This window comes from Mobula hypostoma, chromosome 9, assembly GCF_963921235.1.
Source record: "Mobula hypostoma chromosome 9, sMobHyp1.1, whole genome shotgun sequence".
In the NCBI taxonomy this organism is placed as follows: Eukaryota; Metazoa; Chordata; class Chondrichthyes; order Myliobatiformes; family Myliobatidae; genus Mobula; species Mobula hypostoma.
In genome coordinates this window covers 32504216-32565163 of record NC_086105.1, presented here as the reverse complement: position 1 = coordinate 32565163, position 60948 = coordinate 32504216, and the positions used below count along the sequence as shown (strand labels likewise).

At 41.4% G+C, this 60948-nt stretch overlaps 1 protein-coding gene across 2 annotated transcripts; it reads left to right on the top strand.

Moving 5' to 3' along the window:
- Positions 1-875: 875 nt before the first annotated feature.
- Positions 876-46563, top strand: ttc38 (tetratricopeptide repeat domain 38). 2 transcript variants are annotated; one of them, XM_063058021.1, is made up of 15 exons: positions 876-1095; positions 3411-3488; positions 5935-6016; positions 14420-14591; positions 23839-24012; positions 26166-26241; positions 30987-31106; positions 31681-31740; positions 32343-32381; positions 35201-35282; positions 40371-40536; positions 42250-42409; positions 42618-42691; positions 45261-45329; positions 46141-46563. In XM_063058021.1, the coding sequence occupies exons 1-14, from the start codon at positions 958-960 to the stop codon at positions 45316-45318; spliced, it is 1479 nt and encodes a 492-aa protein (XP_062914091.1). In that variant the 5' UTR covers positions 876-957; the 3' UTR covers positions 45319-45329; positions 46141-46563. The 2 variants fall into 2 exon arrangements, with proteins under 2 accessions (XP_062914091.1, XP_062914090.1); XM_063058020.1 differs by lacking the exon at positions 45261-45329 and having other exon boundaries at positions 879-1095.
- Positions 46564-60948: the final 14385 nt, after the last annotated feature.

Genomic DNA, 60948 nt, shown 5'->3' with positions numbered 1-60948 from the left:
ATAAATATCTGAAAGCAAAATGAGTTGTGGTCACTTTCCAAAATATTCATTCGCTTTTGGGTATGTCACCTGACCTGGCTTATTTCCCAGGACTAGATCCTTTATCAAGAATTTCTCTTGGATTCATTGAACATTTTTGGCTCATCTAAGCCTCCTGCATTAAGGAAGTTCCAATCAATGCTGGGGAGCTCGGCCCCAATTCACCACCCCGAATTGACATTACCTGTCTGACATCTTGCACACCCACCAGTCCAAATCAGAATCATTAACAGGTTTAATATCACTGCTATATCTTGTGAAATTTGTAGTTTTGTGGCAGCTGCACATTGCAATGCATAATTCAATCAGTAGATTTTGCTTTTTCACCGCACTACGATATAACGTGTTGCATCCTCAACATGCGTGCTAATTTGTGACCAATCTATTCACGGTTGTTGACTTTTAACATTCAGTAAAATGTTCTTTTCTCCGTTGTATTCCTTAATGCCTTGTCATTCAGTGCCCAATTTCCAGACATATGAATAGTTTGGTTGTCGGGACCTAATCCAGAAACAGCTGGTCTGGTCATTTAGGTCAGGGATTGAGTTACCGAGGAACAGAGGACAAATACCTTGCTCTTTTCCCCATTCCTAGACAAATCCATTATCAAGAATGAGGTAAAAGGACGACACGGATGCATATTTACCACCTATGGATTCTCTTGTGTGTCATCACATTTCACCAATGTCTGTGCTGATTTTACGGACGTTTGCAATGTTTGGATTATATCCAGTATGGGGTCAAAAGTACGATTTGTGAATTAGCTAAACGTACTCGACACGTCGCCCATTGGTCGAAGTGTGCTGTGTGTTGAAAGACGAATGTAGAGCAATTACCCGGTGCTATCAATAAAAGGTCGTGTTTTTCCATAAAGAGCACCGACTGGTGGTACGGAGGATAACCTGTTTTTGGTATTTGATGAGATTAAATTTGCATATACAGTTCCCTGGTTTGTCGGGATCAAAAACAGTTTTGAGTGAAGATCTTACCAGAAAGCCGAAACAATTAACTACAAAGAAGGCAGAAATGTTGCACTCCAATCTAAGGGACTGCAAGGTAAGGTACAAATTATTGCTTTTAAAGACAACTGAAATGCTTGCTGAATGATTTCTAAAAGTCAGAGTCTGAAGTGCGGGGAGAATTCCGAAGCCAGTGCTAAAGAATGTGTAGGGATTGGAGAAACAATAAATTGCAGAGCTTTTGAGCTAAAGACAATATAATAGAGTACTTTTCAAGGACCTTCGCTGAGATTTGTTGTAATATTTAACATCTTGTTTGTATAATTTTCCAGAATTAAGCCCTTTTTCTTGTGTAGGTCCTAGCCTGCGAAGTTCGGTGCTTGGTTGGCCTGTTTCCCCGTGACGGCGTTGGTTTCGATGTGGTCCTATAGTTTCCTCTTGCGTCCCAAAAAGTTGCTGGTAGATTAACTGACCACCGTAAATGGTCCTTAGTTTAGCTAAGTGTCCAGATAATTAAAGGGAGTTGATGGCTATGCGGAGTTATTTAGGGAAATGGGGATGGGAAATGGCAGCCTGCCTCAAACTGGGACTAAATGACCTCAGTTCCAAAATAAGTGAGAGTTGAGAGGGAGAAAGTGGAAGTACAATAAGAGCAAACAACAGGAATTCTGCAGATGCTGGAAATTCAAGCAACACACATCAAAGTTGCTGGTGAACGCAGCAGGCCAAGCAGCATCTATAGCAAGAGGCGCAGTCGACGTTTCAGGCCGAGACCCTTCGTCAGGACTAACAGGACTCCTGACGAAGGGTCTCGGCCTGAAACGTCGACTGCGCCTCTTCCTAGAGATGCTGCCTGGCCTGCTGCGTTCACCAGCAACTTTGATGTATGTTGTACAATAAGAGGGTGGTGTTTCTCCTCGGAGTTGGGATGGAACTACAGGAGCCCTATTTTGAACTCTTTCATTCTGCATAAGGGAATCTGAATGTGAAGACAGTAGTGATTCTATAACTGCAAAATATTTGATGCAGAGATTAGTGAACGTGCGTGCACAGATTGCAGCATTCTGAATCAAAAAGTTATGGTTTCAAGCCCCACTCCAGAAACTTAAGTACAAGCTTCTTTTATTTGGCTAAAATATTTTAAGGAGTTAGATAAAATGTTTCTTTGTGTCTCAGAAAAATGTTGACATAATAAAAGGCATAATTAAATGTAAGTTTTCTTCCAAGGACAGCAGTAAGCTCCACGTCCGGTTCTTCACAGCTGCAACATTGCCCTGAGATTCCTCAAAATGGCATAGCTGGAACTGCATTCAAATATGTGCAGGCCAAATGTGAGAATGTAATGGAGAAGATGATTTGGAAACAGCATATTCGAGATGCTGGTTAACTGAAATAAAAACCGATAATGCTGAGGCTGTTCAGGAGGTCAGGCAACAAAGTCCATGAGAGTCTGACTAAACATTTCGTTGAATGCAAAGTTAAGTGTTTCTGGAGCAGATCTGATTGAAGTCCGCTACTTTTTAACTATCTGATGTGTGATATGTTTTGCAAAATTCTGCCACACCCTTTGTAATTTGAACCAATAAAAATGTACCATTATTCTGGCAGGAGTTTTCTGAGTGCCAGATGATCAGTGACTGGAATTTAGCGGGCAATTCCAGTAATTTTATTATAGCCAACAAGGAAGGACAACAATTTAATAGATTATAGCCCAATCCTCTGCAACGAGGTGAAGATATTTACTTGAACATTAAAATCACCCATGATCAAATGGTGGAGCAGATTCGATGGGCTGAATGGCCTAATTCTGCTCCCTTGTCTTATGGTCTTATCCAAGGGTTCACATAGTAGTTTTTGGGGGCCTTTTAAATCAGGAGTTTCCAACCTGGGGTCCACAGAGCCCTTGGTTAATGGTAGGGACCCATGACATGAAAAAGGTTGTGAACCTCTGTTTTAAACTGATGTCTCAGAAAATACCATCTACGACAAGCTCCTTTTAAGTCATTTTGCTTGTTCAGTTTCATCCTAGAAGTTCTGCTAAACAATTCATCATTGCTACCTTTAGAGCCTTTTAAATGTAAATCTTAAAGGTTTCAGCTAATTAAAAATTAGAATTGTCTTCTACAGTAAGTTTAACTTGTCTTGCTAGGCTCTGCTCACAATCCAGTAGTGTTCTGGAAGAATCTTCTAGCAAAGCTGATCCGGGGGTAGATCTGTGTTCGGAATGCACGAGTGCGTGCAGAGTGCCTGGCAAGGATCCAAAGTACATTGGACTGTTTTAAAATTATTCCCAGCTGCCACCTGTTTTGCTCACAAACAAATCCAGTTTCCGCAGTTCTGCATCAGTAGATTCTCTTCATCTTTTTTCAACAAAAGAAATTCTGTAATGCTGTACTCTTAATTTATTCACAGGCATGGCAGGATGTAGGTCTTCCCCTTTCCACAACCAGCAATGAGGCTTGCAAAATGTATGATGCTTTTCTGACTCAGGTAAGGCTTCATTATAAAGATATTAATTAAATCAATTGAGTAATATTTTCTGCATCCCTGCCATCTATCTTAATGCATCATCATCATGTTTAAGAAGAAAATGTTTACAGAGGTAGTTCATCTGCTTACGTTGTGAAAAGATTTGGTTTATGGAGACATAAGAGACTGCAGGTGATTTCATTCGTAGGTTGAAGCTAGTTATTGGTAATGAGCTCTAATTATTAAAACTTTAATTCAGGAATGTAGAGTCAAAGTGCCCAGTGTGTGTGCACTTTTCATTGTGAAACAAAGGGAAATATTTTAAGGGCCTGAAGTCAAAATCTTGAAATGACTTGGACTGATGATTGTGAGGGATTTACAAATGGGAATTCAGAAACTCAACAACCTATTGGGGAAGTGAACTCCCATCCATGAACCTGGTTTGTGTAAAATGTTCTTTGAGCCTGGGAGAAGATGGTTCAGGGAGATATAATTGGAAAACAGAATTCAGTGTAGTTGGAAATCTTAGTACAGTGGATTCCAGTTAATTGGGACATATCAGGACCAGTATATTTTGGCCTAATTAAGTGGCTGTCCCAATTAGCCAAAGTTCATGGAAATAGTTAAAGAAGTATTTTAAAAAACTACCATTTAACTGAGTAATAAATTATGTTTTTAAATGAATTACAGAATAAACTAGAACACTATCAATACTACCACAGTACTATAAAACTGCATTAGTTCCTAATTATCGATGGAGGAATTCATCCAGTGTACATTGGTGCATTCTTTAAAGTTTAAAGTACATTTAATATTGAAGTATGTATACCCATTAATATCCCACACAACAAAGACCGTGAAACACCCAAAGTGTGAAAATAAGAACAAACTGTGCAAACAAAAAAGTAAACAAATAACACGGAGAACGTGAACCGCAGAGTTCCAGAAAGTGAGCCCACAGCCACAGAGACAGTTCAGAGCTGCAGACTTCCCAGGAGCATGATGGATGCAGGCCACAGCCACAGTGTCAGTTCAGCGCTGAGATGTGTGCTGATGGTTGCAGGCCACACTGCAGAGTCAGCTGAACGCCGGTTCGTCCTTCGCCCTTGGCCTCAATGCCGTGATCATTTTAATCCGTCTTGACACTTAAATTGATAAAACATGGGTTCATTTATTGCTTTTGGGCCCGTGCATGCAGCTTAAATCTGGTCCAAAGTCCACTCCAGCAAAGGCCACTGACCATAGTCCAGAAAAAGTGTAATTAATAGAATAGTTGATAGCTTGGTTTGTTGCCCGCGAAGCATCGCGGTGTTTCGCCGGTGCCATCTTTAAGGCTTTTGATTGACTGTAAATGAACAAAATTAGCGCTGACACCTAGTACAGATAATGAACTGCCTTCATGCAATGCTGTCAATGATTGCATTCTCCAAATGTTCAGTTTCACTGTAATATTCAAGATGGTTGTCGATATCTTCACATTCTTCGTATTTCCTAACTTGTGGAAGTAGTGAAATTGCCTCATTTTCAGTCCCGGCCAGTTTTGGAATCTCCAAGTCAGAATGTTTGAAATCGCAGTGAGCAAACCAGTTCTGAATTGTCTTACTGCTAATTTCACGCCAACTATCAATGACAAAAATCACTGCTTTTTGAACACACTCAACTGATGGCATTCACACTAAGCATGATGTAATGTCTAACGGCCATGCGAATGTACAGTCTGACACTAGTTAAAAACTGTTCTGCAATGGTCTCTCGCCCCAATTAAGTGGCCTAGTGTCCCAAATAAATGAAGGAAATTCCGGCTATTTTCTTGATTAGTTTTTGTTCTTTAACAGTTGCCCTAAATAAGCAGCTGCACTGATTAACAGAGGGCCCAATTAACCAGAATCCACTGTATTTATTAACATATACAGTGATATTTAAAATTTCTGGTTTTTATTACGTGGAAAAATTATTGAAAGAGTTTTGAATTTGGCATTGTTATCTGATATTGTATAGCTTAAGAGCTGCTAGGTTACTAGAACAACTAGAAATTTTCTCTGTGTTCTGGCTGAGTACACTAATTAGCAACAGATTAATTTGTACATAGGTTTCACCGTGATGTGTTGGCACTTGTCTCCTGGTGACAAATCTTCAGTGCATCCAAGGCAGTAATTGGAAATTCTTCCCCTCCATCAGATTTCTGAATGGTCTATGAAACGCACGAACTCTATCTCATTACTTTGTAAACTATTTATTTATATTTGTAATTTTATATCTGTGCACAATACTACTGCCACAGAACAACACATTTCATGACAAATAGGTCAGTGACAATAAATCTGAATCTGACAGAAACTCTAGCTGAGAATTGAATAAATAGTAATTTCTCAGTTTTATAAGTTCAACAAAATGAATCAATTCTATTCATTGTTCTCCTGAAATTGTATGTGTTGTTTTACATAAGTGTTTCACTACTATTCCACAGTGGGTAACTTGGTCTAATGATGCCAGTCTTGGAGGGATTGAAGGTTGTCAGTCTCGATTACAAGCTGCAGATCCAGACTTTGGTGAGTAGAAAACTATTCATTTTATCGGTTGAAGTCCAATCCCTTTGAGAGATTGAGGCTGTGCAATGGAAACTTTAAATGTTTTGAATTTGAAAATACGGCTGACTTCTTACTCAATGTCAACTAGACCAAAGAGCTGATGATTGACTTCAGGAGGAGGACACCAGAGGTCCATGAACCAGTCCTCATTGGAGGGTCAGTAACTTTAAATTCCTCAGTGCTAACATTCCAGTGGACCCGTCCTGGGCCCTGCACACAAGTGCAGTTTCAAAGAAAGTACAGCAGTACCTCTACTTCCTTAGAAGTTTGTGAAGATTCAGTATGACATCTAAAACTTTGACAAACTTCTATAGACCACACCAATTTGGGTATTCAACCAAATTGGGGAGCCTATTGACAGGCTGCGTCACAGCCTTGTATGGAAACACCAATGCCCTTGAATGGAAAATCTTATAAAAAGTAGTGGATACGGCCCAGTCCATCACGGGTAAAACCGTCCCCACCACTGAGCATATGTAAACAGTGCTGTCACAGGACAGCAGCATCCATCATCAGGGACCCCACCATCCTGGTCATGCTGTCTTCTCGCTGCTGCCAACAGGAAGAAGGTACAGGAACCTCAGGACTCGTGCCACCAGGTTCAGGAATAGTTATCAACCATCAGGCTCTCGTACCTGAGGGGATAACTTCACTCAACTTCTCTTGCCCCATCATTGAAATGTTCCCACAACCTCTGAGCTCACGTTCAAGGACTCTTCATCTCATATTCTTGATATTTATTTATTGCTTGTTTATTATTATTTCTTTCTTTTTGTATTTGTACAGTTTGTTATCTTTTGCGCACTGGTTGAATACCCAAATTGGTGTGGTCTTTCATTGATTCCACTCTGGCTATTATTCTATTATGGACTTACTGAGGATGGCTACAAGAAAATTAACCTCAGGGTTGTATGTGATGACATATGTACTTTGATAATAAATCTCACTTTGAACTTTGAAATTAATGCATTAAAAGTGAATTGAATTGGTCAATTTACTTAAGATATTGTGAAATATGTACTGTAATAATGGAAAGTACTTCAATATCAAAAAGAGTGAATAGATCTGATATTAGAACAGTAAATTTTTGTTCATATATTTGGGTTTGGAATTCTCATACAAAGAGCACGATTTCAAAAAGATTAAGCAAGATCAGGGTGTCATTCAGTGTAATCCAATATAGATCTAATATAGCAGATAGTCTACAAAGGAAATATTCAAGACTTTCAGTCAAAATTTTCACCAAAGCTTTTAACATGTCTTCCAAATGGGAACAGGTGAAGTGTAAAACACTGAAGATGTTGCTTCTTGTCATGATTGATGAAAAACTTTTTGAAGAATTTATTGCAAGTAAAGGCAAGCAGATGCCACCTGTATATGTTGAAATAGTGGAACTGGAGGGCTGCAAGTCAGCTCTGCCAATTGATTATGGCTGATTTATTGTCCCTCTCAATCCCATTCAGATTCAGAATCAGGTTTAACATTACTGGCATATGTCATGAAATTTGTTGTTTTGCGGTAACGTACATTGCAATACATAGTAATTTTTAAAGAAATATATATGAAAAAAGAATTAGGTGAGTAGGGCATAAAAGAGAGCAAAAGAAAAGTGAGGTAATTTTCATGGGTTCATTGTCCATTCAGAAGCTGATGGCGAAGGGTAAAAAGCTGTTTATGGAATGTCGAGTTGGTGTCTTCAGGCTCCTGTACAACCCCCTTGATGGTAGCAATGAGTAGGGAGCATGTCCTGGGTGATGGGGGTCTTTGATGATGGATGCTGCCTTTCTGAGGCATTGCCTTTTGGAGATGTCCTCGAAGCTGGGGAGGTTGGTGCCCATGATGGAGCTGGCTGAGTTTGCAACTTTCTGGAGATTTTTCTGATCCTGTGCAGCTGCCACTCCATACTAGATGGTGATGCAACCAGTTAGAAAGCGCTCCGTAGTACATCGGTAGAAACTTGTGAGAGTCTCCTCAAACTCCTAATGAAATATGGACACTGTTGTTCCTTCTTTGTAATTGCCTCAATATGTTGGACCAAGGATAGATCTTCAACTGTGTTGACACCCAGGAGCTTGATCTTGCTCACCCTTTCAACTGTTGATCCCTCAATGAGGTCTGGTGTGTGTTGCCTTGACTTCCCCTTCCCAAAGTCCACAATCAATTTCTTGCTGACACTGAGTGCAAGGTCGTTGTTACGATACCACTCAACCAGCTGATCTATCTCACTCCTTTATGCCTCTCGTCACCATCTTAAAATTCTGCCAACAATAGTTATGTCAACAGCTAATTTATAGATGGCATTTGAGCTGTGCCTAGCCATACAGTTGTGAGTGTAGGGAGGGTAGAGCAGTGGGCTAAGCATGCATCCTTGGGGTCTGCCAGTGTTGATTGTCAGCGAGGAAGAGATGGTATTTCCAAACCGCACTGACTGTAGTCTCCCTGGTGATAGTCAAGGATGCAGTTGCAGAAGAAGTTACAGTGGCCCAGGTTTTGGAGCTTGTTGATTAGAACTGATGGTATGATTGCGTTGAATGCTGAGTTGTAATCAATAAACAACACTCTGACGTAGGTACTGCTGTTGTCCAGGTGATCCAAGGCCGATTGGAGAGCCAGTGAGATTGCATCCACTGTAGATCTATTGTGGCAATGGGGAAAATTGCAGTGAGTCCAGATCCTTGCTTAGGCAGGAGTTGATTCTGGTCATGACCAACCTCTCAAAGCACTTCATCACAGGAGATGTGAGTGCAACTGGGTGACAGTTGTTTGAGGCAGCTCACTCTGCTCTTCTCGGGCACTGGTATGATTGTCGCCCTTTTGAAACTGGTGGGGACCTCCGACTGTAGCAGTGAGAGATTGAAGATGTCTTTAAACACTCCCTCCAGTTGCTTGGCACAGGCTTTCAACGTCCTATCAGGGCCTGAAGCCTTGCAAGGATTCACTCTCAAAAAATGTTCTGATGTTGGCCTCTGAGACAGAAATCACTGGGATATTAGATGCTGCAGGGGTTCGCAGAGATGTAGTTTTATTTCATAAAAGGCGTTGAGCTCATTTGGAGAATGAAGCATCATAGCCATTCATGATGTTAGGTTTCAGCTTGTAGGAAACCTGACCAGAGCTGATGTGCATCTAATTCCACCTTTAACGTCAATTGGAATTGTTTTCTTGTCCTTAAAAAAAGCCTTCCATAGGTCGTGCCTGGACTTGTAGTTCACCGATTTTGAATACTGCAGATCACCCCTCAGCAGACTACGAATCTCCTGGTTCTTCCATGGCTTTTGGTTTGACTATGTCCAGTATTCTCGAAGGCTCACAATCATCCACACTGGTCTTGATGAAGTCAGTGACAATTGTAGTTAATTCATTCAGATTCAAAGATGAGTCCCTGAATACTGTCTAGTCCACCGATTCAAATCACTCCTGTAAGCTCTCCTCTGCCTCCCTTGACCATAACTTCCTGGTCCTCAGCACTGGTGTTAGAGGCTTTTGTCTCTGCCTTTATGCTGGGAGAAGAAGTACAACCAGGTGATTGGACTTTCCAAAGTGTGGGTGTGGGATAGCACGATAACTGTTCATGATGGTGGTGTAACAGAGGTCAACTGTGTTGGTTTCACTGGTTCCACAGATGATATATTGGTGGTAGTTCAGAGATTTCTTCAAGCTGGCTTGGTTGAAATCCTCTTCAATGACAGGGAAGGCGTCAGGGTGCACTGCTTTGCTGTAATCCTGCTGATTACAGGAGCTGATTACAACTCCTCTGGAGCCTGCCTGTTGTCAGCCTGATCTGGAAAGTACAGTGCTACCCCATTCTCCCGTCTTCTCGCCATAGCCTATGATGTTCTTACCAATCAAAAACCTATCAACCTCCGCTTTTAATATACCCAAAGGCTTGGCCTCCACAGTTGTCTGTAGCAATGAATTCTACAGATTCACCACCCTCAGGCTAAAGAAATTCCTCCTCATCTCTGTCCAAAAGGGACATAGTTGTATTCTGAGGCTGTGCCCTCTAGTCCTAGTCTATTGGAAACATCCTGACCACGTGCACTCCAACTGTGCCTTTCAAGGATGCTTTTGCTGCTGCGACATCATATAATGATGAAATCATAGAAAATGTTTTGAATAGCAACAATTTTAAAGTTCAAGGAGGAGAAAGCAATGATGAATGGGAGTCAAAGGAAAACGCTAATGGAAAATGGCTGTCAAAGGTTTTGAAAATGTATTGAAATTTATTGAGCAATCAAATTGCTTTTCTGTTCAAATTTTAAGGCAGGTTGACCTTCTTTGTTCATACTTCTTGCATGAAAGAAGGATGGTATGCAAATGAGTGGACATAAGTGATCTATTAAAGAAGACTAGCAACCCTAAATCTCAGCCTTCGATTTCCACTCACAAAAGTTCTGCTGAACCTGATGAAATGCCATTAGATTTTCCAGAACACAGCAATTAAACTACATTGCAGCTATGACTCTGCCTCGTCTCAGCTGAGTCCAGTCAGTGGGGCCCTGGGCCAAGAGCGAGGAACGAGCGGAGCTTTGACCGATTTAAGTGCCGGGCTGAATTGGAAAGGTCAGGTGTGGGCGGAATCGTGGTGGCAGGTCCGATGCCGAAAGCATATTGAAGGGGCAAGTCCCTAATCCGAGAGTGTGGATCGACCCACTGTTTGGCCAATTTAATCACTGGGCCGGACTGAGATGGTCAAGAGTGTCAGGGCTGGGGGTGAGGGAGGGGCCGGCGTTTAGAGTGTCAGGGCTGGGGGAGAGGGAGGGGCTGGCGTTTAGCGTGTCAGGGCTGGGGGTGAGGGAGGGGCCAGCATTTAGAGTGTCAGGGCTGGGGGCGAGGGAGGGGCCAGCATTTAGAGTGTCAGGGCTGGGGGGTGAGGGACGGACCGGCATTCAGAGTGTCAGGGCTGGGGGCGAGGGACGGGCCGGCGTTGAGCTCGTTGCTCGGTGAGGTTGACTCATCTCTACGCTGAACTGAGGCTGTGGCCTGCGACCAGCGGGCTGCTGGATCGGCTGTGGCCTGCGACCAGCGGGCTGCTGCATCAGCTGTGACTGGCTTCGTGGCTGTGAGCTCGCTTTTGTGAATTTCAGTTCTGAATGTTTGCTGGCTTTTATTGTTTGCGTGATTTGTTTTTTTGCATATTGGGTGTGTGACGGTCTTTTTTAAATGGGTTCTACTGAATTTCTGTGTTTTGTGGCTGTCTGTAAGGAGACAGATCTCAAGGTCTATATGGTTCACGTACTTTGATAATAAATGGACTTTGAACTTTGACTACAGATGCTGGTTTCTGGAGCAAAACAAATTGCTGGAAGAACACAGTGGGGGCAAAGCAATGGAGAATGCTTTGGGTTCAGATATCTGGGTTGCTGCAGGATCACAGCATGAAACATCGACTGTCCTTTTGCTCTCGAGATACTGGCTGACCTCCCGACTTTTTACAATGGTTTCTATTTCAAATACATTTGACTGTCCTTTGGAATTAAATAATTTTATTTCACGCAGCAGGCAGGCATAGGATAGGATACACATTTTCTAAACAAAAATCTATGCATAATCTAATTGAGATTGCTTTGCCCTTCGGGTCGTCTGGTGGCGCAACGACATTGGCGCTGGACCCGGGAGTGGAAGTTCCTGAGTTCGAAACTAGTCGGGTCCGCCCCTGAGTACGCTTTCCATCCGTGCTGGTTTGAGTGTCGAGAACGCAACTCGACCTCATAAAACAAAAGGAAAATACGGCGAAAGTGTCTGTGTGAGGAGTGGTGTGTCCCACAGTCTCCCTCTCGCTCCGCGCCTTGTAAGAAAAAAGCCATGAAAAATCCATCATCACAGACGCACGCACGGACGCACAGACTCGCACACACGCAGGCACATGCCAAAAAGAAAGAGATTGCTTTGCCCTTATGAAAATAGGCTCAAAGAATTTTATTTCAAGTGCATGCACAATAAAAGTGAAAAGTTACCTATACTTTATTTACATTTATAAAGACAATCCAATTACAAGTGATTAGCAGCAGCAACACACAGAATGCTGGAGGAACTCAGCAGGCCAGGCAGCATCTAGGACTGAGTCCTGCCGTAGGGTTTCAGCCCGAAACGTCGACTGTACTCTTTTCCTAGACGCTGCCTGGACTGCTGAGTTCCTCCACCATTTTGTGTGTGTTGCTCGGATTCCCGGCATCTGCAGATTTTCTCTTGTTTGTGATTAACAGCAGCATCCTGATTTGAAGATGGGATGAATTTTCTTGGGAAATCAAGAATTAGAGGGCAGGAGGCCCTTTGTTATTCGGGGTAGACCATGGATGTTACGTCCCAGCTGCCCGCATGATAACACAAGGCAGGGCAGAACAATGTGGAGAGCAAACTGTTGCCCATGTAGCAGGCTCCCCCTCTCCACAAAGCTGATGAATCCAAAGGAACGGCAGAGACCGATATAGTTTGGCACCAGTGGCCTCACAGGAGTTGCTGTCCAGCATTGAAACCAACGTAGGACTGTCTTTAGGATTGTAGCTCTGTAGCCCTCGGGGTTTACTCCCGAATCTCTCCTCATGAGTGAGTACAGCTGTCGGGCAGTGGAGGTTTGCGATTGGAGTTTTCCTTCTAGATGAACTGCCAACCACAGCTGATGAGCCCCATCTGCCCAAAGCCACTGGTTTTAAGGCACCAGTAACCCGACTTTGCCCCTTTTCCTGTCAGCAAAAGTGGTTCTACTGGGCTTAGTAGAACTAAGCCACGCATGAAGGTCAGGAGCTGGATGGTCGTCAGAGGCTAAGGGGGATACCGCCTGAGAATATCATGTATAATGGGGTCACTAGCAGGGAAAACAAATGTCCCAACAAGCATTTCGGTCACATTGCTTTTACCAGATGGCAAAACAACACTGGGTAATTACTTGCAGAAATACAGAAACTCAAATCACCAGTTTTTTTGCTCAATTCTCATGCACCCAGCATATTTCTGTGACCCACGATCCCATTCTTCATGGATGATGGTTAGTGTACAGTAATTGTATTTTTTAAATCAGAGTTTGGAAAGATTGTTCAACTTTACCAAATTTGATGAGATTTATCTGGTGATTTGAGTTCCTGTTCTGTATTGTGCCTGCCAATGAAAATCTGTTTAAAAAAAATCAGTGGGGAAAAATAGTCAACTGATTTTGAAGACGAGAGTTATTATTTAAAGATGGTCCATCATTCTTGGCTAACTAAGCTGGAAATGGCTGGTCTGATGCTTCATTTGTCTGTTGCTGTTTTGGGAGCACTTCTACAAGAAATTACCCAGTGTTAGTTTGCTATCTGGTTAAAGCAACGTGACTGAAATGCTTGTTAGGACATTTGTTTTCCCAGCTGGTGACCCCATTATACATGATATTCTCCAGTACTATCCCCCTTAATACTGACCAGGCCTGCATCTGCTTAGCTGAAGAATTACAGAGCACAACAAGTTTACTGATCCATTACTGCTGTCCAAATAATATGGAAACAAATAGGGGGAAAAATAGCCAAACTAGTTTTTTTTCCCCCCAAAGCGAAGCACACTAGGTAGACAGACATTGACAGTTACATTGACTTTCCTTTTATTATCTTTCCCAGCTTAAGCTGTCAACATTTTATTTATACCACTGATAAATGCTACTTCCATTACCTTTTGAAAAATGAAGTCTAAAAGCCAACATTGTTGCTCAACCTGCCGATTCTTACCCTGGAGTTGATTCTCAGCAGTAGAACAGCTGGGAAGTTGCTGATGGAGCTTAACCAGTAATATCACGGAAAAGAAGATGCTGTCTAAGTTGCATGCCATCTTGGACAATGTCTCCCATCCACTACATAATGTGCTGGCTGGGCACAGGAGTACATTCAGCCAGAGACTCATTCCACCGACATGCAACACAGAGCGTCATAGGAGGTCATTCCTGCCTGTGGCCGTCAAACTTTACAACTCCTCCCTTGGAGGGTCAGACACCCTGAGCCAATAGGCTGGTCCTGGACTTATTTCCTGGCATAATTTAACATATTACTATTTAACTATTTATGGTTTTATTACTATTTATTATTTATGGAGCAACTGTAATGAAAATCCAATTTCCCCCAGGATCAATAAAGTATGACTATGACTAACATTTTCACAGGAGTCACAAAATCTGCATGGGTAAATGCCAGCAATTTTGTCTGGAACTGCTAATTAAATTCAGGTTATTATTAGAGAAATTTACTAGGTGCTGATGGGAAATGTTACTTTATTGCTCATTTTCAAGCTGTTGAGCACTTCCTCAATTTTGCCTCATTATTCTATTGCTTTACTTTTCTTAACTACATAATTTCTCCTTACTAATTGGACACCATCTGTTTTCACCCTCCTTCTCTCCTGCAGTGATGGGGCATGTAATTATAAATGGGCTGGAGCTGATTGGAACAGCACGGTCTGTTTTACTGGATAAGGATCTGGATACTTCAATCAAGAGGATGGTTGAACTTTCAAAGACACAACAGATGACTGAGCGGGAACGTTTACATGTGGAGGCATTGAGGATGTTTGCAAAGGGGTAGGAAGAGTTGCTTTGATAAATATTTCATTTGTAATTAAAATGAAAATCTTATTTTGATGCCCATGACTAACTATTTTTTCCATACGGACCAATGAAAGGGTTGGTCAAGTTTCCATATTAGTGTCGGTGGTACCATCCTCACCACTTACACCACCTGTATTTACATTTGGGATAATCTTTTAGTCTCTATAAAGCACAACGAAGTTAATGTTAGGGATAGTAACATGGATGCTTTTGAAGTCATCTTAACTTATTAAAGTATATCAGTCTACCAGGATCCAGGGTGATATCAGTGATCAGCACAACCCATAAGTATGTGGGATTGATCATTAAAAGAAAAAAAGTGAGTTCTGTATGCAATTTTATTAGTGATAACAATAAAAGAATGTTGTTTCCAACTGTTTTCAGGGTGATTTTGTTGGTTAAAGTTTAGAGAGTCCCAGAGCCTTAGGAATTAAGAATTGCTGATCTAAAAAGGAATACTGCAGTGAGCAGAAAACTTTGAGATGTGGTGTATATCGACGGTAGTCACCTGAAAGGGCCCTCAGACCAAAAGTTAATTATGACTATAACCTTCTCCTTTAACAGTAAATCAGATTAGGGACGCAGGTTTCTATACATATATTAACTATCTTTTTATATATTAACCTCCAAAAATATTGCTGCTCACAAATATTTGAGAGTGTGCCCTGTACACTCTGGTGAATGAGGTTTGCTGTTTAATTGTTCTTTTGCTTTGTTTCCTTTAACTATTTTGTTTCTTATACATTTCACTAATTGGAGACCATGTAGTTTTCACTGTTCTGTCTCAGTGATGGCGATTTAACCATTAAGAGACAGGAGCTGACTGGAGCTTGCCACTGCTTCATTTATGTGTGCGTGTAGCCTTACAAATGTCTTTGATACATTTCAAAGGCATTCAGCACAACTAACAGCACCAGACCAGGAGGGTCACTGCAATTTGAGCTGACTGATGAACTGGCAGTTCAGGTCTGAGGTACCTTTAGTAGTTATTAGATGCAGGTTTCTGAATGAAAACTGGAAGGAGGCACTGGATATGATATTAAGGCATGCCTGATACTAGTTTGCTCCAGAAAGTAGCTGGTCTAATTATAGTGAGAAAGAAAAGGCAAGGAAATGGTTGAAGCCGTCAAGTTTAAACCTGGGAAAATCATTTTAAATCTAAAAACTCTTGGAGTACAAGGTTCAAATATAGTACTGTTATTGTTCCTTTTCACACCTCGTGGAACATCAGGCGACATTTTTACCGTCTCTGTCACGTTTTGACTCTTTTTTTGAGGCCAAGTTGCTAGCTGGACACTCAACCCAGCACAGATAGAAAGTGCGCGAAGAACCAGCGGGATTCGAACCCAGGACCAATCCGTTGCTGATGCCACTACACCATTGGCCAGCATAAATACAGTATTACACAATCGAGCTTCCGGGTCATTAAGTGTTTCACAAACCTTCAAATATAATTTACTTTAATTCTTACAATCCACCTTTATGTAGAACTGCCAAGCTCGGGCAGATTTAAGTGTCCGTTTCCGTTTTCCAAATGAGCTGACTATCGTATAACAAATAACAACTGGCATGTACTGTATATGGTCCTTCTCGGTCATCTTTCTCAATAGCTCATCCTTCTTTATAACACAATAATAATTTTTTAAAATGGCACATAGAAAATAAGGCAATTAACTAAAAACCGAGTCAAAGAAGTAGCTTTTAATTAACATAGAGCAAAGTGAAAGAGAAAAGCAGTGAGGTATTGGATAAAAATTCAATAGTTCAAGTGGTTGAAGACATCTCTTAGCTATGAAGTAATTAGATTGGGCAGGCTCAGTGGCATGAATTTTGGAGTGCAGATGTTAAATCCAGAGGAAGCTGTAGGGATATGGAGGAGCAAGACCGTGGAAATGTTTCCAGGGAAGAAAAGGATGAATGTTTGAAGCCCACCTCAAAATGTAAATCTAGGAACAAACATCCAAGGATTTGGCTGAAGAGAGAAACTTAAAGGCAAGGCTTAATGCAAAATAGTGAAACAGAGAGACTAAGAAGATTTGGGAGGAAATTCCAGATCTTTGACATTCAACCAATTGATGTTTGGTCTGGTGATAGACAAGCTAAAATTAAGATTGTGTAAAAGGGCAGAATTGTTGATTCATAAATTCTTAGAAATTCAAGCTGTGGAGTTTCATAGAGGTACTGAAGATTTGGGCCAAGGAGGAATATGAAAACTAGAATGTTAATTTTAAACGCGAACACGAGGAATTCTGCAGATGCTGGAAATTCAAGCAACACACATCAAAGTTGCTGGTTAACGCAGCAGGCCAGGCAGCATCTCTAGGAACTTTGATGTGTGTTGGATGTTAATTTTAAAGTTTAGCTGTTTGTTGATCTGAAAGCCATTGTCATTAATCATGGGCAGATGGAAGAATAGGACTTGCTGTATGTTGGGAAGCAGAGTTTTGGATAGAAGAGGTTAAAAGATAAGAGACCAGGAAATGGGTAGGAAAAATTGTTCAGAGATAACAGCAATGAAACAAGCAAAGGTTTCAGCAGCAGATCTGCTGAAGCATAGAGTGAGGTGATGGAGCAGATAGGTGGACATAAGATCATCTCATTCAGAATTATTCATAAGATATGTCAAGAAGATCTGTATAGCATTACTGCTTTTTAATACTTGCGCTCAGACACACACACCTCTTGCAATCCACTCTTTCTTGTACTATCATCCTACACACCCTGTAGATGTACCCTGCCTCCTCACAGACCCACACAATTCGTAAAATCGTGCGTCAGGTAGAGTTGTAGATTACCCAGGCAGAATATAAGTGGTTTCTCCTCCTGTTTGTGTTAGGAATTACAAAGAGTCAATAACATTTTCCTCATCTGAATGGTCTTTTCATTATTCAGAGGCTCTCCCTTGACCTCGATTCCTTTGCCGGAAGAAACATTTTTTCCGATCAAGTTCCTTAAGAATTTTGTAAATTTCAATGAGACAACCTCTCATTCTTCTGAACTCAAAAGAATTCAGACCTGACAAATATGAGAAAATGCAAGACTAGTCTATTGAACCTTTCCTCATATGGCGAACCAGTCTAATGAATTTTCATTGTATTCCCTTCTATCAAGTAGATCCTTTGTGGGGTAAGCAGTCCAAAGGTGTCTACAATCCTGCAGCTGCAGTGTCATTGCAGTAAAGCATCTTCACTCCTTAAACCCGTTGTGCTAAAAGTCAGTATACCGTTTGCCTTTCTCAATAACCTTCACCAACATTGTGATACTGTTGATGCATCTATTAAATCAATAGTCCTTAAACTATGCCTGTGGCTGAATCTGGTTCAATTAATTTTTCTGATCATCACCCCAATAACTGCTTTTTTGGAAAAGAAAACTGCATGGATCAAATTAATAAGCCTTAAATAAATTCTTTGGAAATCCATATAAATTTGACCATGCACACCAGAAAGTGTGCTGGGCATACAGCAAATTTTAGCAAGGACCGGCTATAACTACTTGAAATGATCTTGGTGGGAGGGAGCTAAACGACAATGTGACCTTGACCTTTCGTGGAGAGAACAGATAAGACACAACAGGAGAGCTGGCACAAAGATCTCAGTGCAGCAGTTCACTATCACCATGACAACAGCCCCAGAACACCTGAGTCTAAACCAGAAGCTAAGGTGAGGCCAGCCAATCAAACACAAGAAGTAAATGAGCCAATTCAGCAGAATGCTCTGCAACAGATCCACATCATTCTTAAATGAAATTGTTGTTCTTTCCAAGCATCCCCTCATTAAGCCTTAACACAAAAAAATGTATATATTTATATCAAATATATTGAAATGTGATTGGATGAGTATTCTCATGTTCCTCCCATAGATAAAATTACCTGTTTGAAATGCTAAAAGAGCCACTGTGCTTTTCAGGAAATATAAGATTAGATAGCATTGAGATAAAAACCTAGGACAAATTCCCAAGTAAATGTAGGAAACGTAGTCTCTTGCAGGCCAGCAAAATCTCTTCAAAAGAATATTTAACAATAGCATTGCCGCTATTAGAGTCGGGTCATAACAAAAAGCAGCAAGGTTTTTTTTCCCATTGAAAGAGTTTATTAAGCAATGCATGATATGTGCAGGGGGCTACACAAGCCCTGAAATGCAGGACTGTTTTGAAACAGTGAGTCTATCAGCAAGCACAGTTGCAAGAACAATAGGAGGAGATGAATGACAATTTGTTGCTGTAATTTCAAAGAGATTTTTGCTTTGTATGAGAGTTAAAACACCGGTACGTCAGTTACTTGTGTTCATCTGTAGTACTCACAAGTTGTCAAGAGTTACTCAGGCTGCAATGTATGAAAGGTACTACTACAAAGATAGATGTGTTTTACAAATGTCTTGCAGAACACACCAACATCTTACTATAAAGCTAAAAAGGCTGAAGTGTGTTAAATCTGACAAGCAAGGAACATGACATGGAAAAATACTGGGTTGATAGATAAAATTAACAGCCCTGAAAACACAGTCCTTGCAAAAATCTTTTGTATTACAAATTGCTTTGTAGAAAGTCACCAGACATCAACAAAATTATTCCAACTTTAGTGTCCATGGTAATTTTAATCTGTTCTCGCACGCTCAACCATAGACAATTACAAAGTTATTTGGACGAAATTGAAGAACTGCACAGTGACATGATCTTGCACAGAGCCATCACATTAAGTAGTGCTCCAAAGCATTTAGAGTTGTATACCAAAATCAACACATCAAAACGATAGAAAAATGTAGGCCAGTGAAAGGATTTTTTACGGTCATTACTCAGGTAAATTACATTTTCAACTGATCACAACATTAAATTATGGGACAAAGGAGAGCTAATCTGAGATTATATAGCTTTGTGAAATGGTTCCAAATAAAGCTGTATCTGTTTGGTTAAAAAGTAGCTGGTTGAGAAAAAACTCAAAACTTGCAGCACAGAGACTTACAAATAAACAATATTATGGGTAATATTGCCAAAAGCAAGATTCATGACTTCCCTGTGTTTATCTGCAGGGATTGTGCTTTGCTGTCTCCCAGACTTTGTACTACTGTTAAGTGAGTTACAAACAGATAAATCACACAGAGCTTCAGAGTACAATTCTTCTAGCCAAGGAGAATGATTACACATTTATTAATGACCCTTTTGTTTAAAAAAAAAGTTGGAGGACTCTGCAAAATTTATTAAACCATTCATGATGCACACGACAACAAACTATGTGCAGAGAAAAAGGATTGTGTTCAAGTAGTGAGTCTGGAAGCAAGCGCTTCATTAGAAGGATAAATAGCAAGTCAGCAGCCAAGTGCAGAGAAAACACTTCCTGTAATTGTAGAACATTCACTGACTACATTTTTGAATGGATTATAGAAATGAATACATCTTTTAAGATTGAATTTTGAAGTTTTCTCATTTCAGGAGTATATTTTGGCTTTCATTAGTATTTGACATTCTCACTCTATTAAAAACCAGTCAATAAAGTACATCAAATGTCCACTTTCTGTATGCGTTAATGCAATTGAATTATAATACTATGTACATTCAAATTCACATTAAATTATTAGGTACTAATTTTTTTTTCTTGAAGCACCTTTATAAAAATGCTTAAAATATACACTTGAATTAAATATTTGGAATAAAAACATCAATTTGAATGACAAAATCTATGGACCCCAGGTTGGCGACCCCTGCCTTAAAAAAGAAGCAGAGCTAAAGCTAGCCTGTGTAAATGTGTCACATTAGATACACAGATTCTTCTAAAGTCAGGGTAAGTCTATTTCAAATCGGGAGACAGCTTCATGTGGAATGAGTGCATACAAGAGTCACATCAGCCTTCCAAGTTTCTGAATGTTGAGAGATTTTCCACACAATGTGGTTAGAGAATTGGAATTGCATCTTTCGTCGCTTTCAAAATCAACTATTATAGGATTCCTCCGTCTTCATTATCATTCCTGCATTTTCACTTTGCTCACCATTAAACATAAATTCCTATACTAAATTGCCATTTTCTTGGGGCTTTCATCGAGGGTCTTTTTACACACCAGGCATATCTTTCCCTCCCCGCCCCCCCCCAACCAACCTTCTGCTTTCCACAGGGAACGTTCCCTATGCAACTCCCTTGTCCATTCGTCCCGCCCCACTGATCTCCTTCCTGGCATTTATCCTTGCAAGCGGAACAAGTGCTACACGTGCCCCTACACCTCCTCCGTCACTACCATTCAGGGCCCCAAACAGTCCTTCCAGGTGAGGTGACACTTCACCTGTGACTCTGTTGGGGTCATCTACTGTATCCGGTGCTCCTGGTGTGGCACCCTGTATATCGGTAAGACCCGACAGAGATTGGGAGACCTCTGCTGCATCCACCAGAAAAAGAGGGATCTCCCAGCGGGCACCCATTTTAATTCCAAATCCCATTCCCATTCCAGTATGTCAATCCATGGCCTCCTCTACTGTTGCAATGAGGCCACACTCAGGTTGGAGGAGCAACACCTTATATTCCATCTGGGTAGCCTCCAACCTGATGGCATGAACATCGATTTTTTGAACTTCCGGTAATGCCCCTCCTTCTCCATTCCCCATTCCCTTTTCCCTCCCTCACCTTATCTCCTCATCACCTTCCTCTGGTGCTCCTCCCCCTTTTCTTTCTTCCATGGCTTCTGTCCTCTCCTATTAGATTCCCCCTTCTCCAGCCCTGTACCTCTCTCACCAATCAACTTCCCTTTATTTCACCCCTCCCCTACCCACCCCACCCCACCCCACCCCTTCTGCTTTCACCGGTCACCTTGTGCTTCTTCCACCCCTCTCCCTCTATTTTACTCTTGACTCCTCATCTTTCTCCAGTCCTGATGAAGGCTCTCGGCCCAAAACGTCAACTGTACTTTTTTTCCATAAGAGGGTACCTGGCCTGCAGAATTCCTCCAACACTTTGTGTCGCTTAGATTTCCAGCATCTGCGGATTTTCTCTTGCTTATGCTTACTGCATTTCATTCTCAGCTCTCCACAGGCAAGTTCATGCTTTAAAGCCGTCATGCGTATCACAGAATTCTCATTGCAGCACAATTCATGAAAGCTCAATCCACAAGACACATTCTGGTACCAGTTAAGTATAGCATGAGCAATCACATGAATGACATTGTCTCTTCCTCATGCTTTCTTTTCATTTTAGTTACTTATTCTGTGTTGTCGTTAGTACTGCCTGGAGCTAGGGAATGGATTCTTCAATTCTGTATGTGATGTGTTACTCTAACATATGACAGCCCTTTTTGTCAAGGACAACTCTGCACTTATTTAGATGCGAGAGTCTGCAAATGCTGGAAATCTGGAGCTGCACACAAAATGCTAGGTCAGCGGTCCCCAACCACCAAGGAAACGATATGATTTGGCAATAAGAGTCAGCTGCACCTTTCCTCATTCCCTGTCATGCCCACCGTTGAGCTTGAATGCACGCGAGGTCATTACCCGCGCGTCATCCATGTCAGCGCGGGAAGAAGATCAACTCCTCGAGCTTGCAAATGACGGCGGGCTAAAAAGTACGTTTGACATAACATTTCTGCCGGCATTCTGGATCAAAGTCAAGGCTAAGTATCCTGAGATAGCCACAAAAGCACTGAAAACGTTGCTATCTCTGCAAATGAATGCAAAGAAAACTAAATTGCGGAATAGACTGGACATAAGGAACCCCCTTCGTGTATCGCTGTCTCCCATCACTCCTCGACAGGACCGTCTTGTTGCAGGAAAACAAGCCCAGGGCTCCCACTGATTCAGCGATATTGGTGTGTTGCAATGATTTTATATGTTAGTACGAGGAAAATATGTGCTATGTGTTTAATATCCAAACGTTACTTAAAATGTTATGATGCTATTGAGTTACTTATATAACCATATAACAATTACAGCACGGAAACAGGCGATCTCGGCCCTTCTAGTCCGTGCCGAACGCTACTCTCACCTAGTCCCACCGACCTGCACTCAGCCCATAACCCTCCATTCCTTTCCTGTCCATATACCTATTCAATTTTTCTTTAAATGATAATACCAAACCTGCCTCTACCACTTCTACTGGACGTTCATTCAACACTTACTTCAAGCTCCCCTGATAATTGACTTACCGCTATATTCATGTGAGGAAAATATGCACTGTGTGTTTAATATTAAATTCGTTAGATAAACCCTTTTAGAAATGAAATTGAATGTATTACCCACTTATCACCTATATTGCGTTCGTGATTAACACCCCCCCAAACAGAATTGCCAAAAACGATTTGTAGAAAAAAATCAGTACGTACTAATGTGCAGTGGTGCCCGCGCAAGGCTTCATGGTCATTGTAGTCTATCTTGGGGTAAACCCAATGTATTTGACTGCTATTCTTGTTCGTCAGCAACCCTACCACCACCCCCCCACCCCCCCCCCCAGTCGGCCGGTCTGCAAGAATATTGTCAATATGAAACCGGTCCGCAGTGCGAAAAAGGTTAAGGACCTCTGTGCTAGAGAAACTCAGTGGGTCAGGCAGCATCTATGGAAGGAAATGGACAGTCAACATTTTGGCTTGAGACCCTTCTGCAGTTACTTATAAGGCAGCTCAGGCTTTATCTTAATTTCTTGAACTTTTTCTTTCATTCAGGTAACTGGGTGCACCTTTAGTTTCTTGGCCCATTTCCACTCATGCATCAACTTTCCTAACCTCCTCTAACCAGTGTATTACGTGGGATGAGTGGAATCCATCAGTATCCTTGTCCATGTCCTGAAATCCACGTGCAGCATTCCAAAAGCAAAATTAACATCTGTGGGGTTAGAATTCGATGCTGGCATAGAGAAGGAAATGGTATATTTTTCCAAGGAGGCCACTGGAGTGTTAAAAATTTTAAACCCTAATAGTTCTGCAGTGGTCATTTTCTGCCAGCTCTAAAAGGCAATGCTACCCTGTAAACAAGGGTGAAACTTACGTGAGGGTTCCCCTCTTTATCACCCATAACTGGTGAAGCTGCTGCACAAAGTAGGGAGAAGTAAGTAAGAGCCTCTGGTGAATTCACTTCCTGTATTCAGCAACAGATAAAACTCGTGCTCTCTGAAAAATGTGAACATTAATAAAGCTGATGTTCAGTGAAATGTTGAACATACAGTCAAAGTAAATTTACAATTTTGGAATCATCAATGAAAGTAATTTATACACTTAAGAATTGTGCTAACATTCTTTTGACATGTTTTGTTTAGGTCTCTTCCTAAAGCATGTGACACCTGGGAACAGATACTTTTGAACCAGCCAACTGATATGCTGGCATTGAAACTAGCACATGATTCCTATTTTTATCTGGGATATCAGACACAGATGAGAGATTCTATTGCGCGAGTCCTTCCTCACTGGACACCAAAAATTCCACTCTATGGGTAGGTACTTTGTTTTTTGGGATCAGCAAGCACCAAGAGATAAAATTCACCATCGATATCTTCTTAATAGCTTTTCATTCGTGTGGCTTTATTAAACTGTGAGGAAAGATAGAAAGAAATCTCTCAAATATTGTATTTGAAATATAGTTATTTTGGGCTTTTTCAGCAATATCTGTAAATAATAGAAATTGTGCATTGGAAGTTGAGAGAGATGATATCACTTACAGTCACCCCCACCCCCCCCCCCGGTCGTTGAATAACCATTCTTATCTCAGCATCTCTGAGAAGAAAGGATAGCTTTACCCTGTTCAGTGTTCACTTGCAGTCACCTAAAGGGTCAGTTGTTTGGACTGATGCTAACAGCTTCCAAGCAGCCGGCCAACCACATAGCCTGACATTGCAAAAGCTTTGTAGGAAAGAACTACAGCCTAGGCTGCTGGTGCTACTGCACATTGAGGGGCTGGGCCCACATGCAACAACCTGCAAGCAGTTTGCTTTTACAGCATCTGAGACTGAATCATTACTGGCGAGGACGTATTCTTGGCCTCGACAAGGTGAGCTGTAAGCACTCATTTCTGTGGCTACTTCTAAGATTCTCTTCCAAGGGAGAGCGTTGAATTGCTTGATGCAGCGATTATCTTTCATGCAACGTATTTATACTGTTTGTTTTAAGAATAATGTTTATTTTTGGGGAAACAGAACTTGGAATTTTTATAAAGTACCTGAATAAATCCAGAGTTGGCAGGGACAGGACTTGTTAACCATGTAGAAGGGTTCTATAAATAGACCATCAACCATTATAGGCTAGGGTACCACAGTCTGATCTTCTCTTGCCTTGGTGAGACAAGAACTAGTTGGCATAAATTTAAAGTAAAAGGTTTAATAGGAATCTGAGAGGCAGTTTCTTCACGCAGAGGCTGGTCAGTATATGGAACAAACCGCCAGAGGAAGTGGTTGATGTGGTACCTTAACAACATTTAGAAGGTACTTTGACAGATACTTGGGTAGCAAAGGCTGGGGGCCAGTTGCAGGCAAGTGGGATTGGATGAGAATATTGGCCAACGTAGATCAGTTGGGTTGAAGGACCTGTTTCCATGCTGTATAACTCTACAACTCTAAGACTTGATATTAAGAAAAGCTTTGTTTCACAAAGATGATACAAAAATACAGTGGTGGCACTGAAGAATTATCATTACAAGGTTATATGAAAGACACGACCTCCAAGGTCCCAATGCAACTTCTCCAGAGTAGTAAAGACCACTAGGAGAAAAAAAAAGATTGCATCTTTCCAAGGCTGGAGGAAAAAGGCAAAAAGGCAGATTTCTTGCATTGCATGGTAAAGTGCCGTGGACAAGAAGTGAGTGGTGGGGATAGAATCATGAAGGGAATGGCCCCTTTGAAACTGAAAGGGAAGGGGGTGGGCAATATTTATGGTGGTGGAATCTTACTGAAGTTGGGGAAATCACAAAGGATTATCTGTTGAATCTAGTGGTTGGAAGGGTGGAAGGCAAGGACCAGAGAACTCTGTCATTGGTCTAGTCCAGAGGAAGAGAGGGTGAGAGCAAAGATATGGGAAGTAGATGCTGTTCAAGGGCTCTATGTCCAGTATGGCAGAGGGCAAGCCATGGGTCAGGAAGGAGGAAGCCGTTTCAGAGACTTCTGTGTCACTGGAGACAGAGGAACTTGCAGAGGCAGTGCAGGAGAATGTAAAGATACCTGTGGAAGTCTGCATGCTGGCCTCAAACATCTATTGTAAACCACTCTACTGAAGTGGAGGCATAAAGTTAAGAAAGACAAAGTCAGAGGTGTACTATGTGAGTTGAGAGCAGGGTCAAAATTGGCAGAGAAAGTAAGAATATTTTATATGTAATTAGCATTATTTAAATTCAGTGTCATTAATGAAGTTTTGAAAAAATATTGGGATAAATTTTCATCTTCTGGAACACTTAAAAATGAGCAATAACAAGTCATCGGTCACTTTTTCATTTTTCCTAATGTTTTATTGCTATCGTTAACCTGATTTCAGCAAACCTGGAAAAGAAATGTTTGAGTGAGGAACATAACTGTGAGCAATTTATGATATAATAAAGAGGCTATCAGGATTAGTTTACATTGCTTTGTGTCAATAAGCTTTGTATGTTTTCTCAATGTAGCTATTTGAAAGGAATGTACTCGTTTGGGCTGGTGGAGACAAACTTTTACAATCTGGCAGAAAAAACAGCCAAGGAGGTAAGTGATAACTAAATGTCTTTTTATTGTACTACCAACTGTCCAGTTGCTCTTATCATGCCTGTCTCTCAGAGAGAGACAGCTGTGGCAGGTAGTGAAATGAAAGAGAGACTGCACAGTGAGCTGAAACGTCTACTTTTGGACCCACTCTTTATTGGGGTTGAAAGTTTCAGTGGTGAAAAGCATGCCAGTGTACTGATCAGATCTAGGTATTGAAGGCTGGGTGAAGATGAGAGCTGCTATCATGGCAGCTCACAGCTCCTGAAACCTGGGTTCAACCCTGACCTTGAGTGTCATCCCTGTAGAGTTTGCCTGTTCTCCCTGTAATTGTGTGGGTTCCTCGAGCTGCCCTGGTTTCCTCTCACATCCCAAGACACACAGGTTGGTTAGTAAAATTGCCACCAAAGTGTAGCCAATTGGTAGAATATGGCAGGAAGTTGATGGGAAAGTGAGGAAAATAAGTTAGATTAGTGGACGATTTGTGTAAATGAGCATTTTTTTCCCCTTGTTTTCTGACTCTTAATACTGTTATACAATTGTTATGAGTAACACACACAAAGGTGCTGGAGGAACTCAGCAGGTCCGGCAGCATCTGTGGAAAGAAATAACGAGTTGATGTTTTGGTTTGAGACTCATCATCAGGACCCTTAATTCAGTCTCAGTCTGAAATGTGATCTCTTGATTCTCACCAATGTCAAGGAGACCCCCACCAAGAACACCAATGTCGAGAAGACCCCCATCAGGAACACCAATGTCGAGAAGACCCCCATCAGGAACACCAATGTAGAGGAGACCCCCATCAGGAACGCCACCGTAGAGGAGACCCCATCAGGAGTGCCAACGTAGAGGAGACCCCATCAGGAGCGCCAACGTAGAGGAGACCCCATCAGGAGTGCCAACGTAGAGGAGACCCCATCAGGAGCGCCAACGTAGAGGAGACCCCATCAAGAACATCAGGGTAGAGGAGACCCCATCAGCTACACCAGTGTAGAGGAGACCCCCATCAGGAACACCAATGTAGAGGAGACCCCATCAGCTACACCAGCAGTCCCCAACCACCGGGCCGCAGAGCATGCGCTACCGGGCCGCGAGGGAGCGATATGATTTAGTCAGCTGCACCGGTCACGGCCACTGATCAGCCATTACGCATGCGAGGCCATGACCCGTGTGTCATCCATGTCAGGGCGGGAAAGCGATGAAATCCTCGAGCTTGCAAATGACGACGGGCTGAAAAGTATGTTTGAAAAGTATGAAAAGTATGACATAACATCTCTATCGGCATTTTGGATCAAAGTCAAGGCTAAATATCCTGAGATAGCCACGAAAGCACTGAAAACGTTGCTTTCATTTCCAACATTTTTCTGCGAAGCGGAGTTTTCTGCAATGAATGCAACGAAAACTAAACTGCGGAATAGACTGGACATAAGGAATCCCCTTGGAGTATCGTTGTCTCCCATCACCCCTCGATAGGACGGTGTTGTTGCAGGGAAACAAGCCCAGGGCTCCCACTGATTCAGCGATATTGGTGTGTTGCAATGATTTTATATATTCATACGGAGAAAATATGTGCAGTGCGTTTAATATCCAAATATTACTTAAAATGTTATGATGCTAGTGACTTATATAACTGTATAACAATTACAGTATGGAAACAGGCCACCTCTGCCCTTCTAGTTCGTGCCGAACGCTACTCTCACCTAGTCCCGCTGACCTGCACTCAGCCCATAACCCTCCATTCCTTTCCTGTCCAGATACCTATCCAATTTTTTTTTAAATGATCATATCGAACCTGCTTCTGCCATTTCTACTGGAAGTTCGTTCAACACTTCAAGCTCCCCTGATAATTGACTTATCATTATATCCATACGAGGAAAATGTGCGCTGTGTGTTTAATATTAAATTCATTAGATAAACCCTTTTAGAAACAAAATTGAGTGTATTACCGACTTATCACCTATATTCCGGTAGTGATTAACACCCACCCCCACGAACAGAATCGCCAAAAAGGATTTGCTTGGGGGGGGGGGGAGTGAGGAAGAGGAATCGGCAGGTCACGACGCGTATGCGCATTGGTGCCCACGCAAGGCTTCATGGTCATTGTAGTCTATTGGTAAACAACACATTTGACTGCTACTCTTGTTCATTGGCAACACTACCACACCCCCCCCCACCTCCCGGTCGGCCGGTCTGCAAGAATATTGTCAATATTAAACTGGTCCGCAGTGCAAAAAAGGTTGGGGACCCTTGAGCTACACCAATGTAGAGGAGACCTGATCAGGAACACCAATGTAGAGGAGACCCCATCAGGATCGCCAACGTAGAGGAGACCCCATCAGGAACGCCAGCGTAGAAGAGACCCCATCAGGAGCGCCAACGTAGAGGAGACCCCATCAGGAGCGCCAATGTAGAGGAGACCCCATCAGCTACACCAGTGCAGAGGAGACCCCCATCAGGAACACCAATGTAGAGGAGATCCCATCAGCAACACCAATGTAGAGGAGACCCCATCAGCTACACCAGTGTAGAGGAGACCCCCACCAGGAGCACCTTTTCTACCTTGGTGACACCATCATAAATTGGGGGACCACTTTGTCGAGCACTTCCACTCCATCCGCCAAAAACAGAACTTCCTGGTGGGGTGGACAAACATTTTAATTCCGACTCCCATTCCCATTCTGACATGTTTGGCCATGGCCTTCTCTTGTGCCACAGTGAGGCCACCCTCAGGGTGGAGGAGCAACACCTTATATTCCAAAACTCTCAAATTTTCTATATCCTCAATCTGTTGGCATGAATATCGATTTCTTCTTCTGGTTTAAAAAAAAATCCCTCTCCTTCCACTCTTCTTCTGTTCCCTACTCTACCCTCTTACCTCTTCTCACCTACCTATCACCCTCCACCCCCCTCCCCACCCCAGATCCCCTTTCTCCTGTGGTCCACTCTCCTCTCCTATCAGATTCTTTCTTCTCCAGTCCTCTAGCATTCCCACCCGCCTAGCGTCACTTTTCACTCCTTCCCCTCCCTCCACCTAATTATTCTGGCATCTTTCCCCCTTCCTTTCCAATCCTGATGAAGGGTCTTGGCCTGAAACGTTGACTGTTTACTGTGCTGCCCGGCCTGCTGAGTTCCTGCAGCATCTGCTGTGTGTTGTTTTGGATTCCCAGCATCTGCAGACCTCCTCCTCTTTATTATTGGTTTAACGTTTCTTTTTACAGCAAGCTGAACAGGAACCAGGCAGTTAACAAACATTGGTCTTTGCATGATTATGTGCACATCTCACATAATTTTGACTGAAAATTCAGCGGAGTAAAACTTTATTGTTGTAATACGTGACTATGCAAGTTTAACGTAAGTGTGGTCTCAGGAGTAGTTTGGATTGTCTTGTCAAAGAGAGCAGCACTCCACCCCTCTCGACGGGACTACGCATGTAAATTCAACAGCATGCTCACCAAAATGTAAAAATACCTGTTGTGGTGTTGTATACATTAGGATGAACATACAGTACATCTTGCACCAGAAGCCTGTCACTTGTCTATAATCCTGGTATTCTCTGTTTGGAATGAATAGTGGTTACTTTCTTTCACATCCTGTTTTTCCTCCTCCTCCTTTTCCAGGCTGAAGGAATGACATGGGCCTGAGTAAAGAAATGTATTTTTCATTGAAATATGCATGTTGACTCCTCTATATGAAAGGGCATTTTCAGCATGTTTTGCAGGGTTAGAGGTCACCATGCTTCTCTTCCCTTTCTGTGCATAGCAGGCAAGCTACTAATGATGTGGAAGCAAAATCTGCCTAATTGATATGGGTGATCTTGATAGGTTTTCGTTAATATTTAAATAAAGCTTCAGTTTGCTCAACAGATTCTGCTTGTACTGAGAGCAGTGGTGAATGTAACTGCTGGGGTCGTGAGACCTTCACCTCAAACGGTTCAGTTTATTGTCAGGGGAAGTACACAGTACGCAACCTGAAATAATTGTCTTCACAGACGTCCACGAGAAACAGAACCCAGAAATAATGAACGACAGGAAAACGTTAGAACCCCAAAGCCCCTTCTCCCCTCCCCCACGCAAGCTGCAGCATCAATGCAGCAACCTCTCCCCCCACCCCCCGTTTCAGCAAAAAAGTGTCAGTACCCACCACCCACCAGGCAACAGCAAAGCACCCGTGATCTGCAGTCAACAACAACTGTTGTTTTCCCGACAGTTCGACATCCCACAGGCTCTCTCTCTCACAAGGCACAGAGAGACATCCCCCATTTTCACAGCGAAAGGGGAGACTGACAGTCGCTATTACGATATTACAGTCTGCAACGTCGCTTTTCCATACATCCGCTACAGTAAAATCCTGAGGTTCCATCTCCCCCGACTCCTCAGTCAGCAAGAACCGGCCCGAAATCAGTCATCCGCAGGGCCACACCCCTGAAGCATCATCTTCCAACTCGTACCTGGAGAATGTCGGAGAACGGTCAGGCGACGAGCTCCAGGAACAGGAACTCATCAGCTGTTTAAAGAAACAAAAAAAAAAGTTTGAGCACCACTTGCAGATCAGGACCTCGATAGAACCCCACCCACCTTGAAAAGGTAAAAAAAGGAGATGTCAAAGAGAGGAATTAAGCTGTTTTTTCGCAGATGAGCTCAGAGAGACAGCTAATTGGCACCATCTTAACTCTGCCCAGCTAGGGAACATGACACGAAAGGAAATCTACAGTATGAACTGTTATTCTATCTTTTCTCCCCCCTTCAAAGGGATTAGCTTCGAACCCGACTGATGCCTGGTCTGTTCATTCCCTTGCACATGTGCATGAGATGCGTGCAGATGTGGATGGAGGATTAAAGTTTATGGAAGAGACAGAAAAAAACTGGAAGGTAAGCAGCAGAAGTTGAAGCAAAAGTAAGTAAATCCTGATCCAGCTCATAAGTGTAACTCGGGCAGCAAAGTGTTAAGTTAGCACACCGCACCGTGGAATGGAAGGATTTTAGACGAATGCTATTCCTGGAAGGCTATTTTTGTTTATTTGTTTGGTCTTCCCATGGGTCAGCGAGCCGACGGAAAAGCTGTCGACATGGTATTAATGTAGTATGCTTTCTATTATGTACATTGGAAAGGAAAACTTTATGCTTTTCTTTGCAACCAGGTGTCTGATAGCAGGGATAAAACTAATATAGTTACCTCTAAGCAGCTGACCCCGGCATACTGGTTTGGTGAAACTTTATTGTGACATCCTGATCCTGTTGTCATCCAATAACTAATAAAAATCAAACCTGAATAAATAAGACAGTACCAATTTTGTTTAAGTGCTGGTTCAAGATTAATCCTCTCAGAGATGAGAATAGGTGGGCTCTCTTTGCTGTCAGATAACAAATAGCACAAGCAAGGCAGAATATGTCTTTAATTTATGGGAATACATTAACAGCTATTGCCTTTTTAATTTATTCACAGGATTCTGACATGCTTGCTTGCCATAATTACTGGCACTGGGCACTCTACCATATTGAAAAGGTTTGTGTCGTGATGCTCGTCTCTCAAGTGGTGAAAGACCTGGACTTTTGCTTCTCCTGTTAATCATAATCTCACGGTGGAGTCCACTCACTGATTTTCAAGGATGAGGCATAAGAAATAAAAATATTGAATTGGTGAAATAATAAGTGTTTTCTGAAGTTGACTTTTAGATCTGGTCTTGAGGGATAGTTTGAGGTTATAGCTGCACTGCCTCTTGTCTGGGCTGTACAATACTTGAAAGGCTTGATATCTGCAGTAGTTCAATTTATTAAGCTAGTGAGGGGGATTGTTAGTTGCTGGGAAAAAAAAAATGCCAGTCTCCCCACTAGCATAATAAGGGGAGCTACCATGGTCAGTCACGTTCATACTTTCCATTTAGCAACTGGTGTGTTCAAATTCTGCTCCATGTAACATGGGCTGATATTTATGGAGATGAGGTTGGAAATCAGCTGTGGTTTTACTGAGTGACAGAGCAGACCCAAGTAGTCACCTGGCCATTTTTTGCTTCTATTTCTTATTTTTGCTCTTACGGACACCTCAGTTGGGTTTATATCCTTAATCTTCAATAAAATTTACTTCATGTTGGTGTCCTTCCCCTGCAGGGTGAATATGAAGCAGCTCTCACATTCTATGATGACTATGTGAGTATAAACTAATTAAAGAGTCTGTGCAAATACTTTTAGTTCCGAATCCCATTCCTGTTCCTGTTCTGACATGTCAATCCATGGCCTCCTCTTGTATCAAGATGAGGCCACCCTCAGGGTGGAGGAGCAACACCTCATCTTCCATCTGGGTACCCTCCAACCTGATGCTACGAATATCAATTTCTCCTCCCCCACATTCCCCACTCTGACCTTTCACTTCTTCTCACCGGCCTATTACTTACCCCTGGATCCCCTCCTCCTTCCCTTTCTCCTATTGTCCACTCTCCAATCAAATTCCTTCTTCTCCAGCCCTTGACCTTCCCACCCACCTGGCTTCACCTACAACCTTCCAGCTAGCCTCTTTCCCCTCCCCCTACCCTTTTATTCTTGCATCTTCCCTCTTTCCTTCTTCGTCCTGAAGAAGGGTCTCAGCCCGAAAAGTTGACTGTTTACACTTTTTCATTGATGCTGCCTGACCTGCTGAGTTCCTCCAGTATTTTGTGTGTGTGTGTTACTTTATAGCTGGTTTATTTTACAGGGTATATCGCTGTTCTAATCTTTTTACTTAAATATTCACTCAGGATTATGTCCTGCAGTTGGATATTTCAGTAGTCCGTGTGCACTTTTGTTCGAGGTACTGTTCCTTTATCAATGTAAACATTAATGAATTGAATTTATCTGGCACTTTCAGTCTTGGTTTTGTAAAGTACTGAGAAGTTCCATCTGCTTTTCTTGATCTTTGGATCTTTGTATGTGCTTAATGCTGATATATTTAGATGCATGTAATCTAGCAATGTATAAAAACTGTGGCTTAGAAATATTTTTCAGCACGATTTGCAAGGACTAAGGAGCTAATCTGTGCCATTTGGATGAATCCTTGATTGCCAAATCCTGTAGTACTTGAGGACCAAAGTTTTGGCTCTGCTGATCATCCATTACCAATGCACGGTGAATAATATGGTGAAGCCAAGTGTAGAAGCTGTGTGAGTGGTGGAGAAATGGACAAGTGATCTGGAGGTGTTAGAAGGTCTATGAGGAGAACGATGATCAGTAATATGGGTCAGGGAGATGAAAGGAAATGTCCAGTGATCAGAAGTTGGAAGGTTGATAGTAGGATTATCAGACTAAATAGAGGGGCTGTGCCTTAGCAGAGAAAAGGCAGCCAGAAATGACAAGCCTGCAGGAAACATTCAGAGATTGGGAACTGTGGTGAGGGATGGATGTTCAGTGTCCTGAAATCAGACTTTGGAAGTAAGGAGGAAACCAGGGAGAGGACTGGCCAGAGTACCTGGAGGTTTGCCCTAAAGGCAGGGCGGAACTGGAGATCAAGGGTTAAATTAGGGGTATACTGTAGTGATCAAAACCTGTCAGAGATCAGAAATTAGGGGTGGGTTGTCATTGAAAGACCTAGGGATGAAGGGGCATTGGTAGTGGATCAAAGGAGAGCATATGAATTTAAAATAAATCTACTTGGGCCAGGTCCCCAGAGTTAAGCTGACAGTTTCTATTGGAGGCTTTGTTTACGTTACACTGCTGTGAATCTGAAAACATTGCAGATCTGGGAGTCAACAATAATGGTCAGTCTTTGGAATAATATTGTTGGTTTCTGAGCAAAGCTTCCCTGGACCATGTGTTGGAGTGGCAACTGCACCATCAACGCAGGAATGACCTTCATCTTGGGCAGCCTGTCAGATTTTGAGGGTAATACAATTGACCAGGAAATGAATGCTCTCATGTTCCCCTCTGGAAGTAAGAACTTTTCAGAAAGCAGAGAACTCATGAAGAAGCAACTCCAAGCATGACTGGATTTCCAGACCATTGGTCTTTAAAAATTCCATTGCTCTTCATGTGTGACGTCAACCAGTGCATTGCCCCACGATCCCTTGGGCGTTCCTTGTTGATCGATACCTCATCTGCCTGTCTCATGCTTCTCACTTACTTTTCCATCCTGGCCATTTACGCTCTACACTCTCAGTCCTGATTTAGGGTCTCGACTCAAAAGGTAACCACCTCTTTGCCCCCAACAGATGCTGCCTGACCTGCTGAGTTCTTCCAGCAGTTTGCTTTATTGCATCAGATTCAAGCACCTGCCGTCAGCATTAAGCATGTACAAAGGTCAAGAAAAACAGAGGGAACTTCTCAGTACTTTACAAAAATAACAAAAGGGTGAAAGTGCCAGATAAATTTAATTCATCATTGTTTTCATTGATGAAGGACCAGTCCCCCTGAACAAAAAGTGCACACGGGCTACTGAGCTGCCCTTTGTTGCTGTTTATTTCAAGAACTCTCTTCAGAGACAATTGTTGCAACTATTATTTTCCATTTTGAATCCTACAGTGCCATTGTTGGTATTCATTTGCAATTTCCCAGGTTTTTATTGGATTGGGAGAATCAGCTGACAAATCCAAAGAATAGGACATCAACCTGATTGAACTTTAACCTGTTTTTCTCTCCACTGATGCCATCTATTCTATTGAGTATTTGCAGCATTTCTGTTTGATTCCAGCAAAATTATCAAAAAGTTAGGGGTGGATTCAAGTTCTTGGAAACTAATTTAGTAGTTAGGTACTTCACCCTTACATATTTTATCACAAGAATGAAAATTTAATGAAATTATAGCTGCTTAAATACATTCACTAAGATTTCTTATTTCTTTAATCAGTTTCAGGAGAATGATTTCTGTAGGTGAGGTTTAATCACAGCTGTCACTGGTGTCACTGATGTCCACACATGATTGTGTTTTCTTTCCCTAGATTCTGTTATTTGTTTCTTCAGTTTTCTTTGTGTAGACCACTTTCTGTGATGCTTTGATGTAGATTTCCAAAAGCTGTTTCACGTCTGGATCAATGCTGGACATAGTGGATGCATGCTCTATGTTGTTTCGCCTCCAAATGGAAGGTAAGTCAGCGACACAAAAAGTGTATTCATGTGTTTTAATCTGTACATCCATTCAGTATTCTGATCTTATCTGCAGGGCTATCTACCACCCCCAAACTAATTCCAAATGTTTTGTTACCCTGTATCATGTACAGTGGCATGCAAAAGTTTGGGCACCCAGGTCGAAATTTCTGTTACTGTGAATAGTTAAGTGAGTAGAAGATGAACTGATCTTCAAAAGTCATAAAGTTAAAGATGAAACATTCTTTTCAACATTTTAAGCAAGATTAGTGTATTAGTTTTGTTTTGTACAATTTTAGAGTGGAAAAAAAGGAAAGGAGCACCATACAAAAGTTTGGGCACCCCAAGAGATTTGAGCTCTGAGATAACTTTTACCAAGGTCTCAGACCTTAATTAGCTTGTTAGGGCTATGGCTTGTTCACAGTCATCATTAGGAAAGGCCAGGTGATGCAAATTTTAAAGCTTTATAAATACCCTGACTCCTCAAACCTTGTCCCAACAATCAGCAGCCATGGGCTCCTCTAAGCAGCTGCCTAGCACTCTGAAAATTAAAATAAATGATGCCCACAAAGCAGGAGAAGGCTGTAAGGAGATAGCAAAACATTTTCAGGCAGCCGTTTCCTCAGTTCGTAATGTAATTAAGAAATGGCAGTTAACAGGAACGGTGGAGGTCAAGTTGAGGTCTGGAAGACCAAGGAAACTTTCGGAGAGAACTGCTCGTAGGATTGCTAGAAAGGCAAATCAAAGCCCCCGTTTGATGCAAAAGACCTTCAGGAAGATTTACCAGACTTTGGAGTGTTGGTGCACTGTTCTACTGTGCAGACACCTGCACAAATATGACCTTCATGGAACAGTCATCAGAAGAAAACCTTCCCTGCGTCCTCACCACAAAATTCAGCATCAGAAGTTTGCAAAGGACCATCTAAACAAGCCTGATGCATTTTGGAAACATGTCCTGAAGTCTGATGAAGTTAAAATATAACTTTTTGGCCGCAATCAGCAAAGGCACATTTGGAGAAAAAAGGTGCAGAATTTCATGAAAAGAGCACCTCTCCAACTGTTAAGCACGGGGGTGGATTGATCATGCTTTGGGCTTGTGTTGCAGCCAGTGGCACGGGGAACATTTCACTGGTAGAGGGAAGAATGAATTCAATTAAATACCAGCAAATTCTGGAAGCAAACATCACACCGCCTGTTTAAAAAAAAACTGAAGATGAAAAGAGGATGGCTACTACAACAGGATAATGATCCTAAACACACCTCAAAATCCACAATGGACTACCTCAAGAGGCGCAAGCTGAAGGTTTTGCCATGGCTGTCACAGTCCCCCGACCTAAACATCATCGAAAATCTGTGGATATACCTCAAAAGAGCAGTGCATGCAAGACTGCCCAAGAATCTCACAGAACTAGAAGCCTTTTACAAGGAAGAATGGGTGAAAATCTCCCAAACAATAATTGAAAGACTCTTAGCTGGCTACAGAAAGCGTTTACAAGCTGTGATACTTGCCAAAGGGGGTGTTACTAAGTACTGACCATGCAGGGTGCCCAAACTTTTGCTTCGGGCCCTTTTCCTTCTTTGTTATTTTGAAACTGTAAAAGATGGAAATAAAAAAGTAATCTTGCTTAAAATATTAAAGAAATGTCACCGTTAACTTTATGCCTTTTGGAAATCAGGTCATCTTTTACTCACTTAGCTATTCACAGTAACAGAAATTTTGACTGGGGTACCCAAACTTTTGCATGCCACTGTATATGGTGTGCACCCAGTTTCCACTTTGAGTTACTATTTGCAGCTGTGTCTTTAGTCATCGAAATCCCACTTTTCATCTTTATTCCTTAATCCCTGCATCTCCTTATTCTTCCTTTACCTTTGCAGATGAAACTATTCTTTCATAGGTGTAAGAGTACATCCTGTTGTCTCTCAAATCTGCTGCACCATTCACTGAGATTATTGCTGGCTCTGTTGTCTATTTTATCAGATTCCCATATTCTCTGAACGCACGGAGAAATGAGTGATTTCAGTATGGAGCGCACTGAGTGATTAAACAATCAACATTTTTCTGAGCTCAAGAATTGCGCAGTTTTACAACTTCCTGCTGAGAGGGATATCGCACTTCGATTCTAAATTGCTGACTCCTTGTCTTGAAAGCCAAGATGGTAGATGCTGGAAAACAGTGTAATGGTACTGGTGCTTCATGCATGCTGAGACCTGGGCGGTGGCAGGGAGTTCAGTAGGCTTACAGCCTTGGGGGAAGAAATGCTTTCCCATTTTAACAGTTCTTGTCCTATTGTTACAGTACCTCCCACCTGATGGTAGAGTGGTGTAGGTGGGGGGGAGGGTCAAGGAGGTCGTTGGACAGATGGGAGGGATCATTGTCCGTGCTAAGGGCACAGTGTGTACAGTGTTCCTGATAAATACCTCTGCTAGTTGGAAGAGAGACCTCGGTGATCCTCTCAGCTCTCCTTACAGCCCTTTGTAGGAATTTATTTCTCTATTTAGTGATACAGCTCGGAGCAGGCCCTTCTGGCCCTTCGAGTCACACTGCCCCAGAAACCCTGCAACCCTGATTAACCCTGCAACCCTGATTAACCCTTTGTGACTCTTGCTTCGGCTAGCAGCTTAATATAGAGGGTGATAGCACCCGGCCCAGCCAAATCCCGTGTGGGTGGATGCTGCGCGATGTGTCCCCTGTTACAGATCAGTACCCTGAAATAACAAACAGTACACGATATGTGATTAAACGATTGAGCTTTATAATTCTTACTTTGACTACACAGTTGGTAAAGAAAACAAAATAAAATAAAAAGGGCCCATTCTCATGAAAGAGTCTAATGTGCAAATGTTGGAGCTCACTGATAAGGCCATTCGTCCACCATCGACCTCCTCTGATCGTCACTGACCTTCGGACCCTCGCTCCAAGTCCATTCCGTCCGGCGGTGTACCAACTCTCTCCATTCACATCTTCTCTCCTCATCTCTCCCCAGCTAAAGACTGCGAAAGTCTCTCTTCCAGACTCACAGGAAAGAACAACATTTCCCTCATTGGATAGCCCCCGCATTCCAGACCCCGTTATCTCTAGTCGTAACCCAAACATTGCTGCTACAGAGAAACCATTACATGAGCTGTGAAACCTTACAGCGTGTTACACCTAACCTAATCACTGGACAGTTTACAGTGACCAGTTAACCTACCTGGTACGTCTTTGGACTGTGGGAGGAAACTGGAGTGCCGGGGAAAACCCACACATTCCACAGGCTCCTTACAGAGCGATGCCGGAATTGAGCTCAAGTTCCGGAACACCCTGAACTGACATGGCATTACAGTAACTGCTAGGCTGCCGTGGTGCCGAACTTGATCTGCCACAGCAGTTCCTGTACCAGGTGGTTACACAGCAGGTCAGAACACTCTCGGAGGTGCTCTGTTATTCTCTCTACAAGTGCTGCGAGTCCTGTTGATTTATGCTGCTTGACCTGCAGAACATCACCAGCATTTTCTGCTTTTTAGTTCTTTAACCAGAAAGACTAGATCTAGTCTCTTCATAGATGAAACTACCTCTTAGCATCCACTTTGGCAATTCGTCTGAGAACCTTGCGTGTTTTAATGAGATTTCCTTAAGTTAGGCCACATCAACTAAATATCTCATCCTATGCCAATCCCAGACATCTCACCTCTCCCGGAAGTTCCGGGAGTCTCCCCCATATTGATAGCGGCTCCCTGATGCCCGCAAATTATATACAATATCCCGAAAATCGATTTTTTTCCAGAGGGAGAGGGAGAGCGAGCATCCTGATTGGTCTCTCTTCATGCTAAGTAGACCTATCAGTGTTCTCTGTGGGTGGGCTTTACAGTCGACCTCAAAAATAATGACAGTGCTGCTTGCTGCACTGTTTGCAACAGTGACTTTTCTATTGCCCATGGTGGATTAAAATGTAAAAGACATCTTGAGGTGAGTTTAACAGGTGTCATTCTTTCATTAGCACAGCTGATGTTATTTAAACTAGCTGGCTGGCTGCTAAGGAGCTACTCTATTGATGTCCTACGTGATGAAGACAAACTCCCTGTAGACTTGCTTAAATTTGTAATAGAATAAACATGATAATATAATATAAGTACATATTTTAATGTCATGTTTTTTACATATACCCAACTTGGTTTACAGATTAGACAAAATCACTAAACAAAGTATTACATACACCCTTGGAGGTCGACCGGGGGTGGGGGTATATGGGTTTGTGGGGGGCGGGGGTGCTACCTCCCTGAAATGAGTTTTTGCAGGGTGGGATGTCTGCAATCCTGCATCCCTGCCTTCATTCTGGAAAACCTGCTTTGAGCTCCCTTTATTCTTCCTCAGACAATGTAACCAAAACTGCACAGACAACTCCAGATGATGTCTCTCAAGGGCCTTGTGCAGCTGTAATAAGACATCCTTGCTTTTGCATTCGGAGCCCATTTCAGTGGTGGCCAGCACATCATTTGCCTTCCTAATTACATTCTGAGTTGGAACACTTCCGTCAGTAACTGATGTACAAGGATATCCAGGTTTCATTGCACCATCCTCTTTTCCAGTCTCTTGCCATTCATATAATAATTAGTCTTTATGTTTTAAGAAATAAAAGGATAACCTCATGTTTGTTCATTGTAATACTAATTTGACCTCCCCCCACCCTTCCCTCGCACAACCTTGTAACATGGAATGTTACTTTACATTCCTTCATCCAAGTCACTGATATACATTGCCCTAACACTGATTATTTCTCACTACCTGACACCCAGAAAAAGGCCAATTTATCCTCAGGAGCCTGGAGTGATCAGTGTGATGTCCAGGAGAAACTTGCAATCAGTCAGGAAAAGAAATGTAAATAGTGGCAGAGGGTCAAATTTAAAATTAGGAAATATTTAATATTAAAATATTTGATACGAGAACAAATGGTTAGAGTTGGGGACTACAGGAAGTGGACACACCACTGAATTTGTTCTTTCCATTGTCCACATGCAACAATACTAACAGTCACATAATTAAGCACTTACTGAGAGTCAAGAAACCAGTCTAGTTCTTTATTTTATTGACTATGCGCTCTTCCACAGGTATTTCTGTTGGCCATCGTTGGAAAGAACTTGTCAAAGTTACCAAGAATCACAGCAAGGATCACATTCTCATCTTCAATGATGCCCATATCCTCATGTCCCTTCTTGGAGCTAATGACAATGAGACAGCAGCTCAAGTCATCTCATCATTGCAAGAACTCTCCCAGTAAGCATTCTTTGAGCATCTAATGGATTAAGAGAATGTTTGCCTATTTGTCTACAGGAAGACAAGATGGCAAACTTGTCTACAGGTTATCTTGTCTACAGGCATATTAAAAGATAGAAAGGGGAAATACAGAAAACAACAACTTAAAAATAACATTATTGCAATTTTCTACCCTCTCAAGCTATTGCAGTCTAAAGAGATGTGACTTTAACTTCTTTTTAAAAATATTTTTTTGGATGTCCTTATTGCATCTTCCTGAGACTTGGAGGAGGAACTGCACAAGGATGTTGCCTTTCCTGGGATAAAATTGAACACCATGACACAGATTGCTTGCATTGGAATGCTCAGGAACTAGAATGGTCTTGGCAGTTTCAATGTGGATATGGTGCTAACACAATGCATGATTCAGATAACATTCTAGACTGGCACCACCCAACTGTCACTCAATGATCATCTCTGACAATTGTGTAGGACTTCCTATACTAATATCATGATCACCAAAACCAGTCAGAGCTATGGCATTTTATAGTGATTCACCTCAAAGCCTTTCAGGTGTCTGCAAAGTACAAGTCAGGAATGTGAAAGAATGCTTTGCACTTGATTGTGCAGCTCCAGCCACTGACACTGACGAAGACAATAGACAATAGGTGCAGGAGCAGGCCATTCAGCCTTTCGAGCCAGCACCCACCATTCACTGTGATCATGGCTGATCATCCACAATCAGTACCCTTTTCCTGCCTTCTCCCCATATCCTTTCACTCCGCTATCTTTAAGAGCTCAATCTAACTCTTTTTTGAAAGAATCCAGAGAATTGGCCTCCACTGCCTTCTGAGGCAGAGCGTTCCACAGAACCACAACCCTCTGTGTGGAAAAAGTGTTTCCTCAACTCAGTTCTAAATGGTCTACCCCTTATTCTTAAACTGTGGCCTCTGGTTCTGGACTCCCCCAACATCGGGAACATGTTTCCTGCCTCTAGCGTGTCCAATCCCTTAATAATCTTATATGTTTCAATCAGATCCCCTCTCATCCTTCTAAGTTCCAATGTATACAACCCCGGTCACTCCAATCTTTCAACATATGACAGTCCCGCCATCCCGGGAATTAACCTCGTGAACCTACGCTGCACTCCCTCAATAGCTAGAATGTCCTTCCTCAAACTTGAAGCTTCGAACCATCCAGGGTATACAGTCTAACTTCACATATTCATTCCCTCTGTCAACAGTGTACTGCCATGTGTAACATCTACAAAAAGCATTAAAGTTACTCATATAAAAACTTAGAACTTCCCAAACCTGTGACCTCAGCACCAAAGGCAGCTGATGTGCGGGAACATCATCAGGTTCCTCTCTGATGCTTACAGTCTGTCTAACTTAAAGCTCACTAGGTGTGAACTCTGTAACTCTCTGCCCAACAACCCAGATGGATTATCTTAAGTACAAAACTGCTGCTGCTGCTGTAGTTCAATAACGTGGGTCATTACCAACTTCCTCAGGGGAATAAGCAATGGGCAACAGTGATGAGCAGAGATGTCCAGATCACAAAACATAAATCAAGTTCTTACAAAGATTAAACATCTGCTTATATCTATTTCTGAAAAGGCATAACTTCATATTAAAAAGGAAATTAATTTCAATTGCCATCCGGCATGAGGCCGTAACTGAGTAGAACAAAGTTCAGAAGTAGAAAACTGATAGTTTTATTTTTAATTTTCAGAAGTCCCGGTGAAAACTGTCAGTACCAGCTTTGTCAAGATTTGGGACTTCCTCTCTGTCAAGCAATAATGGAATTTTCAAGCGGAAATTACAGTCACACTGTAGATCTGTTAAACCCAGTTCGTTACCAAATCCAGAAGATTGGTGGTAGTAACGCACAGGTACTTCAGGATAATTGTCACAATGAAATCCAACTCTGATGATAATGCTAGATCGATATGTCACTGGGCATGCTCGAGATTAGTCTTCTCAAATAAGACCAATGCGTCTATGGGAATAGGGCATTATGCTCCTCAAATCTGTTCCAACTCTTGGCAAGATAACATATGTTCTGGAGCCATTCCTTTAAAATTATCTTCTTTCTTGCAGAGAGATCTCTTTAATCTGTTGCTGATCAATGCCGGTTTAAAATCGGACAACAAGTTTCACAAGAAGCTAGCTCGGTATGTGCCACCATACATTATATTTTCAGAATCAGGTGTAATATCACTGGCATATCTTGTTTTGTGGCAGCTGTATAGTTATTTTGAAGGTGTCCTTGATGCTGAGGAGGTTAGTGCCCATGATGGAGCTGGTTGAATTTACAATTTTCTGCAGTTTTTTCCAAATCTGTGCAGTGGCCCCGCCATACCAGATGGTGATGCAGCCAGTTAGAATGCTCTCCATGTTGTATTTGTAGAAATAGTGAGTTTCATTGGTGAAATACCGAGCCTCTTCAAAATCCTTATGAAATATAGCTGCTGTCATGCCTTTTTTGTAATTGCTTCAATATGTTGGGCCCAGGATAGATTTTCAGAGATGTTGACACCCAGGCACTTGAAACTGCTCACCCTTTCCACTGCTCCTCCATCAATGAAGACAGGAGTGTATTCCCTTGATTTCCCCATCCTGAAGACTATAATCAATTTGTTGGTCTTACCGACATAGAGTGCAAGGTTGTTGTTGCGACACCACTCAACCAGCTGATCTGTCTTGCTTCTGTACGCCTCATCACCATCTGGAGTTCTGCCATTGTAAATTTGTGTCATTGACAAATTTACAGCTGGTGCTTGAGCTATGCCTAGCCAAAACCAGAAGACATAGGAGCAAAATTAGGCCATTCAGCCCCTTCAGTCTGCTCTGCCAATCCATCACGACTGATCCCGAATGCCAGTCAACCCATACACCTGCCTTCTTGCCATAGCCTTCGATGCCCTGACTAATCAGGAAACATCAACTTTTGCCTTAAAAATACCCACGTTCTTGGCCTTCACTGCAGTCTGTGGCAGAGCGTTACACAGATTCATTGCTCTCTGGCTAAAAAAAAATTCCTCACCTCTGTTCTAAAGGTTGCCCCTCAATTTTGAGGCTATGCCCTCTAGTTCTGGATACCCCCACCAGAGGAAGCAACCTCTCCACATCAATTCTTTTCAACATTCGGTAGGTTTCAGTGAGATCCCCCCGCATTCTTCTAATTTCCAGTGAGTACAGGCCCAAAGCTGACAAACGCTGCTCATATATTAACCCTTTCATTCCCAGAATAATCCTCGTGAACCTCCTCTGGACTCTCTCCAACGATAACACACCCTTTCTGAGATATGGGGCCTAAAACTGTTGACAGTACTCCAAGTGCGGCCTGACTAGTTTCTTATAAAGTCTCAGCATTATCTCCTTGCTTTTATATTCTATTCCCTTTGAAATAAATGGCAACATTGCATTTGCCTTCTTTACCACAGACTCAACCTGTAAATTAACCTTCTGCACAACGACTCCTAAGTCCCTTGGCATCTCTGATGTTTGAACAGTCTCCCCATTTAGATAAGTCCGCACTATTGTTCCTTTTACCAAAATGCATTATTGACAGGTAGGAGGAAAGGATGAAATTACCAATCAGTTATCAAGGTGGACTGCAATGCAGCTAATTAGAATGAACAATTATTATTTCACATCAAGCAAGTTTAATATGACATCCACTATATTTTTATGTTTATATATGTTCTGTGATACAACGTTCCAGTAAGGTACTCCTTGTATCTGCAGTGCCTGCACTAGCAACAATAATAACCCAAAGCATTTTATCTGGTGAATTGGAAACAAAGTCCTACAACTAGATGGCTATTGAATGAACCTAAGACCATGCAGCAACAGAGCAAAGAGGCACCTTACAATTCCTTTGGTAGAGCTGTAAATCCACTGTAAGGATTTTAAATCTGTGATATTTTAATATCCATACTTTAGTCTCTTCAGGTTATTAGTTTGCCTATTTCCATTGAAGTTGTAACATTGAGTGAAAACTGCATCTTTACAATCAGATGGTAATCCTGCTGATACTCTAAAACTAGATGGAGAGGAATTTCAGTCAATCAGTGCATTCACACACTCATCTCCCATACCTGAACAGATGAGGAATGCTAAAGGTTCTCAAATAACCCATAATCATGACTCTTTCAAGGAAGAAGTCGAGAATGATTGAGGTAACTATAGATGGGCCATCATGCTGTCTGCTCCAGAAAGGCTTCTCGTCAAGCCCTTGCATAACCACCTCATCACAGTTGCCAGAATGTTGCTTCCTGAATCACAGTGTGGTGAACAGAATAATGTTCACTTTGTTCATACCCCTGAAATACAGGGAACAGGATTAACTGCTATTCATAGCTGTTTTGCTCTCATAAACATTTTAGGCTACGTCAGTTAAGAGGGACTGTGGAGCAGCCTTCTGAATTGGTTGTCTGCTGAAACCTGGCCCCATCTTACATCAACTACAAAGCAGCATTCATAATCATGACTACCCTACATTGCTTTGAGTGTTCTGGGAAGCAATATGGTGTATGTTCAGTTAACTGAAGAATAGAAATCAGTACAATTGTTTTCAGAGAAGAAGCAATTGTCATGGTAATATTGGCCCTGCTGGTGAAATGACTATCCCTTGGTAGAGGCAAGGAAGGCATTGGTGAATTTTATCATCATTTTATGCATTTACCTAGAGGTGACTCTTGATATGGAAAGTGATTCATGTTTTTCATTTGTTACAAGGTACAAAGTTTGTAATACGGTGCAGAATGGGCTGGTTGGTAGAAGAACTCTGTCATAAAGCTTTTGATTGTAAGATCGTCCCTCTCATTTGTTTCTGTGAACGCAAGATCAAAGGCACAGAAATACGTCTCTATTTTAGTTATCTCTTTACAACTTGCAAATTGTGTTATTAACCAATGAGTCCATAAGAGAACCATTCTCACCAAAGAGTGCTGTAGATCAAAGTTGCATCATCTCCCAACATTTTCTCAATCTTTCTTACTGAAGTATTTCTTATTATCTCCAACAAAGCTTCTGGGTGAGAAGAGCTTAATGTTAAAATTAACCTGCAGCTACATTACACAGTATGCAGATGATGCTTGTGTTTGCATATTCTTAGACACTGAACTCCAAGCTATTTTTAATTTGTAACCATTGACCTCTTGTGTTTCACTCCAGCTTGCCAATCTTGCACTTAGGACAAATTACTTTTCCAACTGAAACAATTTTTTTTTCTGGATCTGTTGATTCATACACACAAGCAGACTGTTGGAACAATGGATTTGCATTTAGTGGCTGTCAAAGAATAATAATATTAAAAGTCCAAATTATAGAAATTGTGTCTATCCTTAAAGCTATCTAATTTTCAGGAAAAGCAGATAAAACCCTTATGTCCCGAAATTATCCTAGGGAAAATAAGTAGCACTTGCTGTACACTTTTACTTTTTTAGTGATGATACTTTTCAGGAAAAAAAACATGTTAATACATTTATGATTCCATTTGGTAATTTCAAAGATTTTACATTGATATTGTAGATACGTAGAAATTGTATTATCACGATTGTCACTGGACTTTCTAACTGCTTTATTGTTAACATTTCAATTTTCCTTCTAACGACAGGTGTTTGCTGATGGAGCGAGATGCCCTGAGACCAAACTCTCAAATGACTGAAAGACTTATTCGCAAAGCTACAGCGTTGCACTATGTAGAGTAAATCAGGATATGTGCAACAACATAGAAGAGGATAGATTAGTTTGCCATAATTGAAATCTGTCAGCAATTATTGATTATTATTATGCAGAAGATGAGAGAAGGGAATGGCGGTATAGGGAAGGAAAAGGAAGACTATGAAGAGATAACAAGAGGGAATACAGGAATGGTGTAAATGGGGAGCTGGAAAGAGAAAAGAATATTGGGAAAGGAAGAAGCAAGTGGACAAAGATGCATGGATTGGGAAAGTGGGGTTGGGGAAGAAAAACGCAAACAACAGGAATTCTGCAGATGCCGGAAATTCAAGCAACACGCATAAAAGTTGCTGGTGAACGCAGCAGGCCAGGCAGCATCTCTAGGAAGAGATGCAGTTGATGTTTCAGGCCGAGACCCTTCGTCAGGACGAAGACCCTTCCTGACGAAGGGTCTCGGCTTGAAACGTCGACTGCACCTCTTCCTAAAGATGCTGCCTGGCCTGCTGCGTTCACCAGCAACTTTTATGTGTGTTGGGGAAGAAAACTCTGGTTAATACTTTGGAATGAAGAGTGGGAGACTAATTCTAAATTTTCTTAGTACAGGGGTAGGGAATTCTATGGGACCAAATCAGAATGTAGTGACTGAGCAGGGCAGTAAACGTTGTCTAGCTGGGCTTTAATAAGGCCTTTGACAAGTTCCAACATGGTAGGCTAGTCTGGAAAGCTAGATCACATGGGTTCTGGGGCAAGTAGCCAATTGGATACAAAATTCACTAGGTAAAAGGATACAGAAGGTGGTAGTGGAGGAGTGTTACTCAGATTGGAGGCCTTTGAACAGTGGTGTGCCACAGGGTTCAGTGCTAGTTCCACTGCTGTTTGTCATCTATATTTATGAGTTGGATTTCAATGTTAATATAGCTAGTGGATTTTGGGGTGACATCAAAACTGATGGTGCACTGGACAGTGAAGGTTATCTAAAGTTGTAACAAGATCTCGATAAACTGGGGAAGTGGGCCAAGGAATGGCAGATTGACTTATCTTGAGCTGTTGAAATTTGGGAAATTAAAGTAAGGCAGGGCTTGCACGCTAAAGTTAAGGTGCTGGAGACTAATCGAGAACGGAGAATCCTAGGAGTACACATGGACAGGGTACTGAAGAAAACATTTGGTATGCTTGCTTTCATCAGTCAGGTGTCCCTGTAGCAGCATTGATTCCTCAAGAATCATACAAAAAAACTCCAACATTTCCAGCCCTGACCATAGATCTTGTAACAGAGGCACAAAGCATACATTTCATTTCCCTTCACCATCTCCTAAGCTGTGAATATTGTAATTGAAAAAGGAATCATTGTTTCATTAGGGGAACGTGATTGTTATTGCATATTAAACATTGCATAAATATGAAGTTGGCAAAGAAATAGATATCCATTTGCTGCACTTAGTGGATTTTGCTTTTAGAAGACTACAAATTAGACTGAAAGTTAGTTCTCAATATCAGCAATGTCCCTTTTGGAATGTTCAAGTATGCACCTACTGCTGAAGTAGAATTTTCCATTCTCACTTCAGATTGTCATTCCTCTCGGAGAAGTGTTTCCTAGATCAAATTTTCCAACCACTTTCATTCAGGGTATGAATTCAAAGTAAACTGGAGCTGTCGAGGGATTTTGAGAGGCACCGAGGGGGAAGTGCATCAGTGAAATTCAGTCTTATTCCAATCCAGTAGCTTCCCTCTTCCAACAACACACATCAAAGTTGCTGGTGAACGCAGCAAGCCAGGCAACATCTCTCTGAAGAGGTACAGTCAACATTTCAGGCCGAGACCCTTCGTCAGGACTAACCAGTTAGTTAGTCTCGGCCTGAAACGTCGACTGTACCTCTTCCTAGAGATGCTGCCTGGCCTGCTGCGTTCACCAGCAACTTTGATGTGTGTTGCTTGAATTTCCTGCATCTGCAGAATTCCTGTTGTTTGAGCTTCCGTACGGATTCCAATTACAAAGGCACTCTTTTCAACCAGACCTGAACTCCAGCTCTAATCGTTAATCTTTTTTTCTGTAAATTATTTCTTGGCACCCCATTCATTGTAAATCCTGTTCTGAGTTTGTGCTTACTTTTGCTATCTGCTTGAGATGTTGAGTGTTAGCTTCCTGTAATTTGTTTCGTGTGTTGGTAGAAGCATTACAGATTGCAGAGTGCTCTTGCGTTGTTTTGGAGAATCCTCTTGAACAGGGGCTCCCAACTTTATTTATGCCATGGACCAATACCATAATGCAAGGCGTCCAAGGACCCCAGATTGGGAACCCCTGCTCTAGAAAATGGTCTTGTAGTACTTTGTACCTTATTTTCATTTTACTTGTTCTTCTAAACCCATTTTTCACAGGATTTTAGAAACTTTTATCATGCCTATTCCACAATTACTAATACAAACATAAATCTTTTTACTTGTTCTCCCAAAGGTTCCAGATTCTTACTCAATTCACTTTTGCATTCAATTTAATAGAGAAAGATATACTTAAAATTTGGTATTTGACAGATTAATTTGTGTAGATACAATAACTGAAAATGCATTTTTTAAAAATAAAGTAATTCTATGCAAAACATTTCTCATTAAGTTATCATTTACTGGACAGGTTGTATCGTGTAGAAACCTTCTTGATTGGATCACAGTGGTTAATGAATCTGTGTTGTAAATGGGCTTCTGATATTCAAATTTAACCTGCCATTACATGATACTTTCATTCATCTCTAAGGAAGGTTACTGAGTAGTATTCAAAATGATCTGTGCAATGTAATGAAACATTTACCCATTTTTTTTTGCACACAACTGCTCACTAATGTGTTGAACATTTCCAGTGCTCTCCTGTTTTATTTCAGACTTCCAGTGTCTGTAGATTTTCACTTTTGAATGAGAAGGGAGTAGAGGGTTTACACTGATAAAGTTAGGACTTGGCTTAATGGAACATAAATGCTCATGTGGACTTACCGGCCCAAATGGCTGCTTCTGTGCTGTCTATAATCTAACATAGTTACTGCTCCTCCAACATCTGTCGTCATAGTGCCTCCAAATCCCTCTCTATCTCTGCAGTGAGAACATTTTCACCAGAAAGATTGCAGTGACTAAAGAAATGCCTAACTACTGCAAACTTTGTAATTATGATTGAAGTTAAACAATTAGTGCATTTCTTATTTTTGACATCCATGTCCTGTGTGATTTCAAATAACATGCTCAAGGTATTGCATACCAATCATTCATCTTCCTATAACCTCTGCTGTCAGGATATGGGCCATATTAATCAAGACTTGTACATGGCATTTGTATGCTACAGCTTATCTACAAACCTCAAACATTGTCGGCTAATAAGCTATGATTGGTACATTCTTCAAATATGCCACATGATGTTTCCCTTTCACCTAAAGGACAAGAAGGTGCAGCTAACTGGTTGGGTAAGAGAGTAAAATAAGGAAATCCATCCACCTCCTTCCCACAATGGGGACAGTACAAATCAGAAACACTCTTGCTTTCTTGACCACCCCTGCATGCACTAAATAAAAGCTGATTGTATCAAGATTATCAGGAACCCTGTAATAAAATACTAAACTATTAAGTCTATTTACCTCCATCAATCCAATCACTTCCCACTACCCCCCACCCCCCACCCCAGCTAAGTTAAAGCACCAGACCCAGCTCCTTTCCAGGGTTTCATTCTGAGGTCTTTCACTGGTCAACTGTCCAGATGTACAGGAAAATGTTTGTGAATCTATATAATTGCCTCCATAGGTCTCCTGCTGATGAAAATGCCTGGTAAGTGTGGCCAGTGGGTGATCTTCATAGAGGTCAGTGGTCATTACCTCCTTAACCATGCCTCTTTGATCACAACATCAAACCATCATCCATATTATCGATGAACAGGACCTGTATACAAGTGACTTATGTACTCTAGAGTAAAACGAGAGGGGCGCCAGTTCAGAGCAGGCAAAATGACCTGGTATGGGAATGGCAGGAAGTGAATGGAATCCCTAGAGGCAATGCAAAAGGCTTTGATGATCTTCCAGGGATGCACTTTTGGAGTATTGCATAAGGAATTATTCTCTCGACCTGAAGAAGGTTTTGCGATCAACGATTTACAATTTTAGTCCCTAGGGTGAGGGTGTAGCTTTATGAAGAGCAGTTGAGGACACTGGAGTTAGGGAGAATAGGGACATTGATTTTCTAAGGGCCGTGGGCTGACATTGAAAGGTATTCCCTTTCTGATTGTCTGCTCTACAATATTCCAATGAAGCAGCTCGGATATTTCACTATATTATTGTAGAATTTTCAAAAATAATTACTTTATGTCACCCATGCCAACTTTGCCCATCCCTAATCATTCTTGATCTAAGTGGCTTGCAAGGCCATTTCTGAAATAGCTGTATGTGTGGGACTGTAATCACACAGGAACTGCTTGAGAAGGAATTAGTTAAACCTTCACTGAATGATATTTTACCTCTTATGGAAACAATTAAAAACTAAACGTTATTTATGTGCTTACGAATACAGTATTTCTGGTGGTAATGCAGACATGACAGGTTCTCGCTTTCTGCAGTTCTGTCACTAGGTGGCACCACAGACAGGTAGATCATTACAATTTGGCTTTAGGGCAGACAACTCAATTTAAAATTAATTTTAATTTAAATTACTAAATAAGGACTCTACTGATTGTGCATCATATAGATCAATACCCTTACTTAATGTAGATTCTAAGATTTTTTCTAAAATATTAGCATCTAGGTTTGAAAAGGTATTACCTCTAATTATTTCTGAGGATCAAACTGGATTTATTAAAAATCGTTATTCATCCTTTAATATTTGGAGATTAATGAATATTGTTTACACTCCTTCACTTAGAACTCCAGAATGTGTCATTTCATTAGATGCTGAGAAAGCCTTTGACAGAGTTGAATGGCCATATTTATTCAGTATGCTTGAGAAGTTTAATTTCAGTCCGTTATTTATATCTTGGATTAAACTGATATATCATACGCCTCTAGCTTCAGTTTTCACTAATAGTCAAAGATCTCCCTTTTTTTGATTATTTCGTGGTACTAGACAGGGTTGTTCTTTAAGTCCTTTATTATTTGATATCGCTTTAGAACCTCTGGCAATTGCCATCCGAGATTCACCAAATATTTTAGGTATTATTCATGGGAATGAGATACGTAAGTTATCATTATACGCAGATGATTTATTACTATATATTTCTGACTCAGAGAAATCCATTCCTGCAATTTTATCTTTGTTGGCTAAGTTTAGCAAATTTTCTGGCTACAAACTGAATCGTGCAAACACGAGGAAATCTGCAGATGCTGGAATTTCAAGCAACACACATAAAAGTTGCTGGTGAACGCAGCAGGTCAGGCAGCATCTCTAGGAAGAGGTACAGTCGACGTTTCGGGCCGAGACCCCACCCCTCCCCCTCCCACGTTAAAATCTCTTACTAGCTCTTCTTTCAGTTAGTCCTGACAAAGGGTCTAGGCCGGAAATGTTGACTGTACCTCTTCCCAGAGATGCTGCCTGGTCTGCTGTGTTCACCAGCAACTTTGATGTCTGTTGCTTAATAAGAGTGAAATTTTTCCGTTAAACATGCAGGTCCCAAATTATAAAATCTCACCATTTAAATTAGTTATTGATTATTTTACTTACTTAGGAGTTAAGATCACCAAGAGACTTAAGGATTTATTTAAGGCTAATTTTTTTCCTTTATTTGATCAGGTCAAATGTTTGTTTACTAAATGGTCACCAATGATGTTGTCTTTAATTGGTCGAATCAACGCTGTTAAGATAATGATTCTACCTAAGTTTCTATATTTATTTCAAGCATTGCCTATTTTTATCCCGAAATCCTTTTTTGATAATGTTGATTCAAAAATTTCTTCATACATATGGCAGAATAAAAGTCCTAGGCTAGGTAAAAGATACTTACAGAAGCCCAAAAAGGAGGGTGGTTTAGCATTGCCAAACTTTAGATTTTATTATTGGGCAATTAATATTAATTATTTAAAATTTTGGACATGGAATTGGGACACAGTTTCAAGTCCACAATGGGTTAATCTTGAAAATAAATTTGTTTCAGGGTTTTCATTAGATTCTATTTTAGGGACTTCGCTTCCCTTTGATTTTTCTAAATTTTCTAAATTCTAAATTTATTAATTTCTAAATTAATAAATATGCATAACCCAATAGTTAAATATACTCTTCGAATATGGTTTCAGTTTCAAAAATTTTTTGGATTGGATCAATTTATTTTAGCAGCCCTATTCTATTCAATTTTTTCTTTCAACCCTCTTTTTTGGATCAAGCCTATCTAATCTGGAAAACTAAAGGTATAATACATTTTTCTGATTTATTTTTAGATAATTGTTTTATGTCTTTTGAACAATTATCTAATAAATACAATTTACCTAGATCCCATTTCTTTAGATACTTACAGATTAGAAACTTTTTAAATACTGTTCTTAGCACCTTTCCGATTTCATATTCATCGGATATAATGGAAAGAATTCTACATTTTAATCCTTTTCAGAAAAGTTTAATAGCAATTATTTATCATATGATTATGAAAATAAAGCCAGGTGTATCAAATTCAATTAAGGACGACTGGGAAAGGGAACTTAAGCTTACTTTACCTATAGAGAAATGGCAAAAAAATTTTCAATTAGTTAATTCTTCCTCTATATGTGCTAAACAAATGTTGATACAGTTTAAAGTAGTGCACAGAGCTCATATGTCCAAGGATAAACTAGCTCGTTATTACTCTCATATAAACCCTGTATGTGATAGATGTCATTCTGAGCTAGCTTCATTAACTCATATGTTTTGGTGATGACCTTTGCTGAAGAAATACTGGGACGATATCTTTGATATTATTTCAACTGTTTTGAATATTGATTTACAACCTCATCCTATCACTGCAATCTTTGGTTTATCAATGATAGAACAACACCATCGGACCCCCTCAGCCTGTCGGATGATTGTTTTTGTTACACTAATGGCTAGAAGATTCATATTATTGATTTGGAAAGAGATTAATCCTCCTACTACATTTCGATGATTTTCTCAAACTATGTCTTGCTTAAATTTAGAAAAAATTAGAAGCGTCATTTACGACCCTTCTATTAAATTTGAAGAGATTTGGAGACCATTTATTCAATATTTTCATATGATGTAATTTGACCCTTTCGAATTCTATTTTGTTACTCCATATTCGGGGAGAGGAGCGGAGTTAACGACACTAATGGTCTTATCTGAGGTATCAAAATAGCCCCCATTCTTTTTCTTTTTTTTCTTTAGTTTCATTTTCTTTTAATTGGGTTAGATTTTTTTTCTTTTGGGGTATAATTTTTTTTCTTTTTTCATGGTATTTTTATATTTTCACCTTATATTTTCCTATAATATTTGTATTTTTTGAGATTTTGGGAGGCTCATCAATTATGTATTAGTTGAGCTCGTACTTGTATAAACTACTTATCAATAATGTAATCCCAATTTCTCTGTATCTATTTTTTGTAATGTTTATGATGCTGAAATTAATAAAAAGATTGAAAAAGAAAAAAAAGAATTTAAATTACTTTATCCTTTCAGCTCCTTTGACAAACTTACCTGCAAAGCAATGAATCTCCCTCCCTCTCTCCCTCCCCCCCCCACCACCCACACATCTATGGCCTATATTGTAACTTTCACTGGAATGCCTGTTGGTGTAAGGTGATAATTGGAACCAGGCAGGGGTATTTTCACATTCCAAAGCTTGTTGATATCACAAGCAATGCAGAGTAAGTTTAGCTGTCGGTGAGGTGCCTATGACAGCTTCAGGATTCCTGACAGTGCATCCAAGATAGAAGGTACCTACAGAGTAAAGATCACCTCTTTCTAGCCACATTTGCGGACATGCCTGACAAGGAAGACTTTATCCGCACATCTTCCTTCCTTCTGTCCCAGCTTGTGCTCAATGATTATTGACTGTTGTGCTCTCTAATTATTGCCTCTGGTTGGAATTGTTGCATTCTCCATCTCCATGTAATTTTTTGAACTATTCATAAATGTACTTTATTCATAATATGTACAGGAAGTACCATTAGTAGCTATCATTCTCTATATTAATTGGGCCTTCAAATTAACACATTCTCCCTGTTAACATTACAGTCTTACTGCCTGTTATGCCACTGGCATTTAAGGTAGCAATGAAGGTGCTCCATCTCTGCTTGTCCTTGGCCAGTTTTGGTCTTGGTCTTGGCAGTGTTCAGAGCTTCCGTCATCCAGCCAGTAGCTTATCGGTTTTCACTACTGTCAGTCATGCAAGTCCCGGGTGGAGACTCAGGAATACCGTTGCACACAGATGTAGAAGGATTCTTCATTGCTGTGTCAGTTTTATTTGACCAGTCAGGGGTGTTAGCCCTGAATGGACTACGAACCTGCAGGACAGTGGACTACTCTTAGTCTGGCCTCTACCCTCTGATTGTTTGGCATAGGTGACCCTACAAAGAGCCAATGCGTAAAGCCCCAACACCAGCCAACATAGTTCCCTGGCTCATTGAGGGACGTGTGCCTCCAAACCACGACAAGGTTTTGGTCCTCTTTGAGGCTGCTAAAATTAAGGCATATTTTGGGAAAGGAGAAGATGGCGGCACAACACAGCACGTGTGGCCTCTCTGGTGAAATGATATTGTATTGGTTAAATAGGGGCCGTGCACAATCCTGATTTGATGGAGACAGAAGTGAGAAGCACAGAGGAACATCTGGAGAAACTTCTGTAATGCCCGGTTCGCTGCCGCTGCTACTGTGCAATTGAGAAACTCCGGAGGGAAGGCCCCAAATCCTCGGCTTTGCCTGTTGCCGGGGCCGGGGCTGGGGTCGAAGCACTTGGCAGAGATGGTGCTTGGTGTCGGAGGGCTGGTCAGAGGCCTGAAGTTTTCGGACGGACTGTGGTCGGGTGCTTCCAGGATGCTGCATCGGCAAGTTTGCGGCGCTGGAAGCTCATGGCAGGTAGAGTTTTCTTCCTTCTAGCATCTGCGTGAGATGTTGGGACTTTCGAGAGACTTTGAGACTTTTTTTTTACCGTGCCCATGGTCTGTTCTTCTATCAAATTACAGTATTGCTTTGCACTGTTGTAACTAATGTTATAATTATGTGGTTTTTGTCAGTTTTTCAGTCTTGGTCTGTCTTGTGTTTCTGTGCTATCACACTGAAGGAATAGAGTTAAAAATACACATGGACTAAGATGTTAACTGTCCTGTGCTATCACCAGTGGGATCATCAGTTGATCTGCCACCTGTCTTCAGGAGTTTCGGCCCGCTTATGATCAAGACCCCTTCGAGGTGGTGGGCCAGCACTGCTAAAGCACCACCTCCCACTGGTCAGCTTAAAAACTTGGCATCTGCCTCTATCAGAGTTGTTGGTCACTTCCATCCAACAGGTAGTCTGCTCTTCAGGTGTCTATGCAACTACTGAAGGGTTTGCAAAAGATGTATACACTGTCTGACTCTCTGCCCCTCTGGACATACTTGGTCCACACCCATGCTGATCCTTTCTCTGCTGCCTCAAACATTGTATCATTTCTTAATGCATGCGTTACTAAATGACAATAAAAGAGGACTGCGTGTCCTCATATTCTAATCTAATCTAATATTTATCAGCATCGTGTCAGTACCTCCAGTTGAACTTTGTCTTTTTGTGTGATTTCCCCCTAGCTGTCAGTCTGTGGGTCTGTATTGCCATGTGCTCTTGTTTGTTTTCATACCCCATGTGATCCTGTCCCCACTCCTGCTCACTCCGGCCCCTGTATTACTGAGTACTCTGACTCTCACCTGCTTCTCATTATTACCTGTTTTGCTGCCACTTCTGTCTCATTGTGCTCCACCTATCATCTGCCTCTCTGTTTATTACTCAGTGTATTTTAGTCCTGTGTTTTCAACTGTTTGTTGCCAGGTTGTGCTAGTGAGTTTTCCTGAGCCTTTCCAGCATTTTGTATCTGAACTCTGTCTGAATATCGACTCTGCCAGAATTTGTCATCAAGATGTTTATAAGCTTACAGAGATATTTATCAAGTTCCAACTAATGCTGTATCGTCATCAAACAAAATTGACACCTCCTGATGAGAATATTCTTTTGTAATTGGATGTACCAAGAGAAAACTGGTTTGGAGATTCTGTATGCAAGACCATCACCTGTTCTCCTGCTCCCCCACCCCCTGCCCCGCCCCCAGCTCACAGAAGAAACTGAGGGATGACCAACATTTTGGGTCAAAATGCAGTACCTGTGCTCCCAGAGATGCTACTTGACCCTGGAACTCCTGCAACAGTTTGTTTTTGCTCCAGATTCCATCACCCCCAGTCCCTTGCGTCTTCACAGGAGGAACTGTTTGCATATGTGGACTCTTGGAACTGGATTTGTCGCAGGTCGCTGAGGTGCATGTTGAATTGGGATGAGAATATAAAAGATCTTTAAGCTAATGGAGACTTTTGTTTTTTCCCAAGCACTTTGGTTCTCACTGCATGTGCCCGGAGTCTTTTGTTATAGAGAAGTTCATTGACATCAGTAATACGTGCAGGGTGTGTATTGTAATAAGCAGGCTTTTGTGTCACATTGTATCATATGCTGAATTGAATTTACTGAAAATAACACCTCTGTTCATATTTCTTTGGGAACCATTTTCATTAGTTCGATAAGTACTATACCATATATGAGCTCCCAACTGTCAGAAGTCCTGTTGATCTACATTCAAGATGTTTTCCATCCCTGGTGTCACTTGCTGCTGAATTAGATATCCTAAGGCTTTGAAACATACAAGAAGCAATGGCAACATCATAATCTGATGGATTGATTTGGTCCACTGTCCTTTGATGGATTACCCTCTGTAAATTCTCCAGCGGTCTTTCTCTATTAGCAGCTCTGGTGTAAAGTAAAAAGCTGAAGCAGCCAAGAGCAGGGACATGGGCCAAAAGTGTTCTAACAAACACAGTCACAATGTACATGTTATGACAGACAGTGCATTTTTTCATTCTGCCCAGCTTGGGAACTGTGAAAAGTTCTGGGCAAAATCTGTGTTTGTGCTGCATGTGAAGTGCTTTCCACTCTGGTTTCAGTGAAAGAAATCAATGATTCGCCATAGAAAGAAGAAAAGTGGGCCGTAGAAATCCATTAAAATTCCAGCAGTAAAATAGGAAACAGCAGGGACCCTGGAAAACTTGATCTCCAATACTTGTTAAATGGCAAAAAAGTTGTGCAAGAGATGAAACAAACATTTAGAAGTTTCTTCTAGAGAGCAGAGTCAGATTTTACTTATTTCAAATAAATCAAGACAATTTGGGATTGTTTATAGTGTGACAGAATATGTATTTAAAATACTTTATCATGCACAAAGGCATAGGTAAAGCACACTTTTCAGATATATACAGTAAAAGAGAAGTGAGAGTGGATATTGGACTGCGGAAAAATGGCACGGGAGAGGTAGCAATGAGAGACGAAGGAATGGTGGATGAACTAAATAAGTGTTTCGCGTTATTCTTCATTGTAGAAAACTCTAGCAGTAGGCCAGAAATTCAAGAGTATGGGGGGGGCAGAAGTGAGTGTAGTTGCTATTACTAAGGAGAAGATGCTCAGGGAAGCTGAAAGATCTGAAGGTAGATAAATCACCTGGAGCAGATAGACTATGCCACAGGGTTATGAAAGAGGTAGCTGAAGAGATTGTAGAGGTATTAGTAATGAACTTTCAAGAATCACTAGATTCTGGAATGGTTTCTGGGGACTGGAAAATTGGAAATGTCACTCCACTGTTCAAGAAGGGAGGGAGGCAGAAGAAAGGAAATTATAGGCCAGTTAGCCTGACTTCAGTGGTTGGGAAGATGTTGGTGTCCATTATTGAGGATGAGGTTTTGGGGTACTTGGAAGCTAAAGTCAGCATGGTTTTCTTAAAGGGAAATCTTGCTGGACAAATCTGTTGGAATTCTTTGAGGAAATAACAGGCAGGATAAACAAAGGAGAGTCAGTGGATGTTGTTTAGTGGATTTTCAGAAGGCCTTTGACAAGGTGCCACATACATGAGGCTGCAAAACAAGCTAAGAGCCCATGATATTACAGAAAAGATACAAGCATAGGCAGAAGGTTGGCTGATTGGCAGCAGGCAAAGAATCAGAATAAAGGCTGGCTATTCTGGTTGGCCGCCTGTGACAAGTGGTGCTCCTTAGGAGTCAGTATTGGGTCTGTTTCCTTTCACGTTATATGTTAACAATTTGGATGACAGAACTGATGGCTTTGTGACCAGGTTTGCAGACAATACAAGGGCAGGTGGAGGGACAGCTCCTGTCGAGGAAGCAGGGAGTCTGCAAAGAGAGCAGACAAATTGGGAGTGTTAGAGTGGGTTTTGGGTTTAGGTCATTTACATTTAGCAAATGGCTTTGGCTACCAGTCTTCTGTTCCCTGATAATGTATTGTGGATTTAATTTGGAACAATGCTTTTCCTAAAAGCTGTGGATCCCAGTCCAGACACTGCTGGCGCCTGTGGGATGGATAGAATCAGAAGGTGTGAAGTTTGTATGTAGCTTCAAAAGAAAGCATTGTAAATAAAGAATTGTCCTTTGTGTTTAGCAAATAAATGTTGAGCCCCACGTTGGACCAGCAGACCTTTCTAACGAAAGTGTCTGTCCAGTGATTTCATTCACGCAACAACAGGGAGAATGGGTAAAGAAGCGACAGATAGAATATATTGTAGGGAAGTGAATGGTCATGCACTTCGGTAGAAGAAATAAAGTACTTTCTAAATGCGGAGCAAATTCAAAAATCAGAGGTGCAATGGGACTTGGGAGTCCTTGTGCAGGATTACCTAAAGGTTAACTTGCAGGTTGAGTTAGTGGTGAGGAAGGCAAATGCAATTTTAGCATTCATTCTGAGAGGACTAAAATATGCAGTAAGAACAAAGATGTGACACTGAGGCTTTATAAGGAATTGGTCAGACCTCACTTGGAGTATTGTGAGCAGTTTTGGGCGTCTTATATAAGAAAAGATGCGTTGACATTGGAGAGACTCCAGAGGAGGTTCAAGGGAATGATTCTGGGAACGAAAGGGTTAATGGGTGAGGAGTGTTTGATGGCTCTGGGCCTGTACTCACTGGAGTTTAGAAGAGGGGCAGATCTCAGTGAAATCTGTTGAATTTTGAAAGGCTTAGACACAGTAAATGTTTCCTCTAGTGAGGGAGTCTAGGGCCGGAGGACACAGCCTCAGAACACAGTGACATCCATTTAGAACAGAGATGAGGAGGAATTTCTATAGCCAGAGGTGGTAAATCTATGGAATTCATTGTTGTGTATGGCTGTGGAGTCCAAGTCATTGAGTATTATTTAAAGCAGAGGTTGATAGGTCTTTGGGTAGTCAGTGCATTAAAGGTTACGGGGTGAAGGCAGGAAAATAGTGTTGAAAAGGATAATAATCAGCCATGATGGAAAGTAGAGCAGACTTGATGGGCCCAGTGGCCTAATTCTGCTCCTATGTCTTATAGTCTTACTGTCACCTAACAAATGGATATGGCATATCTTCAAAGGTATTCACAAGCCAATTACATATTAACAAGTTGATACAATAGCATATATTGGAACATTCATGTTCAATATTTCATTAAATTAACAAAGATCAGTCTTGGGTTCAAGGCAGCAGCTAAATTGGCCCTCTGCATTTGCTAAAGGTAAATGAAGGCAGTTGAGCTGCAGGCTCTGTGGCCAGGTTTAGCCCAATGAAAATGGTCATTTCCAGTATTGCTTGATTAATTCTCCAGCTTAAGTATTCACTTAGAATTAGAAACCTCAGCTCAATTTCCACCAAACCCGTGACTCACTCTCCTCCTGCCTTCAATGATCTACAGTTTGACAGTTTCTCAACTTGATGAACTGCCAATTTGTTTTTAAAGTGTTTGTACTGCCCTAGAATTGGTTATTCAGCTCATCCCTTGTGTTACACTTCTGATATCACTAACCACTTACAGCCTGTCCTTTCTGTGTCTTACACTATTTATTTGCTAATATTTACTAATTTTCCTTTTGCCAGTTATCATGGATTTTTTTAAAAATCTGGCATTCTGTATCTGAAAAATTCTGCATGTGATTTTTCTGTTTCTACTACATTTATAAACTTGGTTTACCAAATCACCAAACGTGGAAATTAGATTTTCCTCAACTGTTTCATCAAACTCAATAATTTTCAACCATCTTTTCAGCTCTTCTTTACCCTTCTTTAACTCAAATTAAGAGTCTCTATTTCCCCTGCCTCTATTTAGAGATGATTTCTCTGATCTGTACTGGCATGATAAAGAATTTCTTCTGCGTGCTCTCTGGGATTGTAAAGCATTCGCAAAGCAGTTTTTAAAGACTATAAGATACAAGACATAGGAGCAGAGTTAGGCCATTCATCCCATTGAGACTGCTCTGCCATCCCATCATGGCTGATCCTGAATCCCACTCAACTACATACCTGCCTTCTCACCATATCCTTTGATGCACTGACCGATCAGGAAACAATCAAGTTCCGCCTTAAATATACACACGGATTTGGCCTCCACTGCAGTCTGTAGCAGAGCATTCCACATCTTCACTACCCTCTAGCTAAAAAAAATCCTCCTTTCCTCTGTTCTAAAAGGTCGCCCCTTAATTTTGAGGCTGTGTCCTCTAGGTCCGGATACCCCGCCCATAGGAACCATCTTCTACACATCCACTCTGTCTAGTCCTTTCAA

Coding starts and splice junctions, on each gene's coding strand:
- ttc38 (XM_063058020.1), top strand. CDS start 958: ATGAGATTAAATTTGCATATACAGTTCCCTGGTTTGTCGGGATCAAAA. Junction 14,592..23,838: donor TTGAGGATGTTTGCAAAGGG/GTAGGAAGAGTT, acceptor TGTTTTGTTTAG/GTCTCTTCCTAAAGCATGTG. Junction 42,410..42,617: donor TTGGTGGTAGTAACGCACAG/GTACTTCAGGAT, acceptor TCTTTCTTGCAG/AGAGATCTCTTTAATCTGTT.